Source organism: Nicotiana tomentosiformis, chromosome 7, assembly GCF_000390325.3.
Source record: "Nicotiana tomentosiformis chromosome 7, ASM39032v3, whole genome shotgun sequence".
Lineage (NCBI taxonomy): Eukaryota > Viridiplantae > Streptophyta > Magnoliopsida > Solanales > Solanaceae > Nicotiana > Nicotiana tomentosiformis.
In genome coordinates this window covers 55,525,481-55,597,569 of record NC_090818.1, presented here as the reverse complement: position 1 = coordinate 55,597,569, position 72,089 = coordinate 55,525,481, and the positions used below count along the sequence as shown (strand labels likewise).

The window sequence follows — 72,089 nt, the reverse complement described above, 5'->3', positions numbered from 1 at the left end:
GCAAAACCAATTCCTTAGCCCCACGACGAAGCCGAAAATCCTTAGGCACCGCACTTTAATTCTTGAACCCACTAGAACCATTATTGAGAGTCGCCCACTCTAACATGGTCCCGAATACATAACCAAACAACTGATGCTCCATTATCACATGAATATTCCAAATAAGTAACCAAATAAATGTTCTTCCTTGCATATCACGTTCACCAAGAAATATAAAATCTGACTCATCCCACAATCTTTACATGAATAGATAAAGAGAAATGTAGCACGTATTTACCAGATTCCTTTTCGAACCCCTCATGTTCTCTTCTTCATCCATAACTAATCCACCAACGTACCGATAACCAGAAACTACAAAGACACATAACCACGTGACCTAATCATCGACATCAGGCACCCCCACTTAGCTTTAAGCTCCAATCGCAAAACCCAAGGACCCCACAATGACTTCTCCTTCTAGCTACCATGATCCCACACCATTATTCAGCCAAATTTCTCGCAAGCTCTTGTTGTACTAATCAATACACACCGTGAATTACCAGTCCCAAATGCACACTCAACCTCATGATAGTCGCATGATATTCTTCAAGTGATCCAAGCCCACCTCGTAGTACATGCTTCATGTTGGATAGAAAGTAAAACTCTTCATAGGAACTTTATCAGAAATCTATCCCTCACCTTCTCACACGAGATAGCCCATATGTGTAACCCCCATATCGACATCCTTCAACAACATTATCATGGTTATAACTACTATGAAACAAGTTACTTCTCTAGAGTCCGCACTCGTCCAGCAGTTGTAAGAGTCCATTCATTCCATTAGCATCAACTGAAGGTCTAACAATTTGCTTACAACTTGAAGCTATATTGCATCCCAAAATGATAATCAAGCATTCACGTCTTTCTACATTCCGAACAAACTCTCTTCATCATATCTGAAGTTCCCAAGTATAGAAGCCACCTCAAGGATCATGTCCCTTGAACCCCGAACAATAGAACATCGATTTGACCTCGAAGGCGCAATACACCGCCTTCTTCGATAACTTCCTCTTAGGTACCATTTCACAACGCCATGCCCCAAGGGAAAACAAATGATGACCATCATACACACGAGCCTAAATGCGTTCAAACAAGGATGATGAGACCGCAACATAAACAAGGATTCTACCAAGTTCGAAAATATCCAATCTCACGACTCCATCAACTAACACCTGAACATCCATAGTCCAATTGCCTCTCCCCCGCTGGAATTAAATGCTGAATCTCCCAATCATAAACAAAATAATCCTCCTCCCGAATCATTCACTGCTGCGACACATAGATAAGCAGCCTATCATTCGCACCAGCACCGTGTGATCACCATATATAAACATCATAATACACTATGTAAAGCCTCAAAACCATGGAAAACACTAACACTGGGCTGAAATGACAGAACACTCGACGATAATAGTCTGCCCTCACAATGCAGGGGAAAGCATCCTATACCACACCTGTAGCACCACCACAACTCCTCGATGCCCAACTGATATCAAATGCTTGACATCGCATATGAATAAGTAGGAAGGAAATGAAGACATATGCTTCAACCGAAATCAAATCGCATGACAAGGAATTAAGAAATGGATGTTCTCCTAACAACCCTGTAGCCTCTCGAAGATAAGTACCTACATCTCCGTACCGATCTGCAAGACTCTACTAGACTTGCTCATGACTCGTGAGACCTAAGTGAACCTAGTGCTCTGATACTAATTGTCATGACCCAAATCCCGTAATAGGTCGTGATGGCGCCCAACGATACCGCTAGGCAAGCTCATACGTGAACCTCCACTTGATTAACCAATTTTAGCTTTTAAAAATAGGGATTTCATTAAATAAATAGAATAAATCTAGGACTCACGAAATCATATGTTCTTCTTCACCCAAGTTTCGAATGTAAATAAATCATAAAGTGAAGTGACAATAATTGTAATATTAGGTACAACTGTGGGCATCCACTAAAAAAAACCCAAAATCCGGTGTCACAAGTGCATGGGAATCTACTAGGGAGCACAATACTAATACAATAGCTATCTGGAATATAAAATAGACAGGATAAAATAAATGAATATGATGGAGACTCTGTGTGCTGCGGATCGTAACATGGAACGCAACTCACCATAAAATCCCCTCAGCAATTGCACATATGTGCCAAGATGACCATCAAATGAACCAGTCTCAGTACCTGCACAATTAGTGCAAAAGTATAGTATGAGTACGTAAATCAACGCGTACCCAGTAAGAATCTAGCCTAACCCCGAAAAAGTAGTGACAATGGATTGACATCGACACTTACTAGTGGTCTAATATATTAAATATAGTTAAAGTAGACAGGTATGAAGCATGGCAAGTAAAATAATGAAAACAGATATAAGTACATAACACGATTCTCAACTGAAGACCCAAGCAACCTAGTGCTCTGGTACCAACTTGTCACGACCCAACTCCCACTGGAGCCAAGACGACACCTAACACTACTTGCTAGGCAAGCAAGCCGTTACACAATAACAACGAATTTGAATAAATATGGTTTAATAAACTCAACAACGAAGATATAGTGAAATAACCGATGAAAATGACTACAATACTGCTACAACCATCCCAATAATCTAGTGTCAATGAGTAAGCACTATTGAGTATCAAAATACAAGAGCATATCCTCAATAAAATTGTATGAATAGTAGAACAGTAATAATAAAAATAATAAAAGAAAACTTTAAGGTATGCGGACGACACAGCAGCTACCATGTAGCCTCCCAAAAGCTGGTAGAAAAAAGAGATCACCTCGTCCGAAAATACCTGGATCTGCACAAGAAGTGCAGAGTGTAGTATGAGTACAACCGACCCCATGTACTCAATAAGTAATTAAACTAACATTGGACTGAAATAGTGACGAGCTAAAAAACAACAGCCAGAGACCAATATTAATAACCAGGAACAGTTCATAATATAAAGGAAACAGTGGAAGCAGGGAGCTCAATGATATTATGTTCATCTTGTTCACATTTCAGGAATTTAGGCATGCTTTCCAAGTATAACAGTTTAAGCCCAACACGGATAATCACATAGCCCAATAGTGAGGACTGGTGCACGCGTCCAAAATCAATAACACTTGGCCCAATATGATCCCGACGTACACATCACCTCAACATCAATACCAAATCGACTTTATGGCCCAAGCTCAGTCATCAACGGGTCAAGTCTTAATTAACCACATCTCACAGTATTCAATTTCAACAATGTTACACATATGAGGCATCAACAACATATGAGGAATCAAATAAGAACGTACTGAGACAAAGATATCATATACGGATATAGCATCATGATTGAGAGTATGTGTACAATTAAGGCAAATAGCTCAGAAATGGCAAGGATCTCCCTATCAAGTCTCAAACAAGTAGCACATAGCCTAGTTATGATTTCTAATATGAATCTAGACTCAAATGATCGTACATGTTTAGAAAGCACGGATATAGCAAGGCATGATAGCAAAACAATCCCATAATAGCCAAAAGGCCACCTCTAATCACCTAGCGCGTGTGTCACCTCAATACCTCTCATGTAATATAGTTCTTAGGGTTAAATACTCTTAAAACCAAGTTTAGATATGCTACGTGCCTCAAAAAGTGCAAATCAATACTCCAAAAAGCCGTTGCCACACAAATCGGCCTCTGAGCAACTCGAATCTAGCCAAAGCAACTTAATATCGTCAATAAAAATCATCGAAAACAATTCCAAATGATAAAACTAAAGTCTTCAATCAAATATGCAAAGTCAAACCAAAAAGTCAACCCCGAACCGGCACTCCGGAACCCAATAAAATTCATAAATTCCGAACACTCATTTAATTACGAGTCTAACCATATTAATTTCATCCAATGCCAACCACAAATCGACCCTCAAATTACCAAATCTCACTCTCCAATAATATAGCCTAAAATCCCCAAGTTTCACTTCAAATTCACATAAACTAGGTGTAATAATCAATGGTTAATCAATATATATCAACAAAAGTGATTAAACTTCACTTACCTCTCTAATTGTAGCAAAAAACCTCTCAAAATTCACCTCCAAACGAGTTCCAAAATTCCAACTATGAGAAAAATGACCAAACCCTCGTTTTTATGTTCTGTCCAGCGATCTCGCACCTGCAACTCACTTAATCGCATCTGCGGCTCCCTTCAAGTGCTCGACCATCCAATTTTGCGGACATTCCATCATATCTGCGAGTCCGCTTCTGCGAACACCTTCCGCATCCGCAGTCCATGACCTTCCAGCAGTATTCTGCTTTTACGGTCTCCTTTGCGCATTTGCAGACTTCCCCTATAGCCTCCCCCTTCGCTTCTGCGGTCCTGAGACCGCACCTGCGGGCCCGTAGATGTGGAAATACCCTCGCACCTACGCTCTTCCCCAGCTCCAGCCTAGCCCGCATCTGCGATCACCAGGCCGCTTCTGCGGCCTCGCACCTGTGGCCAAATCCTTCGCAGGTGCGATTGCACCAGAACTCCCAAAATTTCAGCCATAATTCAAAGTCCAAAAATGATCCCCAACCATCCGAATCACACCCGAGGACTCTTGGAACCCATCCAAACATACCAACAAGTCCTAAAACATAATACGAACTTACTCAAAGCCTTAAATCACATCAAAACCACGACTCACACCCCAATTCAAGCTTAATGAAGCTAATAAACTACCAACTTCTAAGACTCATGTCGAACCATATCAAATCAACTTTGAATGATCTCAAATTTTGCACACAAGTCCTAAATGACACAACGCACCTATTCCAACTCCCGGGACCAAAATCCAAACCCGATATCAATAAAGTCATCTCTTGGTCAAACCTCTCAACCTTCCAAACCTTTAACTTTTCAACTTTCGCCAAAAAGCATCAAATCAATACCCAAACTTACGCCTAAGTCCAAAATCACCGTACGAAGCTATTGGAACTACCAAAACTCCATTCCGGAGTTATCTACACAAAAGTCGAACTCCGGTCAACCTTTTTAACTTAAGCTTCCAACCTTAAAACTAAGTGTCTCACTCCATAACTTCCCTGAAACCAAACCAATCACCCTGGCAAGTTACATAACTATTAATGAACATAGAAGAGGCAACAAATAGGGAATCGGGGCTACAATACACAAAATGGCCGACTGGGTCATTATAACGTAGCACAAATTCCCAGCAGCCAAAATCCTTCTTCGCGAACACGTGCGCCCTACCGCGTTTGCGAAGAACAACACCAGAAACCAGCAACAGCAACAACGGAAGCAAATCACCCAAACTTGATCTGAAACCATCCTGAAACATACCTGAGGCCCCCGGGACCACGTCCAACCATGCCAACTAGTCCCAATAACTTATCCAAACTTATACAAAGGCTCGAAACACCACAAATAACATCGAAACCACGTATCGATGATCAAAAATTTCTCTTAACTTTCAAACATTGAAACTTCGCTGAACGCGTCCGAATCACACTTAGACATTCCGAATCACAACCAAACTTCACGCACAAGTTCCAATCAATAAAATGAACCTATCCAAGATTCCGTAATACTGCCCGGAGTCCGATAACACCAAATTCCACTCTAAGTCAAACTTTGCAAGTTTCAAAACCTTCAAAATGCAAACTTCCGATAATAAGTGTTGAATCGCTCCCGGACCATCTTATACTCAACCCAAACATACGCCCAAGTCCGAAATCACCTTGCGAACCTATAAGAATCTTCAAATTCTAATTCAAAGGTCGTTTACTCAAAATTCAAACATTGGTCAACTCTTCCAACTTAAAGCTTCCGAATAGAGAATCATTCTTCCAAATCAACTCCGAACTTCTTGAAAATCAAAACCGACGACATGTGCAAGTCATAATACATGAAGTGAAGCTACTCAAGGTCTCAAACAGTCGAACGACATGTTAGAGCTCAAAACGACCGGTCGGGTTATTACATATATATTATATATACTATTCAGTATCGGAAAACATCATATTAGAAAGAATCAAAATAAGTCGATAGAACATATATCAAAATTTATAATAGTTTTTTACCATGTCAAAGAAACAATAAAAAATCGAACATGACGTACTTTGATGGATTAATCTACAAAATAAATTCATTATCATGAGTCAAGAAATCGACAGAATCCTAAACAATTGATAACATATGTAAATATCAACTGAGAACTATACTAACTCAAAAAGCACTACAAAAAAGAAAAAACAAAAAACCAAAATCCTAAAGAGGTTAAAAGACAAATAAAGAGCATGTGGGATAGAATTGACCAGATAATAGCTTAACTTTTGTATTTATCTTTGTAACATACGAATAAGTGATAAGCTCCGTAAATTTCATTGCTTATCTTATAACCAACTTATAATCCTAGAGTGAAAGAAACAACAAAATTGTGTGAAACATGAAAGAAATTAAAAAAAACTACAAAGTGGTCGAATGAAAATGTCCTACTGTGAATTAAAAAGCATATAGATTCTACAACATGAAGAAATTAAAATAGTTCTAAATTAGGAAAATAATTAAATAATTATTTTTAAATATTAGAAAAATAATTAAATGATTATTACTCAATATTAAAAAAAATAATCAAATCAAATGACTATTTTGTACGGTGTGAACTCTACTTTAAAGGGTAAAAAATGCAACGATAATTCGATAGAGAATTTGTGCTTTTAATATAGACGGATAAATACCATATGGAAGTTTTTACACTTTAAGTAATTTAGTCCAATTTTGGCTAGTGTGCCGAAAATTACTTATTTTGAGAAGTACTTTTGGTCAATTGTACGTTACATACTCTTTACTTGTGCAAAAGTACTTTTCGAAAAAATACAGAGTAACAATTTATGTTTTGCCAATTTATTTGAGGCACTTTTTGCAATATTTGATAACCAAACTGTGTTTGACCAATTCTTTTAAAAAGTACTTTTGAGTGTCAAATTACAAAAAAGAGCGGTACTAATATTAAATTTACAATTAGTATTATTTAAAAGAGAAATAAATTCAAATACTTATTATAAAATAATTTAATTAATTTTTATTTTTATTTAAATAAATATAAAAAGCACTATCTATTCTTGAGAAACAACAAACTAGGTATTGTATCAACTTAGGCGTGATACTGTGTCAAACAGCAAACTAGGTAGTATTGCGTTCTTTGAACTATAATATATGTATGTACGCTAAAAAAAAGTGAAATAAAACTACAAACTGAAGATCAAATAATATTGGTATACTACAAAAGGAAAAAAAGAAAATCACATCTCATAAAGATAGTTGTCACGGTCCAAAATCCCGTCTTTAGGCGTCATGATGGCACCTAGTCTCTAAGACTATGTAAACCGATTACTTACAACAGTTAAACCAGTTAAACATGATATCTTAAAATAGAGTTTAATGTAAATACCGAAATAAAGGTGAAACAAGCCTACGCGACAATAATCACAATAATCTCCCAAGACAAGGTAATACAGAGTCACGAACTCTAAATGAATACATAGAAATATCTCAAAAACAAAATACAATATTGTTCGGATAACGATTAACAATACAATCAAAAGGAAAAGGAATCCAAGGGACTGCGACAACCGAGCAACTCTACATTGAATCCTCGCGATCAAGAAGCTAACTCTGCACGAGTCCGTTATCTCAAATACCTGGATTTGCACAAAAATATGTAAAAGTGTAGTATGAGTACACCACGGTCGGTACCCAGTAAGAATCAAGACTAACTTCGGTGGAGTAGTGACGAGGTACAAGTCAAGATAAATCTAATAATGGAAACAAGAATAAGTAATTGGCAATATGGAATAAAAACAAATCACGAGTCCCAAATCACAAGTCATGTACTCATGGTACCTCGTGCCCACATTATTAATCACAACCACATGGGCGATTCAAGTGCCAATATCTTAATCCGTCCGGCGTAGTCACAGGATCACTATCACGCTCCGCCCGGCATGGTCACAGACTCAATATCACAATGGAAGCAGATAATACAAGAATACATTTGCATGATCAATGAATGTCAAGTTTCATACTCCTAAACTGGTATACACGGCAATACTACGGTGTATGCTTGTGCGAGTGCACTGTTACGATCCAAGTCAACAAGTAATATCAAAGACATCTATGAATTCATTGAAAACAACACAACAAGTCACATAAGGTGCATGACATACACAAGAAAAAATACACCATCACACGAATATAATTAACATTATGACCCCAGGCCATCACGTATCATCCCTAACATAGCCACCTTTGTCTCTCCACATTGACAATATAATAATAGCCACCCTTATTGCTCCGCCCAAATAATACATCACAATAGCCACCTGTATCACTCCGCATAATAGGCTCCCTTATCGCTCCGCCCAGAAAATAAACACAATAGTCACTCGTATCACTCCGCATAATCAACAACAGTAAGATGCCACCCTTATGCTCCGCATTGCAACAATCAATCTACACACAAATCCACATGTGCTAACATTACAACAATACGACATATCAATTTGTACCATAAGTGCCCATAGGCCACAACCTTTCTAAAACAACAATACCGATGTCACCACAACACATAGCCCATGGCTCAACCATGATGTGAACAAGAATCTCAATAATGACAGAATAAAATGAAAAATAACTCAACAATGAATGATACTCCATAAAACAACAACTTCAACTAAAATAGGTTTATAACCCTCAATAAGTTCAACTCCCAATACTTGCTTATGAATGAACTTAACAATGAAAGGCATGATGTATACTAACCAATTCAATTGAATATAAATAAGAGTAACTCAACAACGATGGATAGAACATGTACTAACAACTTCGGTTAAAGCATAATAAACTTGACAATGAAAGATATAGCATGTATTAGTAACTTCAATTAAGACACATATGAGTAAACTCGGCAATGGAAGCTAGAGCATGAAATAACCACTATAATCTAAGCAAATAAGAATGAATTCAACAACGAAAGATGTAACAAGTAATAACAACTTCTAATTAAATGCATAAAGTAACCTAAGAGTCTAAACCAATCAATTTTGCCACATATAAGCTGGGTACACACTCGTCACCTCATGTACATTTCTTCCACATGATTCAAACAATACAATCAACCCAAATTCTAAGAGGTAGTTCCCCCACATAAGGTTAGGCGAGATACTTACCTCAAAGAAGCCAAATCAATACTCTCAAAAGACCTTCCCGTGTGAAAAAACCTTTGTACAGCTCGAATCTAGCCAAAATAACTTAATATCAAAAATAAAAGCCATGGAAAATAATTTAAGATAATAAAGCTTCGATCTTTAATGAAAACTAAAAAGTCTACCGAAAAAGTCAACTTCAGGCCCGTACCTCGGAACCCGATAAAACTCACAAAATCCGAACATCTATTCCGATATGAGTCCAACCATACCAAAATCATCCAATTACGACCTCAAATCATCATTTAATACAGTAGAAATATTTTACAAAAATCTCCAATTTCCTCCAGTTCAAATCACTAATTAAATGATAAAAACAAAGATGGAATCATGAAATATAACCAAATCTGAGTCAAGAATACTTACCCCAATCCAAATGGTGAAAATCCCCTCCAAAATCACCCAAATTCGATCTCTACAACTCAATATGTGATAAAAACAACCAAACCCATGATATATAACATGTTTTGCCCAGCACTTCCGTTTTTGCAGACCCTCAGTCGCATCTGCGAAACCGCATATGCGAAAATATCATCGCAGATGCGAAATCAACTAAAATTCCAAATATCCGCTCCTGCGTCCAAGACACTGCATCTGCGATGGCGCTTCTGCAAACAATAACGCACACATGCACGACCGCTTTTGCGACAAAACCTTTGCATATGTGGAAACCTCCTACCCAGCTCACTACCGCGCATGCGCATAGTGACTTGCTCCTGCGGAGCCTCATCTGCGGGAATGACATCACAGATGCACAACACCTCAGCTCGCAGCCATCTTGCTTTTGCGCCCTCTCGTCCGAATCTGCGGTCACCGCACCTGCGCCCAATGGTTCGTAGGTGCGACCACACTAGATCCCTGCCCAAAACCAACTTCAACCAACATGATCCAAAAGATCCGAAAACCGTCTAAAACACACCCGAGGCCCCCGAGACCCCGTCCAATAACACCAACCAATCTCAAAACATAACGCGGACCTATTCGAGGCCTCAAATCACACCAAACAATAATAAAACTACGAATCGCACATCAATTCAAGCCTAATGAACTATCAACTTATACAACTCGCGTCGAATCATTTCAAATCAACTCAGAATGACCCCAAATGCATGCAAGTCCCAAATGACACAACGGACCTATACCAACTCCTGGAATAACAATCCAAACCTGATATCAACAAAGTCAACTCCCGGTCAAACTTCTCAACATTCCAAACCTTCAACTTTCTAACTTTCGCCAAAAATCATCAAATCAACCTACAGACCTCCAAATCCGAAAATGTATATACGACTAAGTCCAAAATCACCATACGAAACTATTGGAGTTATCAAAACACCATTCTAGAGTCGTTTATACAAAAGTCAAACTCCGGGCAACTCTTACCATTTAAGCTTCTAAAACAAGAATCGTTCGTCCAATTAAATCCTGAATCTCCCGAAACTGAAAACGACCATACATGCAAGTCATAATACATAATACAAAGCTTCTCAAGACCTTAAACCGCCAAGCGAAATGCTAAGGCTCAAAATGACTGGTCTGGTCGTTACACTCTCCCCTTCTTAAACAAACGTTCGTCCACGAATGTGCCAAGAGTCTTTCCCAAGCCATCAAATCGCTGTATAAACTCACCATACACATGCACACGGGTGATCCCATGTCACCTCGAGCCACATAAGCCCGACAACACCATCTTAACATAAGACTATTCCTTCCACCGATACCGATAAGACTTATAATCAAATTTCAACATCCGATCATCCCCTAAAGACCCGATTCCCACACATACACCCTGTATCAGCCTCAACCCTTTGCAACAACCATAAGTATGCTCACACGATATAACTACACAACACAACAGATCACACATTTCCCATAACAACAACTCTGACCACAACAATTGTCCATAATCAAGCCAGCACTGGTAATCAACCTCGTATCAACTTGAAGCTTGTCCCAAACATTAACAACACTTCTAATGATGCAATAAACATGAAGATCTCATAACCACTCGCCCAATCAACAAGCCACATCAAACGCCACTTGGGCACATACATCACAAATCCAAACTCACAAGCACAACTCAAATATGACTGAATATGGAAAGACAAATACATGAGATAATTATCAAACAATTCCAGCAGGTACAACTCCCCATCGATATCATACTACGAATCAATTCCACAAGGTATAAACAAAACATGTGAACTAATCACAAGGATCTCATCCTAATATATCTCCACCGCAGCACGTAGCCTGGTCCAAACATATCAATCCACACTAAAATACGAGGATCCCATCCTCAGCTCTAAATCACAAGTATAGTAGACATCACACCAACCGAAAACCTTTTACTAACTCAATTCCGTAAAATAAAATCACAATACGTAATGGACTCCCCATACCTGTAGGGCACCAAAATCACAAGTCATAGCCAAACCATCCAGAAATCACATCAAAACCTATTGTATTAAGTAACAAAAAGTTCATCCTAGTCTCATTACTCTCCATAGTGAACAAACCAAAATTGTCACTACCCAAACCGATGGGCCGCGACGGGCACCAGATACCTTATTCAACCGAGTACCAACATAACGTATCTTTTCGTTTCATACTATCATAGATAATTGAGTCAGAGAGGCTGTCGTGAGATAAGTAGAATACAACATGAAGTACCAACTTATACTTAAGACATACGGGCCTATAAGACCAAAATAATCACTTGTATACTGAACATAGGCCGACAAGGCCATACAACCTTTTACGTACATGATATCTGTCTACAAGCCTCTAAGAATACATAATTTTCATAAAGGTCGGAACAGAGTCCCGCCATACCAAACAATACAAGACTAAATCATACTGACCAAACAAGCAACTCCGGAGCAAATAGAGCACACCAACATCTTTCGCTGAGCTGATAGCCTACTTGGAGGGCTCTCGACCTGTCTATCGAGACCTGCTGGCATGAAACGCAGCATCCCCAAGCAAAAGGGACGTCAGTACAAATAATGTACCGAGTATGTAAGGAATAAAAATTAGTAAACTATAGACATGAGAAAACATGGAGTAAAAGACTCGACATATATGTCTGAATAACTCTGTGAATCATTTCATTTTTATAATGTCATGCATATACGTATAAATATCATACCATGCATAGGTATATGCATTCATAACATCATCAAGCCTCTCAGGGCATCCCATCATATCATTTCGGCCACTGTGGGCAAATCATCAACGTATACCAGCTGATCAAGTGGTGGTGCATATATAACGTCGTAACCTTTTCCCCTATCCCATATACATATAATATATGTGTATATAACGCCTTCTGATCATGGGTCAATGTACATGTATAAATGTAGAAAATGCATAAGAAATACGTTAATAAGATTTCTTGAATATCATAAAATCAATATGCCTTTCGGACAACTTTATCAAATACGTATTTTTCTGAGACTCATGAATAGAGGATATAATAATAATTCATATGGGGAATCAAGAATATAGACACTCCTAGTATTTTTATGAATAGAGTTATTTATAAAAGTTGCGTATTTTGTTCGTTTTTTTTGTATCATTTGGATCATGCTAAAAAGAAAGAAGGGATAGCCTTAACATACCTGAACCGATTCTCTTAGAATTTGGTATGGAATTATTTTTCTTTTTTACTTATTCACGATCAGCCCACTCTACTTACACAAGAGATTCTATTTGTTGTCTCAAGATTTAGTCCCTTTTTGATATGCTACGTAGTGTTTTGCTGAAATTTCTATGAACATGAAGTTGAATTTTTCTTTGCTATAGGGGTTGGATAAGTGATGAATATGAAATGGTAAAAGAGACATGAAAATGGCACAATCCGTGTGCTGTTAAAAATAGTAGCCTTTGCAAGATTATACATCTTACTTGAATTGTCTTTATCAAAATGAATATGGTCCCCACTTAGGTATGACTTGGCCTACCATTATCTCCTAAAGATGCCACATTTCACATGTATTAAGAGTCATTATATGGGCTTTAAATCAAGAACCCTTGGGCTGCCACGTTAGGTGGCTAATCAAATTTATCCAAATAATCTAATTAATTAGTTAAACCTCCACTAAAATCACTAGTTATCCAATTATCCACATAATTAAAAATAATCTCAAATTACATAAAATACTACTCACTTTTAATACACTTTATACACCTTACTATCATGTCCGTGTGGTACCTTGTATGACACTAGTCCATAAATATCGGGTACTTTAGCTCGAGCCCTATTTTATCCCAAAATATCAAACTTTGACGAAATTCCTTTTCTTCGATTTGCTTCCCCTTTCTCCTTCATGAATTTACTTATCACTTGTTTGAAATAACATAATGCTTATAATCTCAAAATAATCTCATTCCCGAACTTCCATCAATTGACTTGTGGCATACTTTCACGTACGAAAACATGGGGTGTAACATCATTCCTCCCTTTGAAACATTCGTCCTCGAATGTTGACTGATGCACTTATCAATTTCATAACCTATAGCTCTTGCGAATGCTTTAGTACTCCTCTTGCCATCTAGGCAACTGTTCTGTGAATGAATCCCAAATGCCAGGGCATTCCCCCCTTTGGCCTCTTTCTCACACCATGACTCGTGGTCGGAATCATTACAATCTTGTAACTGTTGTAATCTTTTATCATGTAGCCTGTACGACTCTGACTTTGTAAGTGCGCCTATGCAACTCTTCTCTCCTTTTTCCTCAAGCTTTTAGCCAATCCCTAGGCCTCATTTTGTGAACATATAAGATGTCCCTTTGGGCATCTATAAGAACAATGAAGTTCTTCGCTCGATACTTTGTTGAACTTACGAATATTGTTATATCTTATTTCATAGAGCCGGTTATCCATTCGTATGACTTTACTGCATCTAGGTAGGTCATACTATACCATAATTCTTACTTTGATTTATCGTTGCTGAGGTCTACTACCAAACTCCAGGTTACTATTTCGCTGCTTATCAAATATGTATAAATCTAAGTCCTTTAATGCTTCCTCATTACTGTTCATCTTAAGAATGACGGCCTACTCTCATCTCATATTTTATAACCCTTATCCATCCATTGTTTATTCACCTCAATATTGATCTACACTCTACCACTGATAACTTGAAACCTCTTACGTAATCACTAGGGCTCACGTTGCATTGAGGATCATTTAAAGTGATTTTCTTGATCCACCCGGGGGCGATAATATACTTCAATAACTATATTTCATAGCATTCCAATTCGATTCATCTTATTGAGGGTATTCTAATCTCGTGTCGTCCATGAAATCCCTTCTTCTTTTTTTCAAATCATTACTCAATCGAAGGCCCAAACGTCATCCTTTATCTATCACAATTACACCCTTATTCTACCATCAGGGCAGCATTCAATCTCTTCTAAATGTTACTAGCCTTAGACTCTTTTGAGTTCATTCAGGCTATACTGAGCTTTCGATAACTTAGAGAGACCATTATCTCTCTTGTTTTCACGGGCTTCATCCTAAGGACTTATTCATTCTCGTCACCTTCTCACTCGCCCTTTCTTATCCTTACTCCCGTCTTTCTAAAACCTTGTCCCTTTACCATACTTTAGCTTGCGACCTACACATATATATTTATTAATACTACTCGCAACCTTCCTTCAACTTGCTTGAACCATAGATTTCCTTATGTTATTCTAGAACACCAAGTGAGACATCACATCATATCTAACTCTTCTTTACTTTCTTAATTAGACTTCTCGATACCTAGAAACCATAAGCTGGAAGACATGCCACTGATGATGACGCTATCATTCCTGGATACTGAATCCCCGTGCTTCTAGCATTTTATCTGAAGTATGTACTATTCACAACCTTCTGCACTTGAGTATCTCATACGTTGTTCACCTTTACCTTACTTATCTTAAAATCTCGCACCACATCTTCTATTCCTTTCCTAACCTCCCCTCCACATAGGTATAATTCACCTCTACAACTTGAAGCTCTATTATAATACTTGCTCCTCTGGTGCATACACAATCTGGTGGGAACTTCATACTGACTTCTTATGAGGCTGGTACTCTTCTAACTGGCTTTCTCATAGAGCCGTTATAAAATATGGTTGTTGTACTATCTCTCTTGTACCTATGATATTAAGAGTGATTCTGTAATGTTCTAAATCACGATTTCTGTAATTTTCTGGGTCCAATAATCAGACTCCTGATTTACTTAGTTGATGTAACTCTTTAGTTTCCTCTTCTTTCTGATCATCCTTTATGTGGGCTTAAGCTATCTTCCGATCTGCGGCACATGGTATTAGTCATTACTTTAGCCTTTCATGGACGCTATGGAATATCTATGATAAAATCTTCTAACAATTCAATCCTTTATCTATGACCTAGGCTCAATTCTTTCTTTTAACTTATATCGGAGTCTTCTACGGCTATATGATTGTCAACATATATGCTGCATGGATAATACTCTGAAATCTTAAGTGCATTCATAAGGTAACTAACTCTGGATCATTGATCGAATAGTTCTTTTCGTTCCTTCTCAACTTTCTTTAAATGTAAGCAATTACTTTTCATGGATGTTCTGCCACTTGTTGCATGAATACTTGGCTTATCTTAGTGCCCACACATATTGGAATTCCATACAACCCATATGATCTTGAATGTCACATTTTGATTTTTTTTTTCTTCCTGTTCATTAGCCACAATAGGTGCCACTTTCTTATAGGGTGCATACAATGTTGTTGTGAGACTATTGTTACAAGACCATTTCCTCTTTAGGTCACTATGCTTAGGTTGAAGCCTTCTTCCTTATTTCTTCAGCAAGTCTTTCATCGTAGTACTTAGGGAGGATACTCTGACTCTTGTAAAGCTGTGAGCTTATTACATTGTATATTCGACGGACCTTTTGATGTCCTTCCTTGCCTATAATTGTCCGTAGTTACTTACTTCCACGCCTTTGTGCCTGTAGGGTTGCTTCTAAACTTGATATTTTGACAGTCTTCCAAGTGGCATTTTATTTTATTTCCGTAATAATCATACGGTACCTTTAACTACCCCAACTCCTATCTGAATATTCCTCAAGGATGCACGATGTCATATCTGCGAGACTGAATTCCCCATATTGGGGTTCACTCTTGTTTATCTTGCACGATCTATTGGTTTGTCTGTATCCTCTTATCTAGCCATAACTAGGCTCTTCATGAATCAACTACTAACTAATCGTTGGCCCATTCTCATATCAATATCCCGTATAATCTTTCTTGGGTTATTTCCTTTGTCTTAACTTACGTCTCGCATTGGCTCCTTATTTATCAAAAATATCCGGGGCTGGAACCCTTACTTCCTTTCCTTGACGCCGTGCTTGCATAATGTTCTGGAATCGTAGCATATCTGTAGGATTTGGATAAGTGCAGTCCCATTCCTTTCTCAATTTGTTTTTTTTTTTTTTTTGCATTCTTCCTTCACCATTCCATAGTTACTAGAACCACTTAATTCCTACTTAATGCCACACCACCCATATCCCCCTCCCCTTTAGTGGAGTATTAAGAGTTGGAGCCACGAGGATCTACCTATAGATGTTTTACCTTTTCATCTTTGGCGTCTTTTCACATTATCGATAACCCTTGTTTGCCTTGCGGTAATCTTTCTGTATCAAGGATAACGAAATTTCCTTACTCGTGAGGGTGACACTTAGTATAACTGGCACATACAGTCCCTTAAGCTTAATTTTGCTCACATTGCTTGCTTTAGGGAAGTGTCTTCCTGAATGACCATTCTCTGAATTTTTCATGAATCTTCTTCTATTGTCTATTCTATTATTGCCAGAATGAAATCTGAAATTCTCATGATGTCGACCATTATCAAATCACTCAGTCCCTAATCCATGTTTAGTTTATCTTGTTCGCCATACCATACCGATTTATATTACTTTGAAGGTCTAGCTTTACCCTCTAGTAATCACGTTAGAGTCACGAACTTATTTATCAAAATAAGGATATGACTTTATGGCCTATAGTTTTTTGTTGTTTCAAGGCCTATCACCTCTCGTTTCTTCTTTCACCTGACTATAGACTCTGTAATACTGTCATTTTTTTTTATCTACCGTTGTCATCCATGTATCACACCTTACTCATAATGCTTCCTTATCTCTCTCCTTATTTTCCCACTTATATTTTTGCTTATCACTTTCTTTTGAAAACTTCACAAGACATTCTTTTGCTTTTAGCTCCCCTTGCTTCATCCATTGGCTCTTCGGGTTGCCTAGCATTCTTGTTCTACTAGGAACGGGAGCCATACTAAGGTAATATTTATTCCTTCCAGGATTTCAGTGCCTGTCTTTGAACATTCTAGTATTCATATCTAGCTGTACTATTCTAGAGTGCACCATCTGGTTATCTCACAAGGAGATCTATTAGCACATTTGCTATATCCTCCGGAAATGTCAACTAACACAAACAATCCATTCACCATTTTAGGCTACTCTTACCCCAGCCGGATCCTGATATCTGTCCTTCTCTTATACTACTTTTGTTAGCCCCCATAAGGCATAAATGAGATGGGTGTAGCCAATTGTACATACCTCTGTTACTGTTGAAGGTAACTCAAAATGCTTATATCTCTCTTCCTGAATTGTAGATAATGTTCATCTTTACTAACTGGGTACCTCGTACCCTTCTTTACCTTGCTTCTTTTACTTGTCGAAATTTGTATTTATCTTCTAAATCTCTCATTGCCTTTCACCATAGGAGTGGATAGATATTCTTACCTTAAGGCTCCTTATCAAGAAGTTTGCACGTCTTAGTATCCGCATATTCTGTTGGAAACGTTATATTTACTCATCATAAGCATGATGCAAAATCGAGTTCCTCTGACTCAATTCTTCCACATCCATATTCAATCCCTTACCAACCGTCTTTCTAGATGTCGGTATTGTTATATTACGAATATAATAGAATTTAGGAATTTGAATTTCTACGACTAAACTCTACCACACGATCTAGAGTAAGAATAAAGAGTGACAGTCCTAAATGTCATGTAGCCTCCTGCCTATAAGTGTGGTGCACAACACACCCATAAACAAGAGTCTACTAGACACGGCTTGTAGACTCCCTAGGACAGAACTGCTCTGAAACCACTTTTGTCATGACCCAAACCGATGGGCCGCGACGGGCACCCGATACCTTACTCAACCAAGTACCAACATAACGTATCTTTTTGTTTCATACATACTATCATAGATAACTGAGTCGGAGAGGCTGCCGTAAGATAAGTAGAATACAACATGAAGTACCAACTTATACTTAAGACATACGGGCCTATAAGACCAAAATAACCACTCGTACACTGAACATAGGCCGACAAGGCCATACAACCTTTTACGTATATGACATCTGTCTACAAGCCTCTAAGAATATATAATTTTCATAAAGGTCGGGACAGAGTCCCACCATACCAAACAATACACGTCTAAATCATACTGACAAAACAAGCAACTCCGGAGCAAATGGAGTACACCAATATCTTCTGATGAGCTGATAGCCCGTTTGGAGGGCTCTCAACCTGTCTATCGGGACATGCGGGCATGAAATGCAGTCTCCCCAGGCAAAAGGGACATCAGTACAAATAATGTACCGAGTATGTAAGGAATGAAAAATAGTAAACAGTAGACATGAGAAAACATGGAGTAAAAGACTCGACATGTATGTCTGTATAACTCTGTGAATCATTTTATTTTTATAATGTCATGCATATACGTATAAATGTCATACCATGCATAGGTATATGCGTTCATAACATCATCAAGCCTCTAAGGGCATCCCATCATATCATTTCGGCCACTGTGGGCAAATCATCAACATATACCAGCTGATCAGGTGGTGGTGCGTATATAACGACGTAACCTTTTCCCCTATCCCATATACATATAATATACGCATATATAACACCTTCTGGTCATGGGTCAATGCACATGTATAAATGCATGAAATGCATAAGAAATACGTTAATAAGATTTCTTGAATATCATAAAAGTAATATGCCTTTCGGACAACTTTATCAAATACGTATTTTTCTGAGACCCATGAACAGAGGATATAATAATAATTCGCATGGGGAATCAAGAATATAGACACCCCTAGTATTTCTATGAATAGAGTTATTTATGAAAGTTGCGTATTTTGCTCGTTTCGTTTGTATCATTTGGATCATGCCAAAAAAAAGGGATAGCCTTAACATACTTGAACCGATTCTCTTAAAATTTGGTATGGAATTGTTTTGCTTTCTTACTTACTCACGATCAGCCCACTCTACTTACACAAGAGATTCCATTTGTTGTCTCAAGATTTAGTCCCTTTTTGATATGCTACGTAGTGTTTTGCTGAAATTTCTATGAACATGAAGTTGAAATTTTCTTTGCTATAGAGGTTGGATAAGTGATGAATATGAAATGGTAAAAGAGACATTAAAATGGCACAATCCGTGTGCTGTTAAAAATAGTAGCCTTTGCAAGATTATACATCTTACTTGAATTGTCTTTATCAAAATAAATATGGCCCCCACTTAGGTATGACTTGGCCTACCATTATCTCCTAAAGATGCCACCTTTCACATGTATTAGGCGTCATTATATGGGCTTTAAATCAAGACCCCTTGGGCTGCCACGTTAGATGGATAATCAAATTTATCCAAATAATCTAATTAATTAGTTAAACCCCCACTAAAATCACTAGTTATCCAATTATTCACATAATTAAGAATTATCTCAAATTACATAAAATACTACTCACTTTTAATACACTTTATACACCTTACTATCATGTCCATGTGGTACCTTGTATGACACTACTCCATAAATATCGGGTATTTTAGCTCGAGCCCTACTTTATCCCAAAATGTCAAACTTTGACGAAATTCCTTTTCTTCGATTTGCTTCACCTTTCTCCTTCACTTATTTACTTATCACTTGTTTGAAATAGCATAATACTTATAATCTCAAAATAATCTCATTCCCGAACTTCCATCAATTTACTTATGGCGTACTTTCACGTACGAAAATATGGGGTGTAACAAAAATGATAGACACAGGCTACCACTATAGAATCTCTCAACGAGGGTAAACGCATAATTAGAGTACAAGAATCACAAAACACGCCCATATAAGAAGCAAGATAGGAGGACTCATACCGATAACTATGACCTGATCAAAATAAGACTAATGCTGCTCCATGACAAACTGAAACCATACCTGTAGCGCCATCACCTGGTGCAATGGACTCAGCCCTACTAGGGAAAACATATTAACGGGTGGGGCCTCCCCCTCTAGGGCACCCTCTACTCACATGTCCTCCACCCCTAGCTGGCTATGCAGGTGGAGTAGCAACTGGAATAGAGCCTATCGCCTGAGTGCTCTGATAAATTCCACCTCTACCGAGTCTGGGACAATCTCTCACATTATGTCTAGTATCACCACACTTATAACAACTCCTCTGCAGGCGTGGCTTCTGGTACTAAATCTGTGCCGGATAACTGGAATAACCGTTGTAGGAACCCCGTGCAGGTGGTGCACTAAAATATGACTGCCCCATATGAGTACCCTGAGGTCTCTATGTAAGGCCCCGTGAAACTTTTTCCTAAAAGTCGGGGTTATGTGATACCGGGGCAGGTGTAAAGGTTAATAAGTGCGATGGGGAGTTGAAGAAAATGATGGGCAGAAGTAGGCATTTCTGTGGCCTATCTGCGACCGCAGAACCACTCTGCGGACCGCAGAATGGTCGCAGAGTGAGTCAGTTTTCTGGGTCATTTTTGATGTCAATTTCGCGGCCATTATGCGACTGCATAACCACTTCGCGGGCGGCACTCTTGTTGCATACCCAGCTTTGGGATTTCTCGGAGGGAGGTTCTGTGGTGCACTATGCGACCGCAGAACAGGTATGCGGGCCGCATAGTGACCGCAGACCCGGTCAAATCCCTTCCAGTTTTTGGCATCCAGATTATGCGGCCGATATGCGGACTGCATAACCATTCTACGGTCGCATATGCAAGCGCATATCCTGTTCCAGGGCTTTATTTTTGGGGGTTTTAAACCCGACCCTTCTTCGTTAAAACATGTACCATAGCTCATTTTGAGCACATTTCTGATATTCTAGAGTGAGAGAGAGTTCTTAGAGTGAGGGAGCAACCTTTAACCTATTATCCATCAATTCTTGCTCAGCCATTGAGGATTAACAAATGAAGTCTTCACCCTAAAGTTAAGAATCTATGTCCTAGTTTTCAATTTCGAAATTTTACAAAAATGGGTTAAATAGAGAGACAAATATTAGGTGTGGGGGTTGTTGTCTTGCATGCATGTATACTTGAAGTATGTGGGAAGGTTGTGAGCTAAAAATGGTAGAGAATGGGTTGGGGAATGGTGGAATCTTCCACAAAAAGGGCCTTAAAATATTGATGCACACCTAGTGTTTGATAATATGCTCAAATGAGCTAAAACCATGATCATCTTCCTAATTTTGGTTCAACTTGTTATATTTCTAAAATAGATTGAAGTTGCTAAGAATTTCGGATCATTTTAGAGTTTGAGAAGCTCAATTGAGGTATGTTAGCTAAACCCCCTTCTTCTTAGAATCGAATCCCACGGTGTTCATGTAATTGGAGTAAGTCCTTGATCACTATTGAATTGGGTATTCCTCATGTGGTTGTGTTGAAGGATGTATGTTCAATACTTATTATAAATGCTTCATCATGTCATCTTGTCATTTGAGTATGTGTTCAAAATGTGGAATATGTGTTAGAAATGTTAAGACTTCATGTCAAGAACAAAATGAAGATTGTTCTGCCAAATTGTATGAGAAGTCTCTATGTGCCTATGATTTTCCCAAATTGCTCGTATGTGAATTTAATGTCTTGAATGGGAAGCCCTATTGTTATTGATAATGATAATGATAATGATATTTGAATGTGGAAAAGGAAACTGGAACTATGAAATACGGCCAAACGCTAAGAATGACTTTGTAATCGTGATCACTAGTGCCAATGAATTGAAAAGATATGAAAGAAGTATGATGTGAATTGACTGACTGAAAAAGGTAACGTCTTGGGTGAGACGCCTAGCCGATCGGACCGTGATAGGACCCCATGCCGCACACATAGTGGTAACTATGCTGAGAAATGATAATTGAAATTGTGGTTGTGATTGATGTCTCAAATGGGACGACCTAGCCGATCGGGTCGAGATCGGACTTCGTGTAATAATACAGAGGTATTGTGAATTGTGGTATATCGGCACTAAAGATCACCCAACCTAATAACATGGAGATTGACTTGAGAACTTATGAGATCCTTATTTGATGTTTTAGTATTGTTTGAAGCCCTTATTGAACTCATGACTGTTTTCCCCTTGTATTATTATTCATTCTATTGAGATGGTGCTTAGCTTTACATACTAGTACTATTCGACAGTACTAACGTACCTTTTGCCGGGGGTGCTGCATATTTAAATGGATGCAGGTGGTTCCATAACAGGCAGTGTTGATCAGCGATAGCAGTACACCTTTTTCCTAGCAGACCTGGTGAGCCCCACCTCATTCCGGGGTCATGTATCTTTTGTACATTTTGTTATCACATTTTGAGGTATAGCCGGGGCCTTGTTGCCGGCACTATCATAACTCTCTTTTGTATATCTTAGAGGCTCCGTAGATACTATGTGGGTTGTACATGGGTGCTAGAAAAGTCAAACAGATTATGTCGTGTTTTGATCTCTCGTTCTACTTTAGACTATAAAAAGGTGTGTATTTTGAGACTTAAAAGTGAAGTAATCAATAGAAATGTTTTGGGTATTGTATTCATGATCTCCCTATTATCTAATAAATGAATATATGTCACCTCTTTTCCATGAGTGAGTTTGGGGTAGAAAGTATCTAGCAGGCTTGCTCGGTCGGGTTCACTCGGTTGAGCGCCGGTCGCGCTCTCCGAGATTGGGGCGTGACACCCTAACTAGCTAGAGTACCAGAAGTAGTCTGAAGTGACTGGACTGGCCGACTGCCTGAGCCTCCGATGTGATGGGTCAGAGCTGAAGAGTAGAATCCACTGAATCCTCCAGAACCTCAAGACATCTTGGCCTCATTATCCTCTCTCTTCTCACGTCTAATATGCTCTAACCTCCTAGCAATCTCCGCAACCTGCTGAAATAGAGTATCAGTCTCCAATTCCCGAGCCATGCTGAATCTAAGACCATAACTGAGCCCCTCGATAAATCTATGGACTCGTTCTCTGACTATAGGAACCAAGGTAGGTGCATGTCGGGACAACTCGCTGAACCTAATGGCGTACTACGACACTGCCATAGTGCCCTGACGCAGCTACTCGAACTCTGTGCGCCAAGCATCCTGGAGAGTCTGGGGAACAAATTCCCTTAAAAACATATCTGAAAATTGAGTCCAAGTAAGTGGTGTTGCATCAGCTGGCCTACCCTCCTCATAAGCCTGCCACCACTGATACACTGCTCCCGATAGTTGAAATGTAGTAAAAGCAACTCCACTCACCTCCACAGTACCCATGGTGCGAAAAATACGGTGACACTTCTCTAGAAAATCCTGCACATCCTTGGTAGTTGTGCCACTGAAAGTAGGTGGATCATACTTCTTGAACCTCTCAAGCCTCTTCTGCTCCTCCTCTGATGCCCCTGGCCTGACCTCAGGCTGAACCGGGATAACAGGTTGTACCGGCATAACACCCGTAACCTAACCAATGTGAGCCCGCTGCTCTGGAGTACGGGTGGTGGGAGTCTGAGCTCCTCCTCCAATCGAAGTAGAGGGTGCAACTGGGATCAATCTCGCCTGAACCAATGTACCAAACATGCTCAGGAACTGCGTTAAAGTCTCCTGAAGTCTGGGGGGTAGCAACATGCGCCTCCAGTGCCTATCCCCCAACCATAGCTACTGGTGGCTTCTTAGTTGCTACTCTGGCAGGTGCTCTAGCTGTGGCACATGCCCCTCTTTTGCCTCTACCTCGGCCACGGCCTCTCGCAGCTCTAGCAGGCGACGCGGATGTCTGCTCAGCTGATCCGGTAGTGCGTGTCCTCATCATCTGAGAGAGAATAGAGATACAAATGCTCAAACTCCAAAAGCAATGAATCTGCACGATAAGGATGAAAGAAGTGGAATTTTCCTAATAGTTCTGTAGCTTCTCGAAGATACGTACAAACATCTCCGTGTCGATCCACAATACTCTACTTAACTTGCTCGTAACTCGTAGAACCTATAAACCTAGAGCTCTGATACTAACTTGTCACGACCCAAAATCCCGCCTCAGGCGTCGTGATGGCACCTAGTCTCTAAGACTAGGTAAGCCGATTACTTACAACAGTTAAATATGATATCACAAAATAGAGTTTAATGTAAATACCGAAATAAAGGTGAAACAAGCCTACACGACAATAATCACAACAACCTCCTAAGACTAGGTAATACAGAGTCACGAACTCTAGATGAATACATAGGAATATCTCAAAAACAAAATACAATACTGTTCGAATAACGAATCAACAGTACAATCAAAAGGAAAAGACTCCAAGGGACTGCGACGACCGAGAAGCTCTACCTTGAATCCTCGCGATCAAGAAGCTAACTCTGCCCGAGTCCGTTATCTCCAATACCTGGATCTGCGAAACAATATGCAGAAGTATAGTATGAGTATACCACAGTTGGTACTCAATAAGTATCAAGACTAACCTCGGTGGATTAGTGATGAGGTACAAGTCAAAACACCTAGTAGTCATAAAACGTGTGCAATATATAAGTATAAAGCTAATAATGGAAACAAGAATCAGTAATTGGAAACAAGGAATAAACATGTGATATAAACAATGAAGTAATCTGAACACCGTTAAAGTACTAGTGAAACCGATTGAAAACAAATGACAACTGAATAATCAAACCATTCTAACACAAGTTTCGCCACAAAATCTCTCCGAGATACCTTATCTCATAAACACAAATCACAAGTCCCAAATCACAAGTCATGTACTCATAGTACCTCGTGCCCATATTATTAATCACAACCGTACGGGTAACTCAAGTGCCAATATCTCATCCACCCGGCTTAGTCACATGCTCACTATCATGATCCGCCCGGCGTGGTCACAGACTCAATATCACAATGGAAGCAGATAATACAAGAATACCTGTGCATGATCAATGAATGCCAAGTTTCATACTCCTAAACTGGTGTACACGGCAATGCTACGGTGTATGCTTGTGCGAGTGTACTGTTACGGTCCAAGTCAATAAGTAATATCAAAGACATCTAGGAATTCACTGCAAACAACATAACACGTCACATAAGGTGCATGACATACATAAGGAAAATCACACCATCACACGAATATCATCAACAATATGCCCCCAAGTCGTCACGTATCATCCCTGACATAGCCACCCTTATCTCTCCGCATTGACAATATCACAATAGTCAACCTTATCGCTCCGCCCAGAAAATATATCACAATAGCCACTTGTATCTCTCCGCATAATGGCCACCCTTATCGCTCCGCCCAAATAATAAACATAATAGCCACCCGTATCACTCTGCATAATCAGCAACAGTCAACAGTGAGATGCCACCCTTATGCTCCGCATTGCAATAATCAGTCTACACACAAATCCACATGTGCTAACATCATAACAACATGACATATCAATTCGTATCATAAGTGCCCATAGGCCACAACCTTTCCAAAACAACAAAATCGGTGTCACCACAACAGCCCACGGCTCAACCACAATGTGAACAAGAATCTTAATAACAACAGAATGAAACGAAAAATAACTCAACAATGAAGGATACTCCATAAAACAACAACTTCAACTAAAATAGGTTAATAACTCTCAACAAGTCCAACTCCCATTACTTACTTATGAATGAACTTAACAATGAAAGGCATGACGTATACTAATAACTTCAATTGAATACATATAAGAGTAACTCAACTACGATAAATAGAACATGTACAAAAAACTTCGGTTAAAGCATAATAAACTTGACAATGAAAGATCTAGCATGTATTAGTAACTTCAATTAAGACACATAATAGTAAACTCGGCAATGGAAGCTAGAGCATGAAATAACGACTACAATCTAAGCATATAAGACTGAATTCAACAATGAAAGACGTAACAAGTAATAATAACTTCTAATTAAATGCATAAAGTAACATAAGAGTCTAAACCGGTCAATTTTGCCACATATAAGCCGGGTACAAACTCGTCACCTCATGTACACATCTTCCACATAATTCAAACAATACATTCAACCCAAATCCTAAGGGGTAGTTCCCACACACAAGGTTAGGTAAGATACTTACCTCAAAGAAGCTAAATCAATACTCTCAAAAGACCTTCCCGTGTGAAACAACCTCCGGACGGCTCAAATCTAACCAAAATAACTTAATATCAAAAATAAAAGCCATAGGAAATAATTTTGGATAATAAAGTTTCGATCTTTAATGAAAACCAAAAAGTAAATCCAAAAAGTCAACACCGGGCCCGCACATCGGAACCCAATAAAATTCACTAAATTCGAACACCCATTTCGATACGAGTTCAACCATACCAAAATCATCCAATTCTGACCTCAAATTCGGTCTTCAAATCATCATTTTATATTTTAGAAAGTTTTTACAAAAATCTCCAATTTCCTCCAATTTAAATCACTAATTAAATGATAAAAAAAAGATGGAATCATGAAATATATCCAAACCATAGTCAAGAAAACTTACCCCAATCCAAATGGTAAAAATCCCCTCCAAAATCGGTCAAAATCGAGCTCTACAACTCAATATGTGATAAAAACAATCGAACCCTCGATATATAACATGTTCTGCCTAGCACTTTCGCTTTTGCAGACCCTCAGTTGCATTTGCGAAACCGCATCTGCGAAAATATCATCGCAGATGCGAAATCAACTAAAATCCCAAATGTCCGCTTATGCGTCCAAGACACCGCATTTGTGAACAATGAAGCGCACCTGCGCGGCCGCTTTTGCAACAAAACCTTGCATCTGTGGAAACCTCCTACCAAGCTCACTACCGCACCTGCGCATACTGACTCGTACCTGTGGAGCCGCATCTGCGAGAATGACATCGGAGATGCACAACACCTCAGCTCCCAGTCAGCTCTCTTCTCTGCCCTCTCGTCCGCACCTGCGCCCAATGGTCCGCAGGCGCGACCACACCAGATCCCTGCCCAAACCAGCTTCAACCAACATAATCCAAATGATTTTAAACACGTCCGAAATACATCCGAGGCCCCCCGAGACCCCGTCCAATAGCACTAACCAATCTCAAAACATAATGTGGACCTATTCGAGGCCTCAAATCACACCAAACAATAACAAAACTACAAATCACACCTCAATTCAAGCCTAATGAACTAATGAACTAATGAACTATCAACTTCTACAACTCGCGCCGAGTCATATCAAATCAACTCGGAATGACCCCAAAATTTTCATGCAAGTCCCAAATGACACAACATACCTATATCAACTCCCGGAATCATAATCCGAACTCGATATCAACAAAGTCAACTCATGGTCAAACTTTTCAACCTTCCAAACCTTCATCTTTCGAACTTTCGCCAAAAAGCATCAGATCAACCTACGGACCTCCAAATCAAAATCCACACATACGCCTAAGTCCAAAATCACCATACGAAGCTATTGGAATCATCAAAACAACATTCTGAAGTCGTCTACACAAAAATCAAACTCCAGTTAACTCTTACCACTTAAGCTTCTAAAACAAAAATCATTTTTTCAATTAAATCCCGAATCGCCCGAAAACCGAAACCGACTATACACGCAAGTCATAATACATAATATGAAACCTCTCAAGACCTTAAACCACCTAATGGAATGCTAAGGCTCAAAACGATTGGTCGGATCGTTACAAGAGTGTTTGAATTTGGTGATTAACCTTGTAAATTATTTCAAAGAGAGATATGAGATGAAGAAAAGAAGAAACGACAGCTTAAAAAAAATATTTATAGTAGCGAGACTATTCCAAAGAGGATAGGAGAGGAGAAGAAGAATAAAAATATACACTAAAATAAAAAAGAGAAGAAAGGGATAGTAGAAAAAAAAGAAAAGGTTTAATTAATGAGGGATAATTTAAACAATATAAATCTTCCATAAGATTTTTTTTGTAAAAAATATAATTTTTACTTCTGCTTCTACTTGTTGAAGAAGCTAGAACTTGTTATTTATCTTCAAAAAAATTATTTCGACTTCTGCTTAAAATTATTTTTTTATATTGGCCAAACACCTTAAATTTTTAAAAATATATTTTCTTAATTAAAATTACGCTTTTGACGTCGTAAAAGCTTGGCCAAATATCCTAGTAAAGTAACTATAATAATAACTTTCATAACAAGTGATAAAAGGAATTGTTTTCTTGTTTCTTGCGGAAAAAGGAAGATTCGCGCGTGAAGAAAACGCGCGCAAGCACGTGGAAGGTTCTACAGCTGCGCAGACAAAGCTCCTCTTAAACCCCATTTCCCTGTCCTCTCCTCTCTAAAACCCCAAAAATCAGTACTACCATTTCCGCTGTTCCTTAAACCCTTAAATTCGCCGACCAAACTCCGGTGATGACAAAATTATCGAAGCTAAATGTATCGAACCCCAAAATCTGGGTTGTGATCGGCGTCGGTGTCGCCGGAATATTGATCCTGGCTGAAGTTCAACGGCGACGATTGAAAGCCAGAAACTCAATCAAAGAAGATTTTGGCGCGTTCATTGAACGCGTTGAGCTGCTTCCGTTTCCTCAACCACCTCCTCCTGCTGCTCCACTTTCCCTTTCTGCCCTCACTTTTGCCATCAAAGACAAGTTCGTCACACTCCTCTGTTAAATAAATTTGGCCATTTGATAAAGAACAGTTTGTTTTTAAATTGTTCTTTTTGGACTAACATTTTTGTTTTCATAAATGCAATTTTGGACGTGGAATTGGTTTTAAACTGTTTTTTTTTTTCCCTGTATTTGCGCTGCTATAGTATTGATGTGAAGGAATATGTGACGGGTTTCGGTAGTCCGGAGTGGAAGCGGACGCATGAGGTGGCTACGAAGACAGCCATGGTCGTGACTGCTCTTTTGAAGAATGGTGCTACTTGTGTTGGAAAGACCATCATGGATGAATTCGGACTCGGGTAGCTATGCTTTAATACTATGTATTCTTTGGCGTTAATCCTTCTCATTTTATATGACGATATTTATTTGGATACGGAGTTTCAAAAGTTAATTTGAATCATAGGTGTGTTTGGTATGAAGGAAGTCATTTTCCATGGAAAATATTTTCTTAGAAAATGTTTCATGGAAATATTTTCCTAGAAAATGTTTTCTAGTATTTGGTTGGTGAGTGAAGTTTTTCCCCAGAAGAAATATATACTAAAGATTAACAATAATATCCACAAATGGGAGAGTGTTTTGAAGAAATTTTGGGTACTAGAGATTAATGGTAATGTCTAACTGTTAATTGAAACAAATAATATGAAGTTAGATATTGTGATAGTTGCAAGGAAAATGACTTCAGCCCACAAGTGAGAGAGATCATTTTCCTCCTTTTGATGGAAAATGTTTTCCATGAAAAATGACTTCCGTCGTACCAAACGCCATGATTTCCTCATGATATTTTCCTGGAAGTCATTTTCCCTCATACCAAACACACCCTGTATATCTATTAGATAAACATTAAATTAATCATGAACAGTAGTTTGATAGAGAAAACATCTCATCAAAATCCAAATATTGAATCATTCAATGAATTTGAATTCTTAAAAGTTGTGAAAGATGTATAGGAATGGAATGGTAACAAACATTCTCGAATGTCTCAAAATGGCAAGAGTGTTTGAAAATTTGGGATGGAGGGAGTATGATTTTCAGCTATATCAATGGCTGTTATTGGACGCTGCACTAAGCCGCTAACTTTCCTCCCCCCGGAATGTTTCAGGGTTACTGGAGAGAATCTGCACTACGGTACTCCAACAAATCCAAAAGTGCGATCTCATAGTCCGGGTGGCTCATCCAGTGGTTCGGCTGTTGCTGTTGCAGCTGAACTAGTTGATTTTGCTCTAGGTATGTTTTTTCAATTGAAGTTACAGTTATTAAGAGTCACTGATTCAAAATTTTCCTCTTCTTGTGTTCTCTGTTTCATTTTGATTAAGTTGTAATGGTTTAAAGTATGCATATGATGCACGAATATGTTGGACCTACTGAAGATATGCTGTAGTCAAGGCCTCCTCTTTGGTGCCTTCCCTTTTTTTTTTCTTTTTCTTTTTCTTCTTTTGGATAATAAAAGAAGACCTATGGATTTAATTTTTACGAGGTTGATTGGTTTTTGTTTAACTAGATTGGAGTGGTAATAATTTGTAAAAGAATTTGACTTCAGATTCAGGAAATTAGATGGTTACAGAGGCTGAATTATTGCAGGTACTGATACGACTGGGTGCATTAGAGTACCAGCAGCATTTTGTGGTGTCCTTGGGTTTAGACCATCACATGGAGCCATATCAACTATTGGCGTCCTGCCTGTATCGCAAAGTTTAGACAGTATTGGTATGTATAATTTCGTTATCTCCAAACTATTACCACAGTATTTGCTTTGTGACTAATAGGAGGCCAAAATCTTTATCTGCAGTTGTATGTAAGCATTTAATGAAGAGGTAGAAATAGCCTCCCAGCAAAAGTCCCTTAAACTTTTTATTGCAAAACGCATTGGTGGAAACCAGGATAATAAAAAGTTCTTCCCTTTTTCATATTAGAACAGCACCAAAAAAAGGAGAAAAAAGGTTGAAAAGTTTTTATGCCAAATGGGATAAAAAGGAAATTTTACCTGTTCTCTTCTTTACCGTTGTAGGCCCCAATCCAGCCCCAATTTCTGATACTCTTCACAACCATAAAACTAGTTGACACAAGAACTTACTAAAACATGTCTTGATTTATTAGGCAACTATTTAATTGGGCTAATGTAAATTAGGTGGCTTCCTCAGGAATAAATAAGTTAATGAATTAAAGGAAATAATAAAAAACTACAATATTTAGTAATAATCAAGGACTTGGAAACATTTCTATTACAAGGGCATTCCTGGATATTTTAAAGTTAAGTGTTGTTTCTAAATTTCTTAACGCATGCAGGATCTTAGAGGATACTCCATATTTTTCTACTTTATCTTTAGCCACATTGCTGGCAACCTATTTCTGCATTCTACAGTCCTATCTTATTGAGATTTCTTCTTTGGCGTTGTCCAGCTTGTCACATATTTGTAAAAATAACGTGCCCCATCTATTTGTCTTGTCAAATTTGTCGACTGGCCACACCAGAAGGTGTGTTTTCTTAAGGTGAATACAATGGTAAAAACTTACTCTAGAATCCTCCTCAGCGCCCCATGCCCCACTTGCTAGGTCTAGTACTGGCATTAACAACCATGTCAACAGTCCAGATTAGCTGCCAAATTCGCAGCCATGTGAATAACCAGTCAAGTCAACAATCTACTTCAGAACACCAGAGGGTGTGTTTTCTTAAGGTGAATACAATGGTAAAAACTTACTCTAGAATCCTCCTCAGCACCCCATGCCCCACATGCTAGGTCTAGTACTGGCATTAACAACCATGTCAACAGTCCACATTAGCTGCCACATTCGCAGCCATGTGAATAATCAGTCAAGTCAACAATCTACTTCAGCTGACTGATCTTGTTAGCTATCTGGGTCAAATGACATCTCCAATCACCTCACATCAATTGACCTGTGAAGTCAACATTTCGTGTAGTAGACATGTCCACTCAATTGTCCACATTTTTTACAAATTCTAAAGTGCTATTAATGGTTTTTTAATCATGTTTTGATTCTATTTGCAAATGTTAGATTCAGGCCATTATCAAGTATAATAGGGACAAATTCATACACGAGTTTGAAGTAGAGTGTTAAACTATTTCAGATTTATGAGGCAGCTACTTAATGTTATGAGGCAATTAGGTGACCGCTGTATTAGTGTTAGCAACTATTGGTGTATGTTTTTTTTTTTTTTTTTTGAGAAGGTAACATATTAGTATATATAATAAAATTAGATTACAGAGCAGTGTAGTCCTATATAGTTATAAGGAGAGTTGAAGCCTGAGTTCCTAAGTCTTAACCTATCATAAGTAATCTAAAATCTCATAAATAAATTCAGCTTCTTTGTAAGTACTCATGTTTATACCAAAAATAAAATAGGACTAAACAATTCATCTTCAGCTTCTCAATGGAACTATTGTTATCTTCATTAACCATTGGTGTATGGTTAATGAAGCTATCCATAATTAGAAGGATAGGAAATTATAGTAAATAAGGTAACTTTGTATTTGTAAATAAAATCAATAAAGACAGAGGCACCATTCTCACGAAAGCATTCTCACGCATTCTGAAATATTCAATTTTCTCTAACTTAGTTCTTTGCACTACCATCACTATCGTTTCTTATAATGCTTTCCTTCCTAATAGCTCCCAGCGTTCGTCTCCTATTGTCGGTATTGGCCCAATAAAGTACTTTTACCATTGGTGTTCTTTCCAATCCATACATTTCACCATTCCCTTGGAAATATCCGCTGCCCATATTGTATTCCAGCTTGATACTTGCACTGCCTCTCAAGGATTGATCCTTAGGATTTTAAGGTGGACATAAAACTATCTACAGATTCTTAGCTAGCGTTTGGACATAGATTTGGTTGAAATTTAAAAAAAAAATGAGTTTTTGAAGATGAGATGAAGAATGATTTTTGAAAGTTGAAATTGTGTTTGGACATGCATTTTACTTGAAAATAATTTGAAGTTTTGTGAGTAGAAACTTCAAAAACTACTCTAGAGCTGTTTTTGAGATTTGAAGATTTTGTTTTCAAAATTTGCCAAAAATGGTTAAAATCTATAAACAAATGGATATTTGAAAACAAAATTTGAAAAAAAGCTCCCAAATTCTATGGCCAAACGGGAGCTGAACTCTCAATCATTTCTTGTAACGCTTGCATCCCTTGTCGATGCTTATTCTCCAAATAACGTCATTGCCTTTTCTAGGAAAAAGGTTCTCTAACCTTGGGCACTTCATCTCTACGTGGCACTGGTCTATCAGGCTCTCGCTCATTGCAGGAAATTTTTACTGTCGCATCCCTTAGGAGTGTAAGCCGTGTCCAGTCTGTCCCTCTGCTCAGATCAATTATTGATTATTGAGTTGGTGAGCAATTCTTTCACCTACTACTAGTAGCTAATCAAACACGAGCCTATGGATACAATTTTTAAATATTGGATTTTCATTCCTCCTTTTGCTCCTTCGCTTCTTCCTTCTTCTACTCCTCAACATGTGGACTATGGCGGACTTTACTATTGTTCTCCTCCTTCCAGAGGCAGGTCCATACCAAGTTTGGTGGATAAGACTGCATGCTCATATCTAAGAGTTAGTAGTACTTCCATTGAAACCATATGAATTATGATTATGTTAACCTTCAAATGAATTTTTGCGCAATAAGGGCTGGGACCATTGCGATTGTCTTGATGTTGCTCAATGGCTATTGTTACAGGGTCAATTTTTTTCGTGTTGACACTGCACGGCAGTCACACAACAATGACTCGTCCCTCTTCTTTTTCCCTCACGTTTTGGGCTTAACACTTAGATTATGACAGCATATAGAAATCAGACAAGGCACACAACTTACACACAGCTTACAGGAATTTTTTCCCAACTTTGTATTAACTCGTGCTATAAAGAAGCACATAAAAACAGCCTTACAAAAAGGAGTCAAAGGCAGCCAACACTCTACCTTGATAATCTGCCTAGACTAAGGATATATAAGCAACGTTTTTGGCTCACAGCCCTATCCAAAACCTAGCAGTTGACATCCCCAACTGCAAGAGATTTTAAATTTTGAATTTTAAACAAGACAACTTCCCACAGCCCCACATAGCCACTATGCTGAAAAACAGGAAAGTGCCCAAGCTGGCCAACTGCCTTGCATGTGCGTGGCACATGGGCGCAACCTTTGAATTTTGCCGCCAACAGGCCAACTCTGTCATGTCTTCGCGCCAAGCTCTCGTGCAGCATGCCTTTGCGCGCATGTCTGCCGCTGCCGCATGCCCAACTCGCCCATGACATTGCCTTGTCCGCGCCCATCTGCCTTGCCACGCTCTGCCTTAGCTTGCCTTAGTTTTTCCGGCCTTTGCTATGCTTCTGCTGCCCGTTGTCTTTGCCTTGCCATGGCCACACCAATGCTATGGTCTTGTTATGCCTTGGCACCTTAGCCACATGCCGTCGTGCCACAGTCCATGCCCATCAACACCTGCCCATGTCGGACAGCCTTGTCAACATGATGCCACAGTCATCGTAGGGCCGTGCCGAGGTCCATCATGTAAATCCCTCGTCACGCCCATGCCATGTTCGATCAATCAAGCCGAGGGGCTACCAACTATCCAATTACAGACTTGTGGCTCCCGAGGCAATTGCCCTCAGCTACTCCTTTTTCATTACCATGAAACCTGCAGAAGGTGTTCCATATTGACTAGGTTTGTGGGAATCGTACTTAGGGGTGCCTGGTGGGAAATTTGCAATTGCGTGCCGTTTTGCAATCTACTGTTTTAGACATTTTAGCTGCAAATACATTTAAAATAAAATGCATGAATGGAAGTGGGTTAAGGGACTATTGCGGGGAAAAAGAGTTTATATTAGGTCTACAGGTCAGTCAACCTTGTATAGGCGAGTGAACTATTGAGCCGATAAATGTTGGTTGATCATATATCCTTTCATTAAATTTCCTTGAATCATAGTATCCTTTCATATTTTATTCCTTCATCTAATTGCGACGATCTATTCTTTAAAAGAATCAACAATGGACAATTTATTATGTATCACAAAAGTAAACACTAAACTAACAAAAGACACAGAGAACAAAGATATGTTCGATGACTGGTTGATACAAGAAGTTCGGTAAAAGCAACGGGGGGGGGGGGGGATTGCATATGCTCATGACTGAGGCCTATCTGGGTCATTTTATAAGTGCCTTGGCTAAATGTATTGATGGTAAAGGTGAAATTTCAGCTTCTGAAGTTTGATTAACTGAAAATTAAGATGGTCACTGTTATTAAAAAAAAAAAAGTTTACGTTGGTGACTATTGGAAAAATATGCAGAATTCTCAGGTATTAGTGCTAGGCATTATATCAGTTTCAATTTTTGATGATAGCAATGCCTTTATCAGGATGGTTGGCCCGTGATCCATCTGTGCTGCATCGAGTTGGACATGTTTTACTTCAGTTAGCATCAGTTGAACCTAAGAGGACAAGATACTTTGTCATAGCCGATGATCTTTTTCAGCTGTGTAAAGTACCAAAGCAGAAGACGATGTATGTTGTGAGCAAAGTAATAGAAAAATTATCTGGATGTAAGTTGCAGGTTGCCTTTTCCTTTTTCCTCCTAATTTATAAGTATTACAATTCTTCGATGCAGTCATTCGGGTGGCAGATGCTGGTATTATCTACTTCCTTTGTATCACTTATTTTTCTTGTATTTGCACAGATCAGACACCAAAACATCTGAACCTTGGGCAGTATATTGCATCAAATGTACCCAGCTTGAAGGGTTTTCGTGAGGACTCAGCCAACCAGCAAAATGGGATGTCTACCCTGACGGCTCTCTCTTCTGTGATGTTTCTTCTTCAAAGGTCATGCACATTCCATTCTTTGATGGACTAGTCTGATTTTCTTACTAGAAAGACTTTTTAAGCTGCTCTTATTATGCTTTCCACTTTCACTTTTTCTGTCTGATAGCATGTCCTGCTATGTGCCGTATCTTAGTGGTTTATAATTTAGTATGCACCAGAATTGGTTTCAGAAAATTTTGAGCATCTCATTTGCTGGATTCTCTCTTCACAAAAATCTGTCCACGAAAATCTCCAAAGCCCTTCCTGTCAACTCCTCTCTCTCTCTCTCTCTCTCTCTCTCTCTCTCTCTCTCTCTCTCTCTCTTTTGGACAGAAAGCTAATAGCATCTGGCTACAGTTTAGTTATGGCCTCCTGCATTGGGTTGGCCACCTTGTGAGATAGCAGTGTTTGTCTATGTGAGGAACCTCAGGCACGCATGTGCAAAATATCGACCTGCCCTCCAGCGTGGTTTATTTGTTGGCAAGATCATCTGCTTCTTTCTTGCAACGTCTCCTGTACCCTCCTGGGTTCCATCTGCATGGAGATAGTTTGTTTCCCAGAGGTTCTCCTTTTGCCTTTTCTTTTGTGGCGTTGGGAATCTCATCTTGAGTTCTGTAAATCCATGGGGAGAAGATGGTTGTTTCTCTCCTTCAACGAGAGTCCACTGTTTGCCTAGCTAGTTTGTATATTCTTCTTTTCCTCATCTTCACTAAAGTCTTGGTTCACTTGTAGAATAAAGAAAGCTACTTCTCTGTTGTTTGATTCAAGAAATAGTCTCAAGTTTATGGACAACTCTAGATCTGATTCGTAGTAAACTAATTATTTGATACTCTTGCACATTAGATGATGCATAAACTCATTATGAAGTATTTGACATAGAGGGGATACTGGAATTGGAGCTGAATGGTTTCATATTCGAAAACCCATTTTTTGATCCTATTCTAAATTGTTCTGCTGTTTCGCTAAATTCTCAATCGTGACCATATTCATCTTGCAAATGTAGTAGGATTCTCACCTTTGCTCTGTTCACTATATCTGAAAGATTTCTGCGTAATTTATGATTTATCACCAAAGCAACTATGGGGCACACCTAGCACTGGCAGTATGTTTCACTAAACCACTTTCACCTTGAGACTTTCAACCGCTAGCTGGAGTTTTTCATATCTTAAAGCACTCCACCTTGTCAATATATCAATAGCTTTGTTAAAACTGCAATTATTTGGAAGTTAAGTAGCACGTGACTTGTTAATTGATAGTTATAGTGCTGCATTTTGCACTTTTAGCAGTAAAGCGCTGACAACCGTGTGCAAGGAGCTGCTGATCTTCTCTATTAGTAGTAAAGCTCCGACGGATAGCAGGTAGTGGTGGGAAATGTCGAACTGGATTTTTTGCCTGCAGGGCTTAGTTCAAGTGGCAAAGGTTGAGGGACTTGTGACTTAGGTCACAGGTTCGAGCCCTGCGACATTGCGAACTAAGCCTGGTGTTTAAGTGGATAAGGGTAGGGGGTGGACCAAGTATCCCTGAGTTTCGAAGGCTGCGGTCGGTCCGAGACAGATTTCTCAGTCATTAAAAAAAATTTAGCGAACTGGATTATTTTTTTTTTTTTTTGGATAAGTAAATATCGAACTGGATTTATTTTTGAATTGGATATGAGCCTTTAGTATTCTCTTTATTTTTGTTGCCTTTCGAGAAAGATTGCCTTACGTGGTTCTCTGTGGTATGCCTTTTAGTGTATTATTTTTTATTGTTTGTCTAAACTTAGTTTATAGACATACTCAGCAGCTACATCTGTGCTATCTCTGGTTTTTTCCTCTTCATCCTACCTTATCTCGTTGAAAATTCTGATGTAGTCGAGGCTTTGATTTCCCCATGACCATCATCTCTGTTGCTTAATTTTTCTCAGATATGAGTTTAAAACAAATTATGAAGAATGGATGAAAGCGGTGAAACCAAGGTTAGGTTCTAAAGTCTCCGCTCATGTTGCTGCAGCAATGACCTCGACTCCTGAGAATATTAAAATTCTTTACAAAGTTAGGACCGAGATGCGAGTTGCTATGCAGAATCTTTTGAAGGTATCTTACGGCAGCTTAAATATGAAATAAAAAATTCTTGTCTATTATGATTCCTTTTTCCTCATACATCCTCTTTTCCTACTTTACTTTTTGGGGATGGTGTTTGTTTTTTTGGGGGGGGGGGGGTGAGGTCTGAGATTTTACCACTCCATTGGTGGCAAGCTATGAGGTACCATTAGCTTCTCATCTCCATCAATACCACTTAAATTTTCAAACAACTTTGGGTACAAATGTCAAGGAAACAGTTCGAAAAGTTTACCATGTCACTTACCATTTTAATCTCTGATGCAATATAACACTTGGTCTTGCATCCCATTTCATGTAACATGTTTGTTTTTTGGGTTGTCCCACAATGTTTGGCATGTACAATACATCAGAAAAAGTAAGAGTCATTTGGTTGGCCAGAAACAGCCATATCACATATAGTATTGGACTATTGGTGATGGGCAGTTGGTTGTTAAATAGAAAAAGATTCGTAACACTCATGTATAGTTAGTGATTCGGTTACTCTCTCAAAAACCCCGTGCTTTGATTTTTTTTATCCCTCAAATAGAGTTTCGTGTTACAGGATGGTCGATGTCATTAACCCAATTTGTTAGCTATTCCCTTTTTATAATGCCCACTAGTATGGTTCTTTCTATTACAATTCCAATATATCATAATCCCACTTTTTACATCCAACTATTGTATCGGCATATCTAATAGCATGTTAAAGCTATACAATCATGTATACATTTAACTATCAAAGAAACTTTCTACACCAATTCTAATAATGAGTTCAACATTACCTTCTAGACTACCAACGTTTTTATCTCACAGATCCCTGATTCCCCTGCTTGACCACATCACATAAAATAATGTTTCTAAAAGTTGAATATAAAAATATGACCTCAGTTCATTCTAAAGCCAGACAATCTTTACTCTGATTTTCATGTTTGTGGTATCTATTTGGTCTTCATGGAATATGTATCTCAAGGACTCACTTTTTTTATTTGAAGAGCAATAGCATATTGGTACTTCCGACGACCACAGATCCTCCTTCAAAATTAAAGTCAAGGAAAGGTCTATCGGCTGAAGTTCATGATAGACTATTTGCCTTATTGAGCATTGCCAGTATGTCAGGCTGCTGTCAGGTAATTTCATTTGCAGTATTCAAGCATCATGCTGTACTTAGTCTTCCCCATACTTCCGATTTCTTTCCATATTTTAGTGATTTCACATTCTGTTCCTTGTTTTGAATGTCAGGCTGCCATTCCTTTTGGAGAGCATGATAACTATCCTATATCCCTGTCATTTATTGCATCTCACGGGACTGATAAGTTTCTACTTGACACTGTCTTGGATATGTATTCGTCTCTTCAAGAGGAAGTAAGCATACAATCCAGTGCATCACCATTACCAGATGCCAATGGGAGCATTGATGCATCTGAACTTTTGAAAGAAAAGGTTTTGTTCTCCTCTTTTTCTTTTAATATGTTAAGGTCAACTGCTTAGTTTTGTTCAACATGATTATATTCAGTTCCTTAATTCTCTTTGCGGCATCAAACTGTTTTATATCCTCATCCGAGAGGCTACAAAGACCTGAAGTATAATTCACATCTCCTTGTTACAGCTTTTTAGCTGCCAGCACTGGTATTCAATATTATCTCTGATGAGCAGCATGTGGGGCACTTAAAAATATTAACTTTCACTTACATCGGGTCTCTCTACTCCAAGGAAGAAGAGTCCGCTAATAAGACATACCAGAAACATTCAATTTCACAAAGATTGTTGTAACATTGATTTCTAGTCGAGTTGCTATTGCTAAGTGGTTACCATAGTCCTAGCAAATTTTTAATTTCTGTGTTAAGTAACAGCATATGCAATATGAAATAATGTTGTGCCTAATAGTTATCCATAATTCACTTTACTATCTTATGAAAGTTATGGGTTCTTTCATTAGTATGTTCTTCTAATTTATCATGGTGTTCTGTGTAGGGAAATGCTGCATATAAGGGCAAGCAGTGGAACAAAGCCGTGAGCTACTATACAGAAGCAATAAAATTGAATGATAACGCCACATACTATTGCAACAGGGCAGCTGCTTACTTAGAATTGGGATGGTATGATAAAAAATCATGTAGAACAACTTCGTCAGTGCTTGATGTTCTAATTTTTTTATTTTACCGAGTAATTTCACTTGCAGCTTTCAACAAGCTGAAGAGGACTGTACTAAAGCGATTTCACTTGATAAAAAGGTATCAGGAGAAATTTTATTTCTGGAATTGTGCAACTGATATTAAGTGAACTCTTTTTTCTGAGTTGTACTCCAATCTAACACTGTAATATTAATCCAAAATAATACTAGTATTCAACTAAGTTGCTCCGACACGGCAGTTTAGGTGCCGCGCCCATGTTGACACGACACGAGTATGGGTGTGGGTATGGGATCCATACCGGATTTGGTCAAACAATATTGAGTAGTTTGACCACGGCGGACGAAAAAATTCGAGAGTAGATACAATTTGATTCCTGAAATCAAAATCAAAACTAAGGTTAAATTTGAAGAAAATAGCATACCTTATCTAGGAAATCAATCCTTTACTTATCTACAACTTGAGAATAAAAAAGAAATCCACACTTTACAAGCTATACGTAAGGTTAATTACGTGAAAGCTTAATTACGTAAGGTTAGACTCATGCTATTCTACTTTTTCCACTTGTAGCTTAGGTTAATTATTAGATGCATGTATGATCCAAATGCATTCTCACTGGGTGGAATTTATTTATTTTCATTGCAGAATGTAAAGGCTTATTTGAGACGGGGAACAGCCAGGGAGTCGCTTCTCTTCTATAAAGAGGCTCTACAAGGTGAGGTTATGGTGCTTCTATGTGAGTCTGTCTGTTGCAAGGTGCATCTTTCCTGTTCATTTACGTTCTTTCTGCAATGAATTCTTGTCGTCAGTGTTTATCAGATATTGATTCCATTTTATGTAGGAAGAAATATTTGAATTGTACAGAATTTGCTCAGAGGTGATATCTCCCTATCAATAAGAGCTCTCCGGAGCTAATGACAAGGACAGTTACCAAATTTAATTTAGTCATGTCATGTAAATTTTAAAAGTTGGTAGCTTGATATAGATTTATACTACGCATTTGGTGGTGGGGTGTGTGTGTGGGGGGGAGGGGGGCTTCCTGTTTTCTGGTTCTGCTGCTATTTTGTTTTTTAGTGCCTTGTGTGTCACGAAGATGAATGCGGCAAAAATGAGGATGTTGAGATGGATGAGGGACAAGGTGGGAGTGCCCCGTGGGTGATAAGATGTCGGAAGCGAGACTTAGAGCATGTTTGGCGAAGCTTCTGAGAGGTCAAATGTACTTTTTTTGCCCAAAAAAGTACTTATTTGAAAATATGAGGTGTTTGGCCAAAACAGAGAAGTGCTTTTAAGCAGCAGCAGAAGCAGTTTTTCTGCTTTTGGGAAAAAGCTACAAATTCTAACTTTTTCCAAGAAGCAGAAAATTAATTTCAAGACAAAAATATCCGTACTATAAAATTATATTTCCTAAATCATCCCTTATTAATTTAACCTATACTTTTTTTCTTTCTACCATCCCTTTCTTCTCTTTTTTATATTTACTGTATTTTTATTTTTCTTCTCTTATTCCTATTTGGAATAATCTCTCTACTATAAATAGATATCTTCTTTTCTCTTCCGCCGTTTCTTCTTTCTTCGTCTCCTATTACTCTTTGAAATAACAAGACTAATCACCAGATCCAAGCACTTTCTTCATAAGGTATGATTTTTTTCTCTTATAGTATACCAATATTATATGATCTCCACTTTGTAGTTTTATTTATATATTTTCTTGGCATGCATGCATATAATATAGTTGACATAATGTAATATTACCTAGTTTGTTTTTCTCAAGAATTGGTAGTGTTTTTTATACATGTAACTTGTAAGCACATATGTTCCTACTAATATTATTGCTTTTATATGCTTATATTTTATATTGATTAAAAGCTTGATATATATTACTTTATGTCATATACTTTAATATAATTACATAAAAATTAAAAATTAATTAAATTCTTTTATAATAAATATTTAAGATTTCTCTCTTTTTAAATAATGCTAATATAAACTAATCTTTATTGTCATTTATCATAATTTGACACTCAAAAGTACTCTTTGGAAAGATTGGCCAAACACAATTCGCTTATCAAATATCGCAAAAAGTACTTCTCAAACGAATTGGCCAAACGCAAGCTGCTAATCCCTAAAAAGTACTTTTTCGAAAAGCACTTTTGAACAAAGTACTTTTTAAAATAAGTAGTTTTTGGTAGCTTGTTCAAACGGGCTCTTAGACGGTTCGGACATGTGAAGAGGAGAGGCGTTGATGCCCCAGTAAGGAGGGGTGGGAGGTTGGTCTTGGAGGGCCTAAGGAGAGGTTGGGGTAAGCCCCGAGAAGCATTGGGGAGAGGTGATTAGGCAAGACATGGCGATGCTCCAGCTAACCGAGGACATGACCCTTGATAGGAAGGTGTGGAGGTCGAGAATTAGGATAGAAGGTTAGGTAGCCTAGCGTCTACCTTGTTCATACCAGTAGTTTTAGGGCATACATAGTGTTAATCTTGTATTTCTTATTCTCATATTTCTGTCGATTCTTGCGCTTTGGTTTTCTGATTGCTGCTGGTGTTACTGCTTGTTATTTCCTACTTTCTACCTTTCCTGAGCTTTTTTATCCTCTTTACCTTTGTATTTTTCCTAAGCCAAGAGTCTACCAGAAATAACCTCTCTACTTTCTTAAGCTAGGAGTAAGGATTGCGCACACACTACCCTCCCTAGACCCCAAATATGAGATTTCATTGTTTTTTTTTTTTTTTTGTTGTTGTTGTTGGTGGTGGTGTGTGTCACGGGATAGCTATTTAAGTAGCAGTAGGTGCGGACAGCACCTCTGCACCATTGCTTTTTGCTCGAAGCTCTCACTATATACATAAATATAATCAATTTGTAACCACTTTCCCATTGACCATATTATTTGGGAATATTATTCACTCTAATTTTTTGTGTCACTTCCATTTTTTCATGGTTCATGTTAACGTGAACTATATTTCCTTTTTTTCTTTGTGATATTGAAAGTAGAACCATATTTGTTGAAGACACTTGTAAAATTGCACAGATATCAGTTTTAGGTTGATGGTGTATCCTCGCCAGAGATGGGCTTCTGTTTTCCTTTTAAATTGGTTGTTTATTAATTTACTGTGAATTTGGACGTTCCAGATTTCAGACATGCACTCGTTCTGGAACCGCAGAATAAGGTTGCCAGTTTGGCTGAAAAGAGACTCAGAAAGCTAATTAGTTGATCAAAGTGGTATAATAAAGATGATGAGATGGAATACTCCGAGAGGAAGATTAGCGGATTGATTTTTGCTTCTTTCTATACCGCTTGAGGCAGAGGATAATTTATAGGGACAAATTTTCCTGAGAGATGCTTGGCTTAGAAACCAAGCTTCAAAATAGAACTGCAATGGATATTTCGTTTTCGTTGTCAAGTCTCCAAATGTAATTAATTCATCAATTGGAGAAAAATGGTGCTACCATTGGCTAAAAATCATGTCGTTGCCCTTCCCCTGCCAATTTGATAAACACAGTTTATAAGGATAAAGCTGTTCAGCCACTATTGAGCTGGGTTTGAACTTTGCATGCAAAGATATGGTATTCTCATGATTCAAGAGAAAATGAATAGGTTGTCCACTTTTATAGCGATCCGCGTACTTCAATATATCCACTGGCTAGAGATGATCTTGCCTGTCTCGTGGTGGTCTTATCTGTTTCTCTATTGACTTGTGCTAATAGACTGACTATTTAATTTTGCTACTTACTAGCCTCCTTTTATTTTTTTGGGTCAGACTTGCTCGCCTTCTCTCCTTGGTGAAAAATTCTCAACTTACACAACCTGCTCTTAGGGTCGTTTGGTTTGAATACGGCTTATGCTGGGATTAGTTATGCTGATTTTGTTTTTTATCCACGGTTTGGTATGTTGTATTAAAAATGACAATTGCATAATTTTTAAGAAGGTATAAGTTATTCCGGCACTAATTACCCCACCTTCTATAAGATATAAGTTATCTCGGTACTAATTTTAATCCTGGGATAACTTATACCAAGTTTGCTAACCAAACAAAATATTAAGGTGGTATTAAATTTTTATACCAGCATTATACCTTTTTATACCTCATACCAAACGACTCCTTATTTTTATGAATATAACAATATATCAACAAAATTTAGTGGGCGTTTGGACGTAAGAATTGTGAAATTCTGGAAAAAAAGGGAAAATTTCAAGGAAAAATTGTATTTGAAAATTAGAGTTGTGTTTGGACATGAATAAAATTTGAATGTGTTTGGAGGTTTTTAAATTTTCGAAATTAACTTCAATTTCGTGGCCAAATATTACTAAAGAAAAAAAGTAAAAATTTTCCGAAAAAAAAAAAGAAGATATTTTTTCTATGGACAAATGGGCCCTTAGTGTTTTATGACCTAAAAGGCTTGAAAGAAGTGCCTTCACATCAATCAACCACCTTAAAGCTCAAACTGTGTGTGTTTGGTATGATGGGAAATACTTTTTGAAAAATAATTTAATTGGAAATAAGTAACTTTCGGTTTTTCTTCGCCTGAAAAGCTCTTCAAGAAAAACACGTTTCCTCGAAAAGGTGAAAAATAAGTTCTCTTATCTGTGGTGACGTCATTTTTCACCACGACTATACATCATTGCTTTACTCAATAGTTAAACGATACGTTATCAGTCATTAATAATAAAGAGTTCATCAGAACACTATTTGATTTGTAAACATTATTATCAAACTTATGTTTTCTTCCTAAGATATCTTTTACTTACTAACCATGTACTGGAAAATACTTTTAAAAAACTATGTTCTTAAAAAAATAAGTCACTTTCTAAAAGTCATTTGGTATGGGGAGGTTAATCAGTGGCATTATCATTGTTTGTTTCATCGTCTGATTTTTGTAAAGTACAGCCCACTAGTGTATTTGTGCGGCTATATCGTTATTTACCTGATCACCTTTTTGTATGTCATACTAGTTAATTTCTGTTTAGAAATATTAAACAGCCCTTCGTCCAGCTAAAACCATGCATTGGCGTTTTTTTGTCTAACATTTGCCGGTGTATTACTGATTCATTTTTGTTTAGTTGCTGTGAGAAAGTACTGCTGCTTGCTCATTTCCTCGAACAATTCACTAGCAGTTTAGATCGTTGTCCTTTTTCAGAATTCAACCAAAGTTATTTAGAAGGCATGCATATTAGTGCTCTCTTAATTTCATTCATCCAATGAAACAAGTAATTAGAATGTTACATAAGCACAGGTAAAGCTTCCGGTTGCTGTGTTGGTAGCTCCAAATCCGGTTCCAATGCTGTTAGAGGAGAAAAATACTCATCTACCATGTCACTCGTTACATGTTCCAAGCTTGGAGGATCCCACTGCATGTTATGTCAAACAGTAAGGCAATTCAAAAACTGGCAACTAGCATGCTCTAAGAGCTGAACTATGGTTGGCTGAAAAAAACAACTCCAGTAGGTAAGTGATAAATGACTAAAAGTGTATGTTTTGATCTCATTTGTCTTATGAGTTACAGGAGATTACATGTTTTTTGAAGTGAAATATGCTCATTACGTATTTTTTTGGATAAAGGAGTAAGTTTGGATGATAAGTGATCAAAAGATGTCAATCTGTTGCAAAAATAAAAGGATGAAAAAACTGGCACGAAAACAGATGCGAAAAAGGAGAAAATTGAGTGCACAAAACAGTGAAGCGAACCGAAGGCACGGATCGCTTCGCGAAATGAAAATTTTTCAAAAGCTGAGTCCGCGTCGTCGCGCGAAAGTTGATGTGGATTCCAGTTTTACAATACGAAATTGGATTGATTAGCTCCGCCCCATACAAACCCTAATTGATATAAATACATTCTAAGACGTCATTTTTTTGGGGGGGGGGGGGGGGGCACCACTTTAGGGTCAAACACCTTTGGAGGCAAGAATACGCTAGGAGCAAGAAGGAAGATTCAACCACGAGTTTTTCCTTTCTTCTTCCTATTTTTTATTGTTGGTTATGAATTTTAATATTGTATTTCTATATACTATTATGAGTAGCTAATTGATTATCTAGAGTTTGGATGAAACCTTTTGGAGGGTGAATTCTTGTTAAGTTTTAATATACTTTAGCATTTGAATTTCTTTACTTGTTCACCTACGTGCTTGTTTTAGTTAATTGAAGAGCTCTCAATTGACTGTGCCTATTTATTATGTATTGCTTGGAAAAGGTACATATTTAGGTGGTTGTTGAACAACGTCACTCCTAAAGTATGTGAGGAATCAATACGACAGGTTTAAAGGTGAGTTTAGGAATAACAAAGCCTGTTGTCATAGTGAGCGGTAAGATAGTGTCAGCTAGCATAGTTCGGGAGAATATATCTAGTAAATTGTTGTAGTTGCTCGGGAGAGAATTAGAGGCAACTGAAGTATTCACGATCAATGGAGAATACTTAGACAAAATTATAGGAGACGTAGAATGAAGAATTTCGACAATTGGGGAAATCATAACTCTAGGCCTCCTTAATCTTGTCTCCAACCCTTAGTATCTTTAGTTGATAATTTACTACTTTAATTTGTTAGTTAATTAGTTAGACTTAAAAATCTTAATATTGATACTCCAGAATCTGTTCAAACTTGTCTTCTTAATGATAGTGAACAATTATAACTAGACCTTAATTTTCTGCGGGATTCGACTCCGGACTCTTAAACCGGACAATATTTGCAGCGACCGCTTATCATTTTTAGGACTAAAGTTGAGCACGATCAGTAAGAAATGCCATATTACTATTGAAAATGGACTTAGGCAGCATTATCCACAAGACAAATATAACGGTGATGTTTGGACCAACTAGCGTTCACCTTGACTATTCCACCAAGCACTTGCTACTTCCACTGCATTGGGTAACTCCTTTTTTTTTTTTTTTTTTTGAGATGGTAACATCAGGTGCCAGGTAAGTCTACCCACCAAAACTTTAATGGATGGGAAGAAGTCACCCAATGCTTTTTGTCCTTGTTCGAATTTGAGCACTGGTCTTCAAGATTTTCACCGACCTCATTGACCGATAGGCCACACCCTTAAATGCTCGTAAGACCGACCCCACTAGAGTTGATGCCCTGATTAGCATGATGTAACAATATTGTCCTGAGATGTGCTTATTTGTGCGTGCGTGCGTTTGTGTCAGCGTGGTCTCCTTTTCAATTGTAGTTTTTTTTTTTGGAACTGGAAAAAGAATAGTTCAATTGTATAGGACCTCAAGGATTGGCTTTAAAGTGTAACAAACTATTGAGAATGCTTTTCTGCCCGAATGAGTTACAAAAATGCATGCTTTAGAGGTGTAAATTGTTTTCTATGACAACCTACAATCTTACTCCATACAGTTGCTCCACATGAATATATTATTTTCACCCTTTACTATTTATGACTATCATAGAAGATTAGGCTTATGCCTCACCCAACATTCTTGTTTGCTTTTTAGGCTGGCAAGCCTTCATGACGAATCCTTATGCCTCACCCACAATTTAATACTACCATCACATGCCCCTAACCTTTATCTTTAATCAATGACTTCAAAAAAGTGCTTCTACACACAAATTGTTTCCATGAAGATACATCATACTAAATGAAGTGCCAAAAAAGAAAAACGGTTTACCTTGGGGGAAAGATCTTTATCCAACATCCGTGCTCGAACCCCCTGTGAGAAGACACAGATGCAGTTTCAGTTGTAAGGACTCATAGCTTCTACTAATTGAACCAGATTCAAGAAACATGCTGTACCTCACAGTAGTCACGAGTAATTCGTCCAAAGAATGCTTGTAATGTCATTCGATACTCACGAATTATGCACTGCTCAAGAGTTTGAAATCTGCCTTCACGTATCTGGTAGAAAAAGCACTTTATGGAGTGTCATCCAAGAATGCAGGTGGGCATGTTACAGGATAAAATGTTCAAAAGGAACTTACTGATCTTAAAGAAACCTTCAAGCTCAATGGCGACACCTCTCTTAGTCTCTTCAGTGTTGAAATGCACAAGGCATCTGCTGTTTTGCCTGCCTCACTTTCCTAAATTCTTTAGGAATTAATGATCAGAGGTGTGCCAAAAAGATATTTTTTCAGAAAACAAGAGAAGAAATTTAGACCCTATTTGTATTGCCAGGAAAGAAAACTCTTGTCCTGCAGAAACTATTTTTAATAGATTTGCGAGCTTGGCTGTGCTATTAAGTCACAAACCTAGAAAGACTTATTTCTATATGCTTTCTGACTATTGTTTTCAGACAAAGATGAGATGTAGATATCTATTATGTACACTGACAAAAACTCTGTTTTTGGAATTCTGCTATAAGTTCTCATCCTTCAGAATTTTGTTTGATTGAACATAAAAATAAAGATATTAACTCTCTTATCTTTTTAAGAGCTTTTGCTTAGCAAAATAGAATTACATCTTTTTCACAGAAACAGAAGATAAAGATTACATGCTTACCAGAGAATCAATGATTTCCTCCACTGTCTCATGGCAGAAACATTTATTAAGTGTTTCAATCCTACACAGGACAGACAAGATGAATTAACAAAAACATCAGGTATAGGCTGGTATTTAAGCAGAAACGACGCAGAAGGAAAACAGGATAGATAACCAAAAACTTTTGAAAACTAAAGAAAAACCACAATTAGAAGATTCATGAAAGCATGAGAAAGCTTAATCCATAATCATCAGCTTGTAAAATTCATACTCCTCAAATTGCATAATTTCAAAGCATCAGGAGTTGAGGCAAGCAAGGTATTAATATATACAGAAGAATGACAAAACAAAGAGAGCTCAAGGTGCAATGAAGAGTTCTAAAGAAAGTAACTAACAATGCCACACATTTTAATTTTGTAATTAGTAATTCTTTTATCAAGATTGCATAGGGCATAATCTCCAATAAGCATGTTTATGTATCTCTAAAAAGACGTAGCTATACGAAGTGAATGCCACTTCGTTGAAATTAATTATAAAAATGAGCTAAAATAATTGCTACAAGGCAGAGAACAACTCAAAATGGGTTAGCGCACGAAGCATTACGAGAACCAGAAGCATGAAAACTTTAGGGTCCATAGACTGGTTCAAGTGGTTTCTACAACAAGAGAGAGGGCGGCGCAGAATTTCTAAAGAAGCCTAGACACCTAAAGAAGCTTTATGAAACCCAGTGAATGGAAGCTCAAATAGTATGGATCTCTAATTTGGACCTGGTGCACACGATAAGCAGTACCTTTGAAGTACACTCATTCGATCCGGATGGACAACATCTCCAAATTTTGCAAGGGAACTTTCAATGATAGAAGGTTCGTCCGTTATAAGCTTTCCGAGTTGTTCCTCGATTAAGGGAAGCCTCTGAGAGGATTGAAAAGGAGAAAGGCGACATAGCCAGATGATACATATATCAGGTAATCTTAGTAATTGTACAGCAACCGGAGAAATATATGATTCAAAGGAAGGAACTGACTTCGCTGAGACAGTAGTGTGTAGCAAGACCACAGGACATCGTTTCCGCTCCACTGAGCTTGTCTCCTGTTAGGGCCAGGTACTCTCCTGCAAATGCAGTACATAATCAGCTCCCTAGCAACTAATATTGCCTGTTGCGACAATTCTTGAACCAGGGTGAGCCATGGTACACACAGCAATACAATGGCATTGAATGTATGAATTGCAAAGTGAAAGAATAATATTCATGATGATAATGGAGGATGCTTCTCAATAATGTTAAATTAATAAATCCAAAGAGGAATTACTAGCTGCAGTTCATTGTTTTAATATTTCCTACTTTTTCTTTAAAAAAGCTACCAACATAAAGAATTTCCTGTGTCAAAACACTGGGGGATGACAGACAAGAGAAGAATTTGGAAGGAAATCAAAATTCATGGACCTTTCAGAAAAAAGGTGGAGCAGTTATGTAAGATAAGAAAAGATATCTATATCTTAAAAGCTGAAGAGTTGAGCACATATTCTTTTCATTAGATAGACCACTTAAAGAAACCCAATCACATCCAAGCTCTCCTCCCTTCCTTTTCCATCTCCTGTCCAGATGACCAGCACTCCGCTCCCTTCCTTTCTCCTCTTCTTTGTTCCAATGAGAATAGCATCGCCAGAATGCCATTCCCTTAAAATTTCCACAACTTCCCTTTCTACCTTGTCCATCCATAAAGGTTAACAAATCATTGATGTCTTCACTCCTTCCAACATCAGCAGCACAATTTTTATTTCACTCCAGCATTCAACATTTCATGTCCAAAAATGTGACTGAGATGAGAACAGAAGTACTCTGGGAACAAATTTTTTTCGTGTGATCAATTCTTTTTCTTTAAGGAGATGGAATAAGAGACCTAATGAACAAGTCCAGAACATGTGATCTAGGCATATGGAAGACAAGTCTGACAGCTTTGTTGCATGCTTGTACTTCCCAGAAAGGCTTCATGAGAACAACTGACGACAACAATAAAACCATCCCTGATTGAGGGTAAGGGCAGCACCCTCTTATAGAAAAGAGAAACCCCAAGTAGGATTTGACACAGTGTGGTGTAATTTTCCACTTGGAGCACTAGAAAACATCCAAAGGAGATAGCTTTCAGTATTAGCTTTTCAGTGTGGGAACTGAGTTGATTCCTGATAACTAGCTGCTAATCAATTTATCACCATATGAATCCACAAAACATCAACAGAATGACTGCTTGCCAAATAATTGGCAGCTTTACCTAAATAACCAGGTAGGTGTGCGAGGTAAAAGGATGCACCAGCATCTGGATGGAAACCAATCAATGTTTCAGGATTGGCAAAAACCTGCAATTATCATAGCACCATTTTAATTAATCAGAAGTCCATAAAGGAACCTATGTAAGGAACCTCTTTAAGTGTTTTTTGCAAGGATAAAGTGAATACATTCACTTTCACTATCACCTATTCCACGATCCAACTTTAGTACACCTAGTTTGTCTTACCAAGCAAATATCATGTTTAAGCAAATTCTCAGAAAAGATTATCAATATAGAAAATCACAAGTTAGATCAATCTTTGGTTCAAATAAAGAAGTCCAAAACATCAATCATGGATATCATGATAACAACCTTATCGCGTGCATGAAAAATGGTGAAAGAATAGGAGTGCATAATAGAAAATGAATCATATGAAAGAGAGTGAAGTTGTTCTAAAAAGGAGGCATAGAAAATGAACATCGTTAAAACCAACAGGTGCTACGCCATAAGATCAGAAAAGAATATAGTTCGGCATAAAGCAGCGCAAAACATATGGTACTCAATTCGTGATATGACAGACGAATTACATGGATGAGCAAGAGGCAAAGTTAAGCAACGAAGCTGATTGCAAGCGAAAGTGTCTTCTTTTGATCCCAAGAAGAAAAGGTAAGCTAGAAATTTCTGTTTCCTTTCTCGAGATCATCCTTGTTAGGGACTCCAAATCTCTTGACCTCAACTCAGAAGGAAGATTTTGTTCAAATACTTAGGAAAAACAAAAAAAGGATTAAGACTGTTCAACAATATGAAAATTGCAATCTGGACTCAAAATATGCATGCCCATACAACTAGTCACATAGGCATCCCCAGCAGGGGCGGATCCAGCCTATTACGTGTGGGTTCCCGGGAACCCAGTAGCTTTTGGATATACCCTGTATATATACTACAAAATCTACTAAATATCCATAAATATTTAATTGTGAACTCATTTACTTATTGTATATTTATTTAAGGTCGCTATAGGAACCCATAAACTTTAAATCCCGGATCCGCCTCTGATCCCCAGTAGGTAGAATACCAGAGAGTCAAAAACCACTTAAAGTTAATGTATTTAAATTTGGTCAATTTAATGGTAGAACTAACAAAGAACAGCAGAAGTTATGTTATTCGTTTATGGGTACGTATTAAGTATGGATGTGCATAAGTATTCAATATGGGAAACACCAAACATTTTGCTAATTTATAGTGTATATCCACACTAAGTATTCCCACCCTTATTGCACCCATTTGACAGGGATACATCAAAGCAAATGAAAGATACTTAAAAAGAACAAAATTGCAGAATAAGGGCAGATATACTACAGTTTTTTCAGTCGCAACACGGAATGTTCCTGGGATTGAAATTGCAGCTCCACCACCCATTGTGATTCCATTTAGAAGAGCTACCTGCGTGAGAATCAGTTGAGTCCTTTAATTGCAAGAAGCTACTCCACTGCCAAAAGAGGTGTAATACAGTCACCCAAAAGAAGAAACAGAAAAGGTAATGGAAAGTTATTGTCAATCAAAAAGGGAAGAAATCCTAGATTAAAGCTGATCTAGATGAAAATCTTCATAAATGAGTGCGGGACTTCATGCATCACACTAGAGACTAGCAGATCACAGAGTGCTGACAGAAAAATAATGGATGTGAATAACGTCCTTAGTCCAACACTGGCCCAAACAAGCTATTCGGGTTTGTCCCTGCTCACTCGAAAGCTTATGCCCCAATCGCTAGTAGTGGAGAACTCAGAACCTTATAAACTAGTAAAATAAGCCATACTATGTTGACAAGTATTACAATGAAAGCTAATTGATCGAGACAACTTGCACATACTGATTCATTCTCATGATCCGGTTCCTATATGGAGTGACACTGTTACGAACTGCTTGTTCTCTAATCAATCACATGTCTTCCTCTTTTTTACAGCACAAAGGTTCTTCTGTCCTTTATTCGGATCAATCTCTGACTCCTCTTCTCCATTGGTGTACGGGTGTACAAGCTTCATCCAAGATCTCACTCCGGGAAATGACAAGCTCCAGTCAAAGTCTATCAAATGTACTTTCTTGGGTACTCCCATCACTAAAAAGGTTACAAATGCTATGATACTGCTACACATAAGTACTTTGTCTCAGCAGATGTAATCATTTTTAGACATCCTCTACTTCTCACCAAATTATTCAATCAAAAGACCATCCCCATGTTTCTTCCCATTCCAACTCGTCTGACTCCAACTTCTCCTCCTTAAGTCTACTCCAAACGACTTCTAGACTACTCCAGATTACCTCGACTAGACCTCCACAGCTAATAAGCTGATATTTATACCCTATGTTGCTCGGGCTCTTCGAAAATATGTCGGATCCTCCAAAATTAGTGTGTTTTTGGAGGATCCGACACAGGTGCGGCATCATTTTGGAGAGTCCACGCAACATAGTTTCTACCCATTATACAGGTACACAAAGTCCGTCATGTGACTCATTGCCTACTTCCAGGATCAGGACATCCCCTGCTTCGGTTGAGAATCATCAGATGCAGCTAATCTTCATAATGCTCTACCATGTAAAGAAAACGAGAAGAGGTGATTTGGTAATTGAATTGTTTGATTATCTCCTCAAGCATGTTGGGGTTAAAATAGTGTTTACATGTAATCCTAAATAAGAAAAGAAAGTAATTCTCTTCCTAATTACACAATTGTAGGAATTGACTCTTGCCACATTAACAACTTACTAATTCTTAACTGCAACCATCATTAGGGTGTAAAACTAAGCATCTTAAATAGTATTATTCTCATAGAGATATAGATAATAAATTAAAGAAGACAAACTTATAAGCAATCCGAGATTTATTAATAAACACAGTTATGCCTTTAGTTAATGACTCAAATTAATTGAAGCAAGTTAAAGAGAATGCGAGTAGTAAATGAATTGTTAGGGAAGGTCATAACTCCAGGCTTTAAACTTAAATTCTCATGTAGTTTTAGTAAATTGTCAGTGAATTCCATAACATATCATCGTTTTTATTTAATTGTCAGCTAAATTCTCCAGTGGTGTTGGTAAATTAATCCAACAATTGACTGTCTGAACAAACTGAAGTTGTTCTAAATTTGATACTTGATAATTGAAGAATTAATTATTAACATTTCTCTGTGAGACGATATTCTTATTCTTTATCACTTGATTGAGACTTGGAACATTTGTGTGTGCGCTACCGAGCAACAGTGCATAATTCTTTATCTTACCACTAAAAACCACAATTCCTTGATTCTAAGAACGGGGAGACATTGAGCACACTAGGTTAAGTAAAGGAAGAATCTGAAAGAGTGGTGATGCAAATGAGCACAGAATAATATAACAGACAAGAATTTACTAAACATCGAGCCATAGGCAGTTAGAGACTCCAAGATTAATTAAAGAGTGTTTGGTTGGATTGAAAAATGCAAATTAAAGGTGTGAGGAGGATTATCAAGGTAGGAGAATTATATATAGGTCGTTTCTCTTGTTTGATAAGTAAGTGAAAGAGGATTGAAATTGGAGGGGTTGGAAATATTTCCGTGTTAGCTTTTATATATAGTCCACAACGAAAATTGGAAAAGAAAAAGTATTTTCTTTTACCTACTGTGAGTCATTTATCCGCCTTTTCCCCTCCGTGATATCAAACATAGTAATATTAATCCGCGCGTATTTTATGTTTAAACAGGTAAAATTATGAATCTCTGCATGGTCCTAGGAGATTAGATTCCAAGAGAACACAAGTAGAGTATAATGGCGAGGATAATTAGAGTGAAGAGCAGTAGGAGTGAGCCAAATATTTAGATCCTAGAAAAAGACTGCTTTCCACTCACTAATGCGTGAAAGAGTAATGAGTACTAAACTGCTAATTTTTCACTATTCCACTCCATAGCCAATGAGAGGAACCAATAAATTGTGGTCATAGGATATTTCTTAAAAACTGTGGTTTTATAGTGCCAGCAAGTCCATATTTTTCAATGCAGTAACCAGTAGTAAAAGCTAATTTAAGTGGTTAAAACCTAGGTTCAGCAATTAATTAAAAGGCTAGCAGACCTTGACAGATTCTCGAACATTATTAGAAGTAAAATTCCAAAGGTAAATAACTATACACTTGTACTCTTGCAGAGCCTGCTGCCGTTAAGAAGCATTAACTTAATTCAATACTTGGACCTTTGGCGCAGAAGACATTTTACCTGCACCCTTCATAGAATCTCTGATTTTCTAAGCTTCTCTCATTATTGAGAAAAGGCAACAAAGGAGGAGAAATTAGTATAAGAAGCGGTGGATAGACATACTAAAACTTCTTCTTTAATTGTCAGCAACATGTTTTAAGTTCCAAGAAGACGTGGATACAGTTGCTCAACTAGATCATAATGGTTGCTGGAGATGTGTGATACACTGGTTACTGGGATTCGTTACCAGTATCCCACCTGGAACTTTGGACCCAGAGTACAACAAGAGGAATATCTAATGATTACAAAAATTTCTGTCATCTATTATCTGGAGAAAACGAAAAAATAAAAAAAATAGACACTCACCTGTGGTTTCGAGTATGTGCCAATAACATATGCTAGACTGTATATTTTCTGATAAAGTTCTTTACACTCGTCAATGTTACCTGCATAATATAGTGAGAAAAAAAAAACAAGATCTATAAGGGAGAAAAGAGCTCCCAAAGTAATAACAACAGAAGAAGGTTCCCTGCAGCATTTGTGTACCAATGAGCGCAAAAATCAATATATATGATTTTGAACGTTATATAAAGAGGAGGTGTGTTGGAGACCAAAATTGGGAAGGCTAGTGTTCAATCAAATAGGTGAAGATAAGAGGAGAGGTTCGAGAGGGTGATTGGGGAAGACGAGGTGAGGGAGGCGGTGGAGAGATGCCGGAGTATGGTTAAAGGAGAGGTTATGGAGACCATTGTTGCTTATCAGTAGAACGGAGAATTTGAGAGAAGCTTCAATGCAACTGAAAAAGGAGGGAGCAACGATTATTAAAGACTACAAGCCAATAAGTTTAGTGGGAAGCATCTCTAAGATAATTTCTAAGGTGCTTTCTATAGACTAAAGAAGGTTTTGGACAAGACAGTGTCTGCATCTCAGATTGCGTCCGTGGAAGGAAGATAGGACTCGCTTGTCCATAAAAAATGTTCCTTTTTTTCGAAATTTATCTTCAAACATATACGTTGGACTGATTTTTATTTTAAAAAAAAAAAATATTGAACATGAGTTTCAAGTTAAGTAAAATTCATTTCCCTCACAAAGCTACAACAAATTTTCAAGTGAAATGCATGTCCAAACACATTAATTTAACTCCAAATACTATTTCTCCTCAACAATCACATTTTTTATGTCCAAACACCGGCTTTGGTGGAAAACCATTTAGCCGACTCCAAAAGGGAAGTAAAGATCGAGAGCCGGGGACGTCGAGAAGGTCTATGATCATGTGAAGTAGGAGTTCATGGACTTTATTATGATGAAGATATATTCTGGCAACGGAGAAAGAAGTGGATTAAGTTTTTCATATCAACTGTCATGCCTCACCGGGAAATGTGGGTGAAGAAAACAATATTGATAATTTAGCATAGTTGCTAAATAGCAAGAGGAATAGCAGTTGTACCTTTCTGTATCATATTATAAGTATTGATAACATCACCTCCAGCACAAAATGCACGGCCCTTCCCCTTTCAAAAGTTGAAAAATAAAAAAGGAAACTGATCACTCAATGGAAAAATGATTGTACAAGCCGAGAACATTTTCAACTAATTACCTTCAATATTAGGAATCCAACAGCAGGATCATCTCCCCAACTTCTGTACAGCTGCAATAACCTAGACCCCTGTATATAACAACAACAACAACAACAACAACAACAACAAAAAGAGTCATTCAATGAGACGAGAAAAACAACAAAATATAGATGCATAATTTGAAGGTGATAAACTGACAGTGGAATAATTGAGAGCATTAAGCACAGAGGGCCTATTGAGAATAACAGTCCTATTAGAACCTTTCCCTTCAACTAATACCTGAAATCAAGAAATATTATTTGTGGATCATTGGTTAAAGTGGAAGTGTCAAATACAGTAATTGAAAAAGTGTGTGCGCTTACTGGGTCGACAATGACATCGCTATTGGACAGAGTACAAAGGCTTCTGCAGTAGCTGCGGACAAAAGGACGCAGTAAGAATGATGATTTGAACATCTGTATTTCTCTGTATATTTCACTTTCACCGGAGACAGAGACAAACTTCCCACTTTTATTCTACCAACTTCTGAGCAGTATCACCATACTTTACTCGAGGCACCACTATAGCAACAACTTTGTTTTTGTTTCTTCACTTCTATTTCAAAACGTTAACCATCCTCTATATTTTAAATATTTTGGCATGGCTAGAAACATCTAAAATTTCTAAAATTTTGTCCGTGAGTGGAATGTTTTTCAAAATATATTTGTGAGTTGATAATAATTATTAAAATTTGATTATAATGTAATTTTGATTGCAGTAGTGATACGAAGTTATGAGTTAAAGATAATTATAAATGAAAATAATTTTGCTATTAGTCAGATAAGTTAATTTTCTCTTTTGGTGAAAAATTGATAATTAAAGCCAAAAAGTAATTTGCTTATGAAAAACACTGTTCAGCATTTTAAAATATATTTATTTATTATTTTGGTGTTTCTTTTATTTTATATATAATGGTGATTTTCAGCTACCTACATCTCTTACTAATTCAGATATCAAATAATCCTATTAAAAACTTATATAGATAGGAAAAAATGATCCTTTTTTTGTTTGTATTTGCTTAGATTCGAACCCCAGTCTTATATAGTTTACGTTCTAATTTCATTCCCTGTTAAACCATAGCTTTGAATGTTGATAATTACCAACTATCTACATTTTAACTTGTGAAAAATAAAATTTATTAATTTAGTTGTCGAAGCTAATCAAATTGACTTTAAATAGGCGAAAAATAGACTCTTTAGCATTTGGTGGGATTGAACTCCAATTAAATGGTGTAGCATTAAAATCCTACTCATTCTAAGCATTTTTTCTAAGTTGTTTGATTATAATTAATTCTTGACGTGTTCATAATTTATTAGAAAAACGTTTCAATAACTAACGTAGTTTAAATTGATGGTCAATTGAGTTGTTTTATATGTTTGCAATATTTTTTTATATAACATGTCTGTTTTATTTTTCTTTTTAAAAATCATATTCAAAATTTGATATTTGTTGTATCATGAGTTTAATGAGAGTGAAGCACAAGCCACCAAGTCCACATCCGCCCGACAAATACTAGAAGACTAGTAAATATTGCCACACTATAAGCTAGTGTAATTAGTATTAAAATCTCAAAATTCGTGGAGAATACATTTTGTATTTTTGATTTCTTAAAATTCTATTTTCAGGATACCAAGTGTGTGTTGATGCGCACACATATAGTTAAAAAAAAACAAAATTACTAGTTCCTAGTTCAATTATAGGGGCCAAAACAAATGCCAAATTGATCATCATTTATTCTTTTGTTGGAACTAATAAATAGCGACTTAACGAACTATTCATTTAAGCAAAATGAAAAAATCAAATCATCTCCGCGTTTACAAATCCTAATTAATTGGTATATTTATGTTAAACCTTCCTAGTTGGTCCAAAACCAAACTCCAGAAATTCGCTTAACCAATTCATTTACCGTCCCAGCTACTGTATGCTACTAGAAGGAATAGTTAGGTCTCAATGGTTCACGTCACTCATTTATTAATAAAATTTTATCATACTAATTTTTCAACTAATACGTCGTATATACTTAAAATTAGACATTGTTGATTATTCCTATTATCGCAATCTTTTTTGACATCGTTTTAGTCTGTTTAACATAATGATACTTTATCTATATTATTATAAAAACATGAATATAATGTCTGTTTACAAAAATAACTTTTTAATATTAAGTATAATAACTCACAATAAAAGAATATAATCGAAATTCTAGACATTAGCCTTGTAATCTTATTAGTTTTAGGAAATATACTACACGTTAGGAATTCGTTTGCATGTATCTAATTTATTTGTTTACTTTTGTTCGTTGTTTATATATTTCACATTAGTTATGACATTATTATGATTCAACATCGTATAGAATACTTTCGTCTCCTTTTTTGAATGAAATGCTGCAATTAATCGGATTCATTTATTTTTTTGGATGATGTTTGCAATTTGGTTTCAACAATGATATAAGACCATATTTAGAGTACGTATTTAATTAAAACTCCATATTTATCTCAATATATATTTTTTTACCATTATAACCTATTGATTTAATGGAAAACTTGATGTAATTAAGGTTATTTTGTCTACTAATTTACTTTAAATACTTTCAGGCATAGACATATAATACTACATGTTAGCACGTAAACCTGATACCTTTAGGAACACGTTAAGTTTCCTTTTAGTATTATTACTTTCGGGATAAAGATATATTTTTAGTCATGTAATCCTATTACTTTTAGGATATACTCCTTAAAAATTTCTATTACTAGTTTAATTTGAAAACGTATTATAATATCTTATTACTAATTTAATTTGAGAATGTATTATATTGTCAAAATCCATTTATAAAAAGGAGAGCCTATATTATTATAAAAATACGAATATAATATTGATAGACCAAAATAACCTTAAAATATTAAACAGAAGAACTCACAGAGAAATGACATAATTGTAATAAACTATTTTTTGGGCTACAATACCTTCTATGTTATTTTTTAATATTTAAGATTTTAATAGTAATAAAATTTTGTCTATTAAATTCTCATTAAAAATATGTAGGAAGTTTCGTTCTGTGACTCCATATTTTCCAAATTTCAAACCGCTACGCCCCAGCAAGAAAACGGATGCGCTAACGCCCTTATTAGAATAGGCTTGAGCGCTAGCGCACCCCTATCTCGCCAGTCGTTGCTTGTTCGGTCGAGCACTTCATTCCTTACTTTCCAGTCTTTTTCTGAAGTTCCTTCTAGATTACTGTCAAATGGGTTCTTCTACCGCTTCATTGATTGATCGGCATACGAGGGTAATAAAGATCCTCCGTATTGGCAATACATTACCAATACGGTCAAATTGGTAAGAATTAATAAAATCAATTCCATAAAGATCCTCCGTATTGGCAATACATTACCACTCTATAATGTCCAATATCAATAAAAATAAAAATAATGTTAAAAGGAATGCATAAAGCATTGAAATTAAGAAAACAAAATATCCCAACGATAATATATTTTTATATTATATTTGAATTATTTTCCTACTCAAATAAAAAAAAATTATCAATTTTATCGTGTAATATTAAAAAATATACCCAATTATTAAACAACTAAGAAAATATTTAAGAATATAAATATGTGCGAAAGAGAAAGAAATATGGTTGGTAAGGTCAATACCACTAATGATTCTGCAAACATAAAGATCTAAAAGTAAAATGTCAGATCGATCTTTTTACTCTTGAAAATAAAATTAATCGTGAATAAAATTATAATTAAGATTAAATATTCAAAATAAGAGATAAACTAATATTAAAATATAAATCAACATAAAATAAATTATTTTTTATTTAAGATAAAATAATTAAATTTTTTAATTAATTATTTAGTAAGAGAATCCAATTCAATTATTTTTTATCATCATATGAGTAAAATTATTTTTCAAGTTAAAAAAAAATAAATCTTAGGGGTCGTTTGGTACAAGGGATAAGGATAATAATCACGACATAAAGTTTGAAATTAACTTTATCCCATATTTAATTTGGGGTATAAGCTAATACTGGATAATTTTTACACTAAAATGGTGGGATTAGTTATCCCATATAGAATGTGGGATAACTAATCCCATGGGATATCCCACCTCATGGGATATTCCACCATTGTACTAAACAACCCCTTAGGGTACATAAATTTATTTCATAAAAAGAGCATTAGAGTTAAAAAAAAATTAGAACACAAGGTACAAAAGGTTAGTATAGTATTAAGATTCAAAACGCCATACAAGTGTGTGAGGAAGCACAATCAAAGCTAAAAAAAAATAAGCAAGAACAAGCTTTCAAGACTATATTATAAAGAGCTGACTCTGGTATAACGGGATTTTCTTTTGTAGATGCTTCCAACGAAATCGAAATAATAATTTTATGTCATGCATTACTTGCAAATGTCAGACCACATGCATGATACTGTTAGCAATAATAACAACTTAACAAGTGGTGTACCAACAATAATTTTATTATGAGGCCACTCACTTTAGATTTGATATACCTCTTCAAACAGCTGAAATGACCATCACAAATATATCAAAGCAGCGCAATACTGTTAATAATAAAAGCAAAATTGATAAGATGGGATGAAGTGTTTATGGCTAAGTGTCAAACGATCGAAATAACTGCTCGGAGTTCTAGAGATATATTGAATGTCATGAAACGTTTGGTGGAAAATTAATGGTTTGGGAGGTGATTTATGTCAAATACTATCAGTAGTTTCAAAATCGACGAAAGCAGAAACTGTAAAAGTTAACTTGCCAAAATTATACTTATGGCCTCAAATGAAAAAAAATTCAACTGATAAGAAATGTAAAGTACGAACAACATCCAGTATTCTGTGACTTCTTTCTTCGTATCAGAAACAAAAATAAACATCCAATAAAAGATGATTTGATTCTTCCAAAATACTTGGTTATCAGCCCTAGTTGAAATAGTAGTGCATTTAATAAGGGTAATATTTTCATCATTAGATTAAAACATAATTTGCAAATTGCATGATAGAAATTAAAAAGTTATTTTAGCTAGCACAAATGAATATGTTGATCAACTAAATAAAAGGTTGATAGCAAATTTCATGGTAAAAAAAAAATATTTTTCAGTTTTTAACTTAGCAGAAGATGATATCAATAATTATTACGAAAAAGAATACTTAAATACTTTAATACCAAATGGCCTTCTACCATACATGTTTGTTGTCAAGTTTATTATTTCTTACGTATGTTAGTGTCATCGTATATATAACAGACTAAGTTAAATTGATATTCCGTAGTATATAGATTGATTTTGAAGAAAAATATGCCTGCCATGCTGTCACGGCCCGAAATTCCCACCGACGGGATCGTGATGGTGCCTAACATTTCACTTGCTAGGCAAGACAACGTTAGAGAATCATTAAACCAATTCTCTATTTCCATTCAGTAAATAACAATAATTAACTAAGATGAAATATGATAAGTACGGAATAATATAAAAACTATATTAATTACTACCACCCGGATCTGGAGTCACAATTCAAGAGCATTCTAGAATTTACTACAAGTAATAGTCTGAAAGAAATACAACTGTTTGAATGAAAGAAACAATAGAACAGAAAAGAGAGACGGGGACTTCAAGGTCTGTGAACGCCGATAGATCTACCTTGAGTCTCCGGATAGCGGTCCAGTAGCAAAATCTCGATCAACCCGAGCCGGTGCCAAAATTTGCACAGAAAGTGCAGAGTGCAGTATCAGTACAACCGACCCCATGTACTGGTAAGTGTCGAGCCAAACCTTGACGAAGTAGTGACAAGGTTAAGGCAAGGCATCTACAAATCAACTTGTACAATTTAACAGTGTATATACGGATAACAGTAATAAAGAGCTAGACAACAATTATCGGAAGGGAAAAACATGCTGAGGGAAATACGAGATAAAGAATTACAGCAGAATAATAACTGGTACAACCAATATACTATGAATCAACAGAAACAACGAATACAGTAAAGGAAAAATGTACGGCATCACCCTTCGTGCTTTTACTCTCAATCTCACCTTAAAATCAATAAAAACGGTACGACATCACCCTTCGTGCATTAACTCTCATATCATGGCACGACATCACCCTTCGTGCATTAACACTCACAATTTGGCACGGCATCACCATTCGTGCATTTACACTCACAATATGACACGACACCACCCTTCGTGCATTAACACTCACAATATGACACGACACCACCCTTCGTGCATTAACACTCACAATATGGCACAACATCACCCCTTACCAAAATGTAATGAATAAATAACAACAGGGAGATAGAATAACAAGTACAAACCTTACTTCAATATTTGGTTCCACAATATCAAACTCAACTTTGAAATAAATACTCAATTATCACCAGAAAATCCATAAACATGATAAGAACGATCAATTTAACAACACTAATATAAACACGTAGCAATTAGGCATAAGAAAGAGACAATGTAGGAAAACAGGAGAAAACAGGAAAAATAGGTAAATTGACGGTGCATAAGTACTCGTCACCTCACATATACGCCGCTCACATGAATTTCACATAACAAATAATCTGAGGTTCCTAATTCCCTCAAGTCAGGGTTAGACACAACACTTACCTCGCTCCGAAGGCCACTCAATTCTCAATCACAGTTTTTCCTTTAGAATTCACCTCCAAACCACTCGTATCTATTCAAAAATGACTTAATAATATCAAATATTGCTAAAGAAATTAATTATATTGCATAAATTAAATTTTCCAAATTTTCCTCCAAAAAGTCAAAACATCGACCCCGGGCTCGCTTGGTCAAAACCCGAGGTTCGGACCAAAATCCTTTTACACATTCACCCCCGAGCCCGAATATGAAATTATTTTTGGAATTCGACATCAAATTGAGGTCTAAATCTCCAACTTTTCCAAATCCTTAGTTTCTACCCTAACCCCTAATTCTACCATAAAAACTCTAGATTTTAGGTTAGTAATTCATGAAATGTAATGGGTAATTGAAAGAAAATGGTTTAAAATCACTTACCAACTCTTTGAAGAGGAAAATGACTCTTGAAAATCGCCTCTACCCGTTTGGTTCTTGAAAAATATTGAAGAAATGGCTTAAAACCGTGTTTGGATTCTGTTAAGTGCTGGACGACAGTGTGCATCGCGTTCGCGAGGCCACTATCGCGTTCGCGAAGAGCATTGGCTGCCAAGCCTTTGCGAGACATTGCTAGCGTTCGCGATGAAGAAAAGGCTGACTTCCCCCCCTCCCCAGTGCCTAACACTACGCGTTCGCGATGGGCTTGTCGCGTTCACGAAGGGTAATGCCCCCATGCCTTCGCGTTCGCGACCATACCTTCGCGTTCGTGAAGAAGAAATTCTGGCCTCATCAGTTTACTCTTCGCGTTCGTGAGAGGACCTTAGAGAACGCGAAGAAGGATATGCGAGACACCAGAATCTGCAGAAAACCAGATTTTTTCAAAGTCTAAAACATCCTGTGGCCTATCCGAAACTCACCTGAGCTCTCGGGGCTCCAAACCAAGCATGCACGCAAGTCTAAAAACACCATACGAACTTGCTCGCGCGATCAAATCGCCAAAATAACACCTAGAACTACAAATTTAGCACCAAATCAAATGAAATTTTCAAGAACACTTTAAAATTTCTATCTTCTCAACTAGATGTCCGAATCACGTCAAATCAACTCTGTTTCTCACCAAATTTCACAAACAAGTCTTAAATATAATAATGAACCTGTAACGGGCTCCGGAACCAAAATATGGACCCGATACTCACAATGCCAAACATCAATAAATTCTTGGAAATAATTAATTTTCAGACTATTAATTGTTTTATCAAAAATTCATAACTTGAGCTAGGGACCTCAGAATTTGATTCCGGGCATACGCCCAGGTACCGTAATTCGATACGGACCCACCAGGACCGTCAAAACATAGATTCGGGCCCGTTTACCAAAAGTGTTGACCGAAGTCAACTAAAATCAACTTTTAAGGTAAAAATTCATATTTTCATTAGTTTTCAACATAAAAGCTTTCCGGAAACACGCTCGGACTGCGCACGCAAATCGATGAGGGTAAAAATGAGATTTTTACGGCTTAAGAGCGCAAATTCGAGTTCTAAAACATAAGATGACCTTTTGGGTCATCACATTCTCCACCTCTAAAACAACCGTCCGTCCTCGAACGGATATAGAAAAGTACCTGGGCTGGTGAAAAGGTGGGGATATCTACTCCGCATGTCGGACTCGGACTCCCAGGTAGCTTCCTCAACAGGCTGACCTCTCCAATGTACTCGAACTGAAGGGTAACTCTTTGATCTCAACTGGCGAACTTGCCGGGCTAGAATAGCCACCGGCTCCTCCTCGTAAGTCAAATCCTTGTCCAACTGGACAGAGCTGAAATCTAATACATGGTACAGATCACCGTGACACTTTCGAAGCATGGACACATGGAATACCGGATGAACAACTGCTAAACTAGGTGGTAACGCAAGCCTGTAAGCCACATCTCTTACTCTCTCTAGAATCTCAAAAGGTCCGATATACCTAGGGCCCAACTTGCACTTCTTTCTGAACCTCATTACACCCTTCATGGGTGATACTCGAAGCAACACTCTCTCACCGACCATGAATGCAACATCACAAACTCTGCGGTCGGTATAACTTTTCTGCCTAGACTGAGCTGTGCGAAGTCGATCCTGAATAATATTGACCTTATCCATGCATCCTCTACTAAGTCTTTGCTCAACAATCGAGCCTCTCCCGGCTCGAACCACCCAACTGGCGACCGACACCGCCTACCATATAATGCCTCATAGGGATCTATATGAATGCTCGACTGGTAGCTGTTGTTGTAGGCGAACTCTGCAAGGGGCAAGAACTGATCCCACGATCCTTCGAAGTTTATAACACATGCGCGAAGCATATCCTCCAAGATCTAAATAGTGCGCTCGGACTGCCCGTCCGTCTGAGGATGAAATGTTGTGCTCAACTCAACCCGCGCACCTAACTCATGATGTACTGCCCTCCAAAAGTGCAAGGTGAACTACATACCTCGATCAGAAATGATAAACACGGGCACACCGTGAAGACGGACGATCTCATGAATGTAAATCTATGCCAACCGTTCCGAAGAATAAGTAACTTCTATAGGAATGAAGTGCGCTGACTTAGTCAGCCTGTCCATAATGACCCAAACGGTATCGAACTTCCCCTGAGTCAGTGGGAGTCCAACAATGAAATCCATAGTGATACGCTCCCACTTCCACTCAGGAATCTCTATCTTCTGAAGCAAACCACCAGGTCTCTGATGCTCGTACTTGACTTGCTGACAATTTAGACACCGAGCTACATATGTAACTATATCCTTTTTCATCCTCCTCCACCAATAATGCTGCCGCAAGTCCTGATACATCTTGGCGGCTCCCGGATGAATAGAATACCGGGAACTGTGGTCCTCCTCAAGAATCAACTCACAAAGTCCATCCATATTAGGCACACAAATACGACCATGCATCCTCAAAACTCCATCATCTCCAACAATAACCTGCTTGGCACCACCGTGCCGCACTATGTCTCTAAGGACAAGTAAATGAGGGTCATCATCCTGGCGATCTCTGATGCGCTCAAACAAAGAAGACCGAGCAACTGTACAAGCTAGAACACGACTAGGCTTAGAAACATCCAACCTCACGAACTGATTGGTCAGGGCCTGAATATCCAATGCAAGCAGTCTCTCACCAATTAGAATATAAGCAAGACTACCCATACTAGCTGACTTTCTACTCAAAGCATCGGCCACCACATTGGCCTTCCCAGGATGATACAATATGGTGATATCATAGTCTTTCAATAGATCCAACCACCTCCTCTGCCTCAAATTGAGTTCATTCTGCTTGAACAAATACCGCAAGCTCCGATGATCCGTGAATACCTCACATGGCACGCCGTAAAGATAGTGCCTCCAAATCTTCAGCGCGTGAACAATGGCTGCCAGCTCTAGATCATGGACAGGGTAATTCCTTTCATGAACCTTCAGCTGCCGAGAAGCATATGCAATAACCTTGCCACCCTACATCAATACCGCACCCAGACCAATTCGAGATGCATCATAATATACTGTATAAGATCCTGAACCCATGGGTAATACTAATACTGGTGCCGTAGTCAAAGCTGTCTTGAGCTTCTGGAAGCTCGCCTCACACTCGTTTGACCACCTGAATAGGGCACTCTTCTGGGTCAATCTGGTTAACGGGGTTTCTATAGATGAAAACCCCTCCACAAACCGATGGTAATAGCCTGCCAATCCCAAGAAACTACGAATCTCTATAGCTGATGTGGGCCTAGACTAGTTCTGAACTGCCTCAATCTTCCTAGGATCTACCTAAATACCCTCTGCTGATACAACGTGACCCAAGAAAGCAACTGAACTCAACCAAAACTCGCACTTTGAAAATTTAGTATACAACTGGCTGGCTCTCAGAGTCTGAAGTACAATCATGAGATGCTGCTCATGCTCCTCTCGACTGCGGGAGTAGATCAAGATGTCATCAATAAACACGATCACAAAGGAATCCAAGAAGGGCTTGAACACCCGATTCATCAAATCCATGAATGTTGATGGGGCATTGGTCAGCCCAAATGACATCACTACAAACTCATAATGCCCATACCGAGTCCAAAAGCTGTCTTAGGAACATCAGATGTCGTAATTCTCAATTGATGGTATCCAGATCTCAAATCAATCTTCGAAAACACCTAGCCACCCTAAAGCTGATCAAATAAATCATCAATCCTCGGCAACAGATACTTGTTCTTGATGGTGACTTTGTTGAACTGCCGATAATATATACACATCCTCATCGATCTATCTTTCTTCTTCACAAACAACACAGGTGCACCCTAGGGCGAGACACTAGGTCTAATAAAGCCCTTATCAAGCAAATCTTGTAACTATTCTTTCCATTCTTTCAACTATGGCAGGGCCATGCAGTATGGCGAAATGGAAATGGGCTGAGTGCCCGGAGCCAAGTCAATGCAGAAATCAATATCCCTGTCGGGTGGCATCCCCGGCAGGTCTATAGGAAACACCTCTGGAAAAGCACGAACAACCGGCACTGAATCCATGAAAGGAACCTCCGCATTAGAATCGCGGACATAAGCCAAATAAGCTAAACATCCATTCTCGACCATATGCCGAGCCTTCACATAACAGATAACCCTGCTGGTAGAATGGCCAAGAATCCCTCTCCACTCTAATCGAGGAAACCCCTGTAAGGCTAAGGTCACCGTCTTGGCATGACAATCTAATATAGCATGATAAGGTGACATCCAATCCATACCCAGTATGACATCAAAATCAACCATATCGAAAAGCAGAAGGTCTACACGAGTCTCAAGACTCCCAATGGTGACCACACACGAATGATAGCCACGATCTACAATAATAACATCTCCCACTGGTGTGGACACACACACAGGAGCACTCAAAGAATCACGGGGCACAACCAAATAGGAAGCAAAATAGGATGACACATAGGAGTAAGTAGACCCCGAGTCAAATAGAACTGAAGCATCTCTACTGCAAACTAAAACAGTACCTGTGATAACAGCATCAGAAGACTCAGCCTTAGGCTTGGCTGGGAAAGCATAACATCGGTGCTGGGCCCCACCACTCTGAACTACGTCTCTAGGATAGCCTCTAACTGGCTGGTCTCCACCTCTAATTTCCTGACCTCCACCTCTAACAGTCTGACTTCTACCTCTAGCTGCCTGACCCCTAGCTCTGGCTGGCTGAGCAGGTGGTGTAGCAACTGGTGCCGGAACCATGGCACGAGAACTTTGATGCTGTGAGTTGCCTGTTGCCCGAGGGAAAAATCTTAGCAATGTGCCTCGGATCACCACAAGTATAACATAACCTCGGTTACTGTGACTGCTGACCCTGAAACTGACCTTGTGGACCTGAATAACCACCCTTATAGCTTTGGAGTGGAGGTACACTAATAGGAGCTGGTGGTGCACCGTAGGCTGGCTGGTCGGAATAATGCATCTGAGGGCCACGACCACCTGAGCACCGTGAGATGCTTGGAGTTCTGAATGAAATGGCCTGGGAGGATGGCCTCTACCAAAAGTACCCCTGCCTCTAGATGAGGCACCGTTGAACTCACCGGAATAACGAGGTCTCTTGTCAGACCCCTGACCTTCCTAAGTAAGAACCATCTCGACTTGTCTGGTGACATTAGCAGCTGCCTGAAAAGAAATCTCACTCCTAGTATCCTTAGCCATCTGCAATCTGATAGGCTGAGCAAGTCCATCAATAAACCTTCTCACCCTCTCTCTCTCTCTCTCTCTCTCGGTGGGAAGCAAAAAAATAGCATGACGGGCCAAATCCACAAAACGGGTCTCATACTGAGTAACAGTCATACTGCCCTACTAAAGATGCACAAACTGACAGCGACGCTCCTCTCTCAATATGATAGGCAGAAACTTCTCTATGAAGAGCTAAGAGAACCGGTCCCAAGTAAGAGCAGGCGAACCTCTGGTCAATAAATAATTTCTCCATTATTTCTTGGCAGAACCAGTCATCTAAAATGCAGCAAAGTCAATCCCATTGGTCTCCACTATACCCATGTTCCGTAGAAAGTCGTGACAACTGTCAAGATATTCTTGGGGATTCTCTAAAGTAGTACCACTGAAGTGAACAGGAAAGATCTTGGTAAACCTGCCCAATCTCCACAAAGCCTCAGAAGACATAGCTAACCCATCACCGGTCTGTGGCGCAACAACCAGCTAAACTACTCCGACTAGATGAGCTGCTGGAGCCTGATACTGGGGAGCTATCTGCTCCAGAGCGGGAGTAGTAGGAGCCTGGGCTCCTCCTCTAGCCTGAGAGATTGTTAGAGCCATGGGAAATGTGCCAGTCTGGGCCACACTCCCACCAAATAGACCAAAGCGTCCTGAAGTACTGGGGTGGAAATGAACCACTACTGGGTCCGACAGGAATAGTCTGGGCCGGAATCTCCTCATCAAGATCTATCTGAGGATCCACTACTGGGGTTGCTGCTCGAGCTCTAGGATGAGCTCTGCCCCTGCCTCGGCCTCTAGCACGGCCTCGGCCTCGACCTCTGCCCTCGTAGGAGCTGCCACTAGAGGCTCTGGCTGCTGCTCAGTTGAGGAAGCGGTACATGTTCTCGCCATCTTCGAGAGAATAAGAGCAGTAAAGTTCAATCAGTATTGAGAAAACAACATCGCACAACAGAGGAGAATAGAAGTGAAATTTGTCCCTAAACTTTGTAGCCTCTGGAAGATAAGCATAGACGTCTCCGTACCGATCCTCCAGACTCTACTAAGCTTGCTCGTGAATCGTGAGACCTAGGCAACCTAGAGCTCTGATACCAACTTGTCACGACCCAGAATGTCCACCGACAGGACCATGATGGCACCTAACATGTCAATTTCTAGGCAAGCCAACGTTAGAGAATCATTATTCCAAGTCCCTATTTCCATTCAGTAAATAACAATAAATAACTAAGATGAAATATGATAAGTGCGAAAAAATATAAAAATTGTATTAATTGCTACCACCCGGATCTAGAGTCACAATTCACGAGCATTCTAGAATTTGCTACAAGTAATAGTCTGAAAGAAATACAACTGTCTGAATGAAAGAAATAGTAGAACAGAAAAGAGAGACGAGGACTTCAAGGTCTGTGAACGCCAACAGATCTACCTTGAGTCTCCGGATAGCGGTCCAGTAGCAAAATCTCGATCAACCAGAGCCGGTACCAAAATCTGCACAGAAAGTGCAGAGTGCAGTATCAGTACAACCGACCCCATGTATTGGTAAGTGTCGAGCCTAACCTCGATGAAATAGTAACGAGGCTAAGGCAAGGCACCTACAAATCAACCTGTACAATTTAACAATGTATATGCGAATAATAGTGATGAAAAGCTAGACAACAATTATCGGGAGGGGGAAACATGTTGAGGGAAATACGAGATAAAGAATTACAGCAGAATAATAACTGGTACAACCAATATACTATGAATCAACAGAAACAACGAATACAGTAAAGGAAAAATGCACGGCATCACCCTTCGTGCTTTTACTCTCAATCTCACCATAAAATCAATAAAAACGGCACGACATCACCCTTCATGCATTAACTCTCATATCATGGCACGACATCACCCTTCGTGCATTAACACTCACAATATGGCACGGCATCACCATTCGTGCATTTACACTCACAATATGACACGACATCACCCTTCGTGCATTAACACTCACAATATGACACGACATCACCCTTCGTGCATTAACACTCACAATATGGCATAACATCACCCCTTACCAAAATGTAATGAATAAATAACAACAGGGAGATAGAATAACAAGTACAAACCTTACTTCAACATTTGGTTCCACAATATCAATCTGAACTTTGAAATAAATACTCAATTATCACCAAAAAATCCATAAACGTGATAAGAACGATCAATTTAACAACACTAGTATAAACACGTAGCAATTTGGCATAGGAAAGAGACAATGTAAGAAAAGGGGAGAAAATAGGGAAAATAGGTAAATTGGTGGCGCATAAGTACTCGTCACCTCACATATACGCCGCTCATATGAATTTCACATAACAAATAATCTGAGGTTCCTAATTCCCTCAAGTCAGGGTTAGACACAACACTTACCTCGCTCCGAAGGCCACTCAATTCTCAATCACAACTTTTTCTTTAGAATTCACCTTCAAACCAATCGTATCTATTCAAAAATGATTCAATAATATCAAATATTGCTAAAAGAATCAATTATATTGCATAAATTAAATTTCCCAAATTTTTCTCCAAAAAGTCGAAAACTCGACCCCGGGCTCGCTTGGTCAAAACCTGAGGTTCAGACCAAAATTCTTTTCCCCATTCACCCTCGACCCCGAATATTTAATTGGTTTTGGAATCCGACCTCAAATTGAGGTCTAAATCCCCAAATTTCCCAAATCCCTAATTTCTACCATAACCCCTAATTCTACCATGAAAACTCTAGATTTTAGGTTGATAATTCATGAAATGTAATGGGAAATTGAAAGAAAATGGTTTAGAATCACTTACCAACTCTTTGGGAAAGAAAATGACTCTTGAAAATCGCCTCTACCCGTTTGGTTCTTGAAAAATGTTGAAGAAATGGCTTAAACCCGTGTTTGGCTTTTGTTTAGTGTTGGGCGACAGTGTGCATCGCGTTCGCGAAGAGCATTGGCTGCCAAGCCTTCGCATTCGCTTAGGCTACCTCCTCGGCATTCGCGTTCGTGAGACATTGCTCGCGTTCGCGATGAAGAAAAGGCTGACTCCCACCCAGT

At 38.0% G+C, this 72,089-nt stretch overlaps 2 protein-coding genes across 4 annotated transcripts; one reads left to right on the top strand and one right to left on the bottom strand.

Annotated features, from left to right (window-relative positions):
• The first annotated feature begins 28,826 nt into the window (after positions 1–28,826).
• On the top strand, positions 28,827–43,809 carry LOC104115795 (outer envelope protein 64, mitochondrial). Its single transcript, XM_009626504.4, has 13 exons — positions 28,827–29,172; positions 29,337–29,489; positions 30,290–30,414; positions 30,769–30,894; positions 35,554–35,736; positions 35,871–36,015; positions 37,898–38,066; positions 39,065–39,199; positions 39,312–39,512; positions 40,044–40,168; positions 40,252–40,303; positions 40,847–40,916; positions 43,328–43,809. The coding sequence occupies exons 1-13, from the start codon at positions 28,934–28,936 to the stop codon at positions 43,408–43,410; spliced, it is 1,806 nt and encodes a 601-aa protein (XP_009624799.1). The 5' UTR covers positions 28,827–28,933; the 3' UTR covers positions 43,411–43,809.
• Positions 43,810–45,246: 1,437 nt separating this feature from the next.
• LOC104115801 (3-hydroxyisobutyryl-CoA hydrolase-like protein 1, mitochondrial) lies at positions 45,247–57,282 on the bottom strand. 3 transcript variants are annotated; one of them, XM_009626513.4, is made up of 14 exons: positions 57,033–57,279; positions 56,869–56,949; positions 56,691–56,759; positions 56,541–56,604; positions 55,460–55,539; positions 52,239–52,322; positions 50,883–50,967; positions 49,637–49,722; positions 49,403–49,524; positions 48,634–48,694; positions 48,117–48,215; positions 47,932–48,033; positions 47,807–47,848; positions 45,288–45,545 (listed from the first exon to the last, which is right to left on the bottom strand). In XM_009626513.4, the coding sequence occupies exons 1-14, from the start codon at positions 57,123–57,125 to the stop codon at positions 45,417–45,419; spliced, it is 1,197 nt and encodes a 398-aa protein (XP_009624808.1). In that variant the 5' UTR covers positions 57,126–57,279; the 3' UTR covers positions 45,288–45,416. The 3 variants fall into 3 exon arrangements, with proteins under 3 accessions (XP_070037659.1, XP_009624808.1, XP_070037658.1); XM_070181557.1 differs by lacking the exon at positions 45,288–45,545 and adding an exon at positions 45,563–47,376 and having other exon boundaries at positions 57,033–57,282; XM_070181558.1 differs by lacking the exons at positions 49,637–49,722; positions 50,883–50,967 and having other exon boundaries at positions 45,247–45,545; positions 57,033–57,282.
• Between the last annotated feature and the right edge of the window lie 14,807 nt (positions 57,283–72,089).

Bases quoted from the DNA above. Each gene is read 5' to 3' on its own strand.
- LOC104115801 (XM_009626513.4), bottom strand. From the start codon at position 57,125: ATGTTCAAATCATCATTCTTACTGCGTCCTTTTGTCCGCAGCTACTGC. The intron at 49,723-50,882 runs GTAAAGCTGCCA...CTGCATTTGCAG, and splicing joins ACACCTACCTGGTTATTTAG to GAGAGTACCTGGCCCTAACA. The intron at 48,216-48,633 runs GTAAGCATGTAA...TAAAGAATTTAG, and splicing joins AGGAAATCATTGATTCTCTG to GAAAGTGAGGCAGGCAAAAC.
- LOC104115795 (XM_009626504.4), top strand. From the start codon at position 28,934: ATGACAAAATTATCGAAGCTAAATGTATCGAACCCCAAAATCTGGGTT. The intron at 36,016-37,897 runs GTCATGCACATT...AATTTTTCTCAG, and splicing joins GTGATGTTTCTTCTTCAAAG to ATATGAGTTTAAAACAAATT. The intron at 40,304-40,846 runs GTATCAGGAGAA...TTTTCATTGCAG, and splicing joins CGATTTCACTTGATAAAAAG to AATGTAAAGGCTTATTTGAG.